Source organism: Bubalus kerabau, chromosome 19 (genome assembly GCF_029407905.1).
Source record: "Bubalus kerabau isolate K-KA32 ecotype Philippines breed swamp buffalo chromosome 19, PCC_UOA_SB_1v2, whole genome shotgun sequence".
NCBI lineage: Eukaryota > Metazoa > Chordata > Mammalia > Artiodactyla > Bovidae > Bubalus > Bubalus kerabau.
In genome coordinates, this window is record NC_073642.1 from 2,750,263 (window position 1) to 2,811,210 (window position 60,948).

At 46.5% G+C, this 60,948-nt stretch overlaps 13 non-coding genes and 1 pseudogene across 13 annotated transcripts; all 14 read left to right on the plus strand.

Annotated features, from left to right (window-relative positions):
* The first annotated feature begins 1,817 nt into the window (after nt 1-1,817).
* Nucleotides 1,818-1,910, plus strand: LOC129634571 (small nucleolar RNA SNORD116). Its single transcript, XR_008705756.1, has one exon. It is a non-coding gene; the product is annotated as a small nucleolar RNA SNORD116 (small nucleolar RNA).
* A 12,042-nt stretch (nt 1,911-13,952) lies between these two features.
* Nucleotides 13,953-14,045, plus strand: LOC129634572 (small nucleolar RNA SNORD116). The gene has a single exon (XR_008705757.1). It is a non-coding gene; the product is annotated as a small nucleolar RNA SNORD116 (small nucleolar RNA).
* A 2,687-nt stretch (nt 14,046-16,732) lies between these two features.
* Nucleotides 16,733-16,825, plus strand: LOC129634573 (small nucleolar RNA SNORD116). The gene has a single exon (XR_008705758.1). It is a non-coding gene; the product is annotated as a small nucleolar RNA SNORD116 (small nucleolar RNA).
* A 4,141-nt stretch (nt 16,826-20,966) lies between these two features.
* LOC129634574 (small nucleolar RNA SNORD116) lies at nt 20,967-21,059 on the plus strand. Its single transcript, XR_008705759.1, has one exon. It is a non-coding gene; the product is annotated as a small nucleolar RNA SNORD116 (small nucleolar RNA).
* Nucleotides 21,060-23,678: 2,619 nt separating this feature from the next.
* LOC129634576 (small nucleolar RNA SNORD116) lies at nt 23,679-23,771 on the plus strand. Its single transcript, XR_008705760.1, has one exon. It is a non-coding gene; the product is annotated as a small nucleolar RNA SNORD116 (small nucleolar RNA).
* A 2,659-nt stretch (nt 23,772-26,430) lies between these two features.
* On the plus strand, nt 26,431-26,524 carry LOC129634585 (small nucleolar RNA SNORD116). The gene has a single exon (XR_008705769.1). It is a non-coding gene; the product is annotated as a small nucleolar RNA SNORD116 (small nucleolar RNA).
* Nucleotides 26,525-29,201: 2,677 nt separating this feature from the next.
* LOC129634581 (small nucleolar RNA SNORD116) lies at nt 29,202-29,292 on the plus strand. The gene has a single exon (XR_008705765.1). It is a non-coding gene; the product is annotated as a small nucleolar RNA SNORD116 (small nucleolar RNA).
* A 2,410-nt stretch (nt 29,293-31,702) lies between these two features.
* On the plus strand, nt 31,703-31,794 carry LOC129634578 (small nucleolar RNA SNORD116). Its single transcript, XR_008705762.1, has one exon. It is a non-coding gene; the product is annotated as a small nucleolar RNA SNORD116 (small nucleolar RNA).
* Nucleotides 31,795-34,147: 2,353 nt separating this feature from the next.
* On the plus strand, nt 34,148-34,239 carry LOC129634579 (small nucleolar RNA SNORD116). The gene has a single exon (XR_008705763.1). It is a non-coding gene; the product is annotated as a small nucleolar RNA SNORD116 (small nucleolar RNA).
* A 2,727-nt stretch (nt 34,240-36,966) lies between these two features.
* Nucleotides 36,967-37,058, plus strand: LOC129634580 (small nucleolar RNA SNORD116). The gene has a single exon (XR_008705764.1). It is a non-coding gene; the product is annotated as a small nucleolar RNA SNORD116 (small nucleolar RNA).
* Nucleotides 37,059-39,481: 2,423 nt separating this feature from the next.
* LOC129634587 (small nucleolar RNA SNORD116) lies at nt 39,482-39,570 on the plus strand. Its single transcript, XR_008705770.1, has one exon. It is a non-coding gene; the product is annotated as a small nucleolar RNA SNORD116 (small nucleolar RNA).
* A 3,147-nt stretch (nt 39,571-42,717) lies between these two features.
* On the plus strand, nt 42,718-42,808 carry LOC129634582 (small nucleolar RNA SNORD116). The gene has a single exon (XR_008705766.1). It is a non-coding gene; the product is annotated as a small nucleolar RNA SNORD116 (small nucleolar RNA).
* Nucleotides 42,809-45,187: 2,379 nt separating this feature from the next.
* LOC129634583 (small nucleolar RNA SNORD116) lies at nt 45,188-45,282 on the plus strand. The gene has a single exon (XR_008705767.1). It is a non-coding gene; the product is annotated as a small nucleolar RNA SNORD116 (small nucleolar RNA).
* A 14,557-nt stretch (nt 45,283-59,839) lies between these two features.
* On the plus strand, nt 59,840-59,920 carry LOC129634586 (uncharacterized; annotated as a pseudogene).
* Nucleotides 59,921-60,948: the final 1,028 nt, after the last annotated feature.

The window sequence follows — 60,948 nt, forward strand, 5'->3', positions numbered from 1 at the left end:
CTTTGAAGAGTTGCAGTAATGAGGCCTAGGAGCCAGCCTTCTGGGTGGTAATAAGGTATGTGCACATGCCCCTTGGCCCCCCTTTAGCCCTTGGGACTGGAATTTGCAAGATGTATGAGTTCCTGAAGAATGGGGCCAACAAGAAGGCCCGGATCCCACACCAGGTGTTCACCACCCTGGCAGTGACATATCACCCTTGGAAGACCATGGTTATGGTAGAGATCTGGCATTGGTTGGCATACCAAGCTGCTTCAGTGTAGTAGCCATTGGCTCCCCACACATGATGGTGGGAAACCTGGCAAATCCAAGGTCTTCTCCTGCCTGTTTTTCTGGAGTCTTCCTGGAAGCAGCCTTAGTGATCTGTGAGCGCTTGGTGGTCTTGCATGGTAGAGACAAGCTGCCAGGCGGAATGGCATGGTGTTGCAATAATCAAAGCCACCTTCTTCCTGTGGATCTTGCTGAGTGCTAATTGTCCCTGTGTGAGTAGAGCCCCTGGAGGCTTCTGATGTGGGTGAGTCACCCTTGGGGGCAGGAGGAGTTCAATTTCGACCAAGTCTTGCATTATGGGAGCTTTCTCTAGGGTGTAGTTGGTGCCCAGGACCTTGCAGGCTGTGGATCTGAGCATAATCTGGCCAGGAAAGGGACCTCATTTCTGTGGGAGTGACCCCTGGATCCTGGTACCTGAGGATGACCACCTCTTGTCTTGCACTTTCCAGCAGAGCCCCAGAGATTAACTGGACTAATTGCACAGGAAGAGGCACATGCCCTGTATTCTTTTGCTCTGAGAGGGTATGGTGGGGTGTATCTGGCCCAAGGCCAAGTTAACTACACTCTAGGCCTTCGGAAAGTATCCTTGTTCAGGGAGGAGGTGGGACTTGCGGCAAGGACACCTGAGCTGTAGTAGTAGCTGGGGTAGTCTCAGGATAAGGGACATTCACACAGATGCTCCGCAACGGGACCTTAGGTGGTCAGGTTCCTGTGCTTTGGTCAGACGCCATGGGTCATGTAGATGAGGAGTCCAGTGTAACCCCTCAGTGGCAACCCCTCAGTGTAATTTTGCACGGTGTTTTGTGGGAGGGTGGGAGTTCAGGTCTCCATGGAGAAGATGTGCATGTTCAGACACCAAGGCCTTTGCACAGGGGCTCTGAGACACGGAAATACACGGAAAGAGTTCCAGAGGGACCCAGAATCCTGAGAGCACATCCTTGTTGGTACACTAGAACACGAGTACTCAGACCCACATCTAGTCTCCCCACATGCTTGCACTCAGTCAGACAGACATCCACGGTCACATGAACCTAACTTTCTGCACTCGTGCCAACACATAGGTATCCAGTCGTACATAAGGGATACTACAGTTGGGAAGCAGAAAAGGTCTTCCCTCAGGGAACCATGGGCATCGATATTGCTTAGTGAGAAGCTGGGTACACATCTGAAGCCTGCCTGTACTTTCTGTCCCCTTGTCAGGTGAAGTTTCCAAGTATGAGTGTCCGTCACTCAGGAAATGGAGCCCCGCTCATGAGATGTTGACTCGAGGTGTTGGGGAGTCCGGTGAGAAGTGTGGCAGGCCCAGGTTGCTGCCACTGCTCCTTGGATAATCGAGCACGGTACGCCTTCCCCTGCCCCAAAATGTATCATGGATTTCGGCTTTCCTGGGACTGCCTGAGTGGCTGTACATATGGAGGGACCGTTCCTCTTGCTGAGAAGCCTGGGGGCTCTGAGTTCCCCTGGCTGCTGGAGGACTCCCAGGTCACTGGTTCCTCCTGGGAGCGGCCCTACCTGCCCTGCAGAGGTGGGCAGCGAGCCAGCACGTGCTTGGATCGATGATGACACCCTCACATGCATTCCTTGGAAAATCTGAACAAAATGAGTGAGAACTCACTACCGTCTCCTCATCGAAACTGAGGTCCAGCACGTTGCCTCCCTTGGGGTTAAGGGTGGGACTGGTTATCAGTGAAGGCATCTCTGTCTGTGTCACACACACGCATGGAAGAGCCAGGTCACCACCATTTGCGAGGCTCCCATCTGAGGGTGGGCCATGTACAGATGTTGGAGAGGCTCTTGGAATGCGAGGTTCGTGGTGAAGGGCACTGGAGCATAGAGGCATCCGGCTTGTCCAGTGGTGGTAGGAGTCGCAGTAGATCCTGGCTGAGCTCTTGAGCTCTTCACTCGAAAAGGTTCGTTTCCTCCCAGTTCATGCTGTGAGTGAGCTCATTGGGTCAGTGGTGATATGAAATCTGAAGCAAGGAAGCTTCTGTGGTTTCTTTTTTTTTTTTTAATTTTATTTTATTTTTAAACTTTAAAATATTGTATTATTTTTGCCAAATATCAAAATGAATCTGCCACAGGTATACATGTGTTCCCCATCCTGAACCCTCCTCCCTCCTCCCTCCCCATACCATCCCTCTGGGTCGTCCCAGTGCACCAGCCCCAAGCATCCAGTATCGTGCATCGAACCTGGACTGGCAACTTGTTTCATACATGATATTATACATGTTTCAATGCCGTTCTCCCAAATCTTCTTATCAAAGCCCCAGGTCAGATCTGAGGTCTTCGCCATTGCGGCCCTTGGGTCGGTGAGATTCCTGGGTGCCCTGTGGGCTGCAGGGGTTGCAAGGACCTAGGGGAATGGTGGCAGGGGCGAAAGGCAATAGGCCTCGTTTCTGCCCTTGGCATTTCCTGTATTGCAACTGCTGTCACAGTCCTTGAGTCTTGGAGGCTGCTGTGGACTGTGCTGTGGTTCTAGGCCTGCATTCCTCCTGCGATTGACCTGAGGCCTAGAGCAGAATGGTTGTGCAGGTGAGGAAAGGTGCAGTGTGATTTCCTGGGAAGCTTTCTCCCCTGAGGCTGCAGGCACTCTGGTTTTTTTCAGTGATACATACTGTGATCCTTTTGGAGCTGGCCTAGGCTGGGTACAGAGAGGAGGGCATTGCTGGTGCCTGGGAGGCTCAGTGATAGGTGACCTTTGTGGCCTTGGTGGCCTGCTGCCAGAAAAAGGACTCTACAAGCTTTTATCTTTGGTGCCTTGAAGAATTGCAGTAACAGAGGCAAAGGAACCAGCCCTGTCAGCAGTAATGAGGTCTGTACACATGCCCCTTGGCCCTCCTGTGGTCCTTGGGTCTGTAATTTGCCAAGTGCATGAGTTCCTAGGATGGAGCCAGCCAGACAGCCCAGATGACACTCAGGTGTTCACCACCTTGGCAGTGAAGTAGCCGCCTTTGATCCCTGTGGTTGTGGTAGATATTGGCATTGGTTGACATACCAAGGCTGCCTCAGTCTAGTAGCCAGTGGCTCCCCTGGCACTATGGTGGTGAAATGCTGTTGGTGAGTTGTGAAAGACGCCAGGATTCTTGGCCTTCCAGAGGAGAGGAATTAAGTCCAGGCCAGGTGATGAAGCTTAATCGCTCAGAGTTTTTCTGTGTTAAAGTTTTATTAAAGTATAAAAGAGCAAAACTTCTGATATAGACATCAAAATTGAGTAGAAAGAGTGCCCCCCTTCTATTCTTTATCAGGAAATTACATATCTAATAGCAGGCTGCTAATTAGAGAAAAGGAAATATCTCAAAACTCAGAGAACACCACCAGGCCCCTCACCCACAACTTGCACCTTGAAGGAACCTTGACACAAGTGAGTCAGCATGGGCCATAAAAGGATTGTCATGAATTTTGAAGAAAGGCAGGTTTCCAAGGAAATACATAGTCTTATTAATGTAGATTACATGCATGTATGCATGCTAAGTCACTTGAGAAGTGTCTGACTCTGTGCGACCCTATGGACAGCAGCCCCCCAGGCTCCTCTGTCCACAGGATTCTCTAGGCAAGAATATTGGAGTGGGTTGCCATTTCCTTCTCCTAATTTAGATTAGGAGAACAATTATATAAGTAAAACATACTAATTTGCTGAGCCATTATAGGTTCTGAATCTTAGGAGGAACTGACTTAAAGACACTTCAGTTCACTTCAGTTCAGTCACTCAGGCATGTCCAACTCTTTATGACCCAATGGACTGCGGCACGCTAGGCCTCCCTGTCCGTGACCAACTCCTGGAGTTTACTCAAACTCATGTCCATTGAGTCAGTGATGCCATCCAACTATTTCATCCTCTGTCATCCCCTTCTTCTCCTACCTTCAATCTTTCCCAGCTTCAGGGTTTTTCAAATGAGTCAGTGCTTCGCTTCAGGTGGCCAAAGTATTGGAGTTTCAGCTTCAGCATCAGTCCTTGCAATGAATATTCAGGCCTGATTTCCTTTAGGATGGACTGGTTTGATCTCCTTACTGTCCAAGGGACTCTCAAGGGTCTTCTCCAACAGCACAGTTTAAAAGCATCAATTCTTTGGGGCTCAGCTTTCTTTATAGTCCAACTCTCACATCCATACATGACTATTGGAAAAAACATAGCTTTGACTAGATGGACCTTTGTTGGCAAAGTAATGTCTCTTGTTTTTTATAAGCTGTCTAGGTTGGTCATAAATTTTCTTCCAAGAAGCAAGTGTCTTTTAATTTGATGGCTGCAATCACCATCTGCAGTTATTTTGGGCCCCTCCCAAGAAAAGTCTGTCATCGTTTCCCCATCTATTTCCCATGAAGTGATGGGACCAGTTGCCATGATGTTAATTTTCTGAATGTTGAGTTTGAAGCCAACTTTTTCACTCTATTCTTTCACTTTCATCAAGAGGCTCTTTAGGTCTTCTTAGCTTTCTGCCATCAGGGTGGTGTTATTTGTATATCTGAGATTATTGATATTTCTCCTGGCAATCTTGATTCCACTTGTGCTTCACCCAGTCCAGCATTTCTCATGATGTACTCTGCATGTAAGTTAAATAAGCAGGGTGACAATATGCAGCCTTGACATACTCCTTTTCTGATTTGGAACTAGTCTGTTGTTCTATGCCAAGTTCTAACAGTTGCTTCTTGACCTACATACAGATTTCTCAAGAAGCAGGTCAGGTGGTCTGGTATTCTCATCTCTTGAAGAATTTTCCAGCGTTTCTTGGGATCCACACAGTAAAAGACTTTGGCATAGTTAATAAAGCAGAAGTAGATTTTTTTTGGAACTCTTTTGCTTTTTTGATGATCCAACGAATGTTGCCGATTTGATCTCTAGTTCCTATCCCTTTTCTAAACGCAGCTTAAGTTCACACTTCTCATACTGTTGAAGCCTGGCTTGGAGAATTTTGAGCATTACTTTGCTAGCATGTGAGATGAGTGCAATTGTGTGGTAGTTTGAGCATTCTTTGGCATTGCCTTTCTTTGGGATTGGAATGAAAACTGACCTTTGCCAGTCCTGTGGCCACTGCTGAGTTGTCCAGATTTGCTAGCATATTGAGTGCAGCACTTTCACAGCATCATCTTTCAGGATTTGAAATAGCTCAACTGGAATTCCATCACCTCCACTAGCTTTGTTTGTAGTGATGCTTCCTAAGGCCCCCTTGACTTTGAATTCCAGGATGTCTGGCTCTAGGTGAGTGATCACACCATTGTAATTATCTGGGTCATGAAGATCTCTTTTATATAGTTCTTCTGTGTATTCTTGTCACCTCTTCTTAATATCTTCTGCTTCTGTTAAGTCTATACCATTTTTGTTCTTCATTGTGTTCATCTTTGCAAGAGATGTTCCCTTGGTATCTTTAATTTTCTTGAATAGGTCTCTAGTCTTTCCCATTCTATTGTTTTCCTCTATTTTCCTCTATTTCTTTGCACTGATCACTGAGGAAGGCTTTCTTACCTCTCCTTGCTATTCTTTGGAAATCTGCATCTAAATGAGTATATCTTTACTTTTCTCCTTTTCCTTTCACTTCTGTTCTTTCCACAGCTATTTGTAAGACCTTCTCAGACAACCATTTTGCCTTTTTGCATTTCTTTTTCTTGGGGATGGTCTTGATCACTGACTCCTGTGCAATGAAATGAACCTCTGTCCATAGTTCTTCAGGCACTCTGTCTGTCAGATTTAATCCCTTGAATCTATTTGTTACTTCCACTGTATAGTTGTAAGGGATTTGATTTAGGTCATACCTGAGTGGTCTAGTTGTTTTCCGTACTTTATTCAGTTTAAGTCTGAATTTGGCAATAAGGAGTTCATGATTTGAGCCACAATCAGCTCCCACTCTTGATTTTGCTGACTGTATAGAGATTCTCCATCTTTGGCTGCAAAAAATATAATCAATCTGATTTCAGTATTGACCATCTGGTGATAGCCATGTGAAGACAGACAGGATGGAGAATAAATACATAGTTCATTAACATAGCTTAAGAAAAATATTTCCATAAGTAATACCCTTTAGTTAGCTCAAAGTTTGAGGAAAGTTAAGTTCATGTGGAACCAGTTATTGTCATGGCAATGTAGACTTTCAAAAGAAACCCTTTAATTTTGTAAAGAGAAGGGAAAAAAATAAGACACCTGTAGTTTGTTTCCTCCTGGTACTTAATAGAGAGATAAAAAGTGTCTGACACTTGCAGCCTATTTCCTCCATTGGGACCCATAGCCTTCCTGTCTTTTCTTGCTTAGGGAAAGGGGCATTGTTTTCATTACATAACTGCTTCCAAGCTGATAAGGAACGTCATCCCTAAATTGGAGAGTCAGCATATTCTGCTAACCCTTATATTGAGGGTTTGTGATCCAGGGGCCCCATGTAGTAGTTGCAGGAAGCCGCTGCAGTTGCAGGAGTTTGAGCAGCTGTTTGTAACTTAAAAGCCTTCATGCAGCTAGAAACAAATCCTGTTACACAGTTACAAATGCAGGGAGCAAACAGCAAAAACAGAACAATCAGCAAAGTTAAAAGTCACATTATGTCCGTAGATGAGGTACAAAGTGTTGCACTAGTCCATCTTATGATTGTTAGATGTAATCAGATTAAGAAGAGGCATCACATATGGTTGTTGTTGTAGAAGGTATTCACAGGTGGAGATGCCTACCATGGGAAGCCTTCCACTATGAAGAGGGGAGCACTCTGCAGACTCAGCAGCTAGACCTTTTGTGGAATGCAGCGTGGGAAGTAAGCCCAGGAAAGGAAGGCATTATCTTGAGGACCAAATGGCAGACTCAGGACTTTTGGAGTCAGCATAAGCGGGCACACATAGATTATCAGGCCCATCCGAAGAGTACTAAGAAAGAGCATAGAAAGTAAAGGCATAAAATGACATCACTTAGTTCTGGTATGGGTGCCACCTCTTAACTCTAGTGTGGTGCATCCACAAATCAATTCTTGGTACTTTGACAGCTGTGAGAGAAGAAAGAATAACCTGGTAAAGGCCTTCCCAGAGGGGCTTGAGGGATCCGTGCCCTACTCCTATCCCCGCCCCGATCCCAAAGTCTTTATCAGGACCTTGGTTCCTGGCTGGAACAATGGTGTGCTTGACTCAGAGGCTGGGTCAGGAGTCACCTCCCAATATTTTTTAAACGTCTGTTGAAAAGCTGAGAGCTGAGTTACATAGTTGGTCAATTCCAAGGCTTTAGGAAAACTCTAGTGTAAACCCTTAAGAATTTTCCATTTAACAATTTTAGGAATTATTACTCGTCCATCCTTGGACTGTAACCATGCTTTATCAGTAATCTTTACTTCTCTTTTTTATATCTTTCTAATTCTTTCTCAGAATATTGTGGTTTTGCCTATTCAACAGAATGTGTCCAGATCAAAAGCATCTGCAGGGGTTTCATAAAGTGCCACCTTTATGGCTCGACAGTCAGCCAGCTGATTACCCTCACAGGAAATCATGTACTAGATCCTGTTCAGTAGACCAGGCCTAGGCCCATTCAGCCCAGTGAGCTCTTGGCTTGAAAAGGTGCGTTTCATCCCAGTTTCATCTGCAAGTGGGCTAGTTGGGGCTGTGCTGATGTGGAAGCTGAAGCGTGGAATATTCTATGGTTTCTGATTGGAGACCCAGGTCAGATATGAGGCCCTCACTGTTGAGGTCCTTTGGTTTAGTAATATTCCTGAGTGCCTGAGGGGCTGCAGCAGTAGTGGGACCTAGTGGAACAGTGGCAGTGGCGAAAAGCAATAGGCCTCCTTTCTGCCCTTGGCAGTTGCTGTATTGCAACTCCTGTCACAGTGCATGAGTCCTGAAGGCCACTGTGGACTGTGCAGTGGCCCTAGCCATGTATTTCTCCTGCAGGATGGCCAGAGGCCTAGAGCAGAATGGTTGTGCATGTGAGGAATGGTGCAGTATGATTGCATGGGACAATATGTCCCCTGAGGCTGCAAGCACTGTCATTGTGGTTCTTACAATAGGTACTGTGGTCCTTTTGTAGCTGCCATCATCTGAGTACAGAGGAGAGGGCATTACTGCTGTTTGGCGGGCTCAGCATAGGTAATGCTTGAGACCTTGGTGGCGCAATGCAAGAAGGACTCTTCAAGCATATCTTTGATATCTTGAAGAGTTGAACCAAATGAGGCCAAGGAGCCAGCCCTGTGGGTGGTAATGCAGTGTGTGCCCATGCCGCTTGGCCCCCATTTGGCTGCTAGAGCTGGAATTTGCAAGATGTATGAGTTCCTAAATGATGGGGCCAGCCAGACAGCACACATGGCATCCAGGTGTTCACCACACTCGTAGTGAAGTATTGACCTTGGAGGCCTGTGGTTATGGTAGAAATTTGGAATCGGTTGGCATAACAAGGCTTCTTCAGTGTAGTAGCCAGTGGCTCCCATCACACTAGGGCAGAGGACCTGGAACATTCAAGGTCATCCCCTGGCTTTTATAAATTCTGCCTGGTGATCTGTGAGCACTCAGTGGTTTTACCATGGCAGAAAAGAGGTGCACAGCTGAATAGAGTGGTGTTGCCATAAATAAAGCCTACCTTCTTCCTGTGGGTCTTCCTGGGTGCTGATTGGCCCTGTGTGAGCAGAGCCGTGGAGGCTTCAGATGTGCGTGAGTCGCCCTTTGGGGCAGGAGTAGTTCAATTTGGACCAAGCCCTGCATTTTGCGAGCTTTTCCCATAGGATGTGGTAGGCAACCACAGCCCTGCAGGTAGTGGATCTGAGGATAATCTGGACCGGAAATGGGTCCCGTTTCTGTGAGAGCAACTACTGGATCCTGGTATCTGAAGAAGACCAGGTCCCATCTTGCACTTTTCGGTGGAGGCCCAGACAATGATTGGACTGACTGTGCATGAAGAGATGCATGCCCTGATTCTGCTCTTCAATGGTGCGATGGGCCGTATCTGCCCCAGGGCCAACTTCGCCATCAGTTCAGTTCAGTCGCTCAGTTCTGTCTGACTCTTTGCGACCCCATGAATTGCAGCACGCCAGGCCTCCCTGTCCATCACAAACTCTTGAAATAACACAAACTCATATCCATCGAGTTGGTGATGCCATACAGCCATCTCATCCTCTGTCGTTCCCTTCTCCTCCTGCGACCAATCCCTCCCAGCATCAGGGTCTTTATAATGAGTCAACTCTTCGCATGAGGTGGCCATAGTACTGGAGTTTCAGCTTCAATATCAGTCCTTCCAATGAACACCCAGGACTGATTTCCTTTAATGGTCTGATTGAATCACCTTGCAGTCCAAGGGACTCTCAAGAGTCTTCTCCAACACCACAGTTCAAAAGCATCAATTCTTCGGCACTCAGCTTTCTTCACAGTCCAACTCTCACATCCATACATGACCACTGGAAAAACCATAGCCTTGACTAGACGGACCCTTGTTGGCAAAGTAATGTCTCTGCTTTTGAATATGCTGTCTAGGTTGGCCATAACTTTCCTTCCAAGGAGTAAGCGTCTTTTAATTTCATGGCTGTAGTCACCATCTGCAGTGATTTTGGAGCCCAAAAAAAAGTCTGACACTGTTTGCACTGTTTCCCCATCTATTTTCCATGAAATGATGGGACCAGATGCCATGATCTTAGTTTTCTGAAGGTTGAGCTTTAAGCCATCTTTTTCACTCTCCTCTTTCACTTTCATCAAGAATCTTTTTAGTTCTTCTTCAGTTTCTGCCATAACAGTGGTGTCATCTGCATATCTGAGGTTATTGATATTTCTCCCAACAGTCTTGATTCCACCTTATGCTTCATCCAGCCAGTGCTTCTCATGATGTACTCTGCATATAAGTTAAATAAGCAGGGTGACAATACACAGCCTTAAGGTATTCCTGTTCCTATTTGGAACCAGTCTGTTGTTCCATGTCCAGTTCTAACTGTTGCTTCCTGACCTGCATACAGGGTTCTCAAGAGGCAGGTCAGGTGGTCTGGTATTCCCATCTCTTTCAGAATTTTCCCACAGTTTATTGTGATCCACACAGTCAAACGCTTTGGCATGGTCAATAAAGCAGAAATAGATGTTTTTCTGGAACTCTCTTGCTTTTTCCATGATCCAGTGAATGTTGGCAATTTGATCTCTGGTTCCTCTGCCTTTTCTAAAACCAGCTTGAACACCTGGAAGTTCACGGTTCACATATTGCTAAAGCCTGGCTTGGAGAATTTTAAGCATTACTTTACTCGCGTGTGAGATGAGTGCAATTGTATGGTAGTTTGAGCATTCTCTGGCATTGCCTTTCTTTGGGATTGGAATGAAAACTGACTATTCCAGTCCTGTGGCCACTGCTGAGTTGTCCAGATTTGCTGGCATATTGAGTGCAGCACTTTCACAGCATCATCTTTCAGGATTTGAAATAGCTCAACTGGACTTCCATCACCTCCACTAGCTTTGTTCATAGTGATGCTTCCTAAGGCCCACTTGACTTCACATTCCATGATGTCTGGCTCTAGGTGAGTGATCACACCATCGTGATTATCTGGGTCATGAAGATCTTTTTTGTACAGTTCTTCTATGTATTCTTGCCACCTCTTCTTAATATATTCTGCTTCTGTTAACTCCATACCATTTCTGTCCTTTATCAAGCCCATCTTTGCATGAAATTGTTCCCTTGGTATCTCTAATTTTTTTGAAGAGATCTCTAGTCTTTCCCATTCTAGTGGTTTCCTCTATTTCTTTGCATTGTTCAGCGAGGAAGGCTTTCTTATCTCTCCTTGCTATTCTTTGGAACTCTGCATTCAATTGGGAATACCTTTCCTTTTCTCCTTTGCTTTTCCCTTCTCTTCTTTTCACAGCTATTTGTAAGGCCTCCTCAGACAGCCATTTTGCTTTTTTGCATTTATTTTCCATGGGGATCGTCCTGATCCCTGTCTCCTGTACAATGTCATGAACCTCCATCCATAGTTCATCAGGTACTCTATCAGATCTAGTCCGTTAAATCTATTTCTCACTTTCACTGTATAATCATAAGGGATTTGACCTAGGTCATACCCAAATGGTCTAGTGGTTTTCCCTACTTTCTCCAGTTGAAGTCTGAATTTGGCAGTAAGGAGTTCATGATCTGAGTCACAGTCAGCTCCCGGTCTTGTTTTTGCTGACTGTATAGAGCTTCTCCATGTTTGGCTGCAAAGAATATGATCATTCTGATTTTGGTGTTGACCATCTGGTGATGTTCATGTAGAGTCTTCTCTTGTGTTGTTGGAAGAGGGTGTTTGCTATGACCAGAGCATTCTCTTGGCAAAACTCTGTTAGCCTTTGCCCTGCTTCATTCCATACTCCAAGGCCAAATTTGCCTGTTACTCCAGGTGTTTCTTGACTTCCTACTTTTGCATTCCAGTCTCCTAAAATGAAAAGGACATCTTTTTGGGTGTTAGTTCTGAAAGGTCTTGTAGGTCTTCATAGAACTGTTCAACTTTAGCTTCTTCAGTGTTACTGGTCAGAGCATAGACTTGGATTACCGTGATATTGAATGGTTTGCCTTGGAAATGAAAAGAGATCGTTCTGTTGTTTTTGAGATTGTATCCAGGTACTGCATTTTGGACTCTTTTGTTCACCATGATGGCTACTCCATTTCTTCTAAGGGATTCCTGCCCTCAGTAGTAGATATAATAGTCATCTGAGTTAAATTCACCCATTCCAGTCCATTTTAGTTTGCTGATTCCTAGAATGTCGACATTCACTCTTAACATCTCCTGTTTGATGACTTCCAATTTGCCTTGATTCATGGACATATCATTCCAGGTTCCAATGCAATATTACTCTTTACAGATTGGACCTTGCTTCTGTCACCAGTCACATCCACAACTGGGTATTGTTTTTGCTTTGGCTCCATCCCTTCATTCTTTCTGGAGTTATTTCTCCACTGATCTCCAGTAGCATATTGGGCACCTACCGATCTGGGGAGTTCCTCTTTCAGTATCCTATCTTTTTGCCTTTTCATACTGTTCACGGGGTTCTCAAGGCAAGAAATACTGAAGTGGTTTGCCATTCCCTTCTCCAGTGGACCACATTCTGTCAGATCTCTCCACCATGACCCGTCCATCTTGGGTGGCCCCACACAGCATGGCTTAGTTTCATTGAGTTAGACAAGGCTGTGGTCCATGTGATCAGATTGGCTAGTTTTCTGTGATTAAGGTTTCAGTGTGTTTGCCCTCTGATGCCTTCTCACAACACCTACCATCTTACTTGGCTTTCTTTTACCTTGGACGTGGGTTATCTCTTCATGGCTGCTCCTTACCTTGGATGAGGTCACCCCTCCTGACCTTGAATGTGGAGTAGCTCCTCTCTGCCCTCCTGCCCATGCAGCCGCTGCTCCTCAGATGTGTGGTAGCTCTTCCCGGCCGCCACCCCTGACCTCGGACGTAGGGTAGCTCCTCTAGGCTGCTCCTGCACCATCACAGCCTGGTGCTCTCAGTCTCTGCCCCTGACCTTGGGCATGGGGTAGGTCCTCTCGGCCGCACTTCTGCGCAGTCCATCACAGCCGCCATGCTTCTGTTGGTTAAAGGAAGCCACCGCGCTTCTGTTCCACTCCCATAATGCAAGAAGTTTAAACAGTCACTTTGGATGTGGGGTATCTCTTCACGGCTGCTCCAGCACAGTGTAGCTGCTGCTCCTAACCTTGGACTAGGGGTATCTCCTCAAGGCCGCCCCCCCCGACCTTGAATGTGGAGTAGCTCCTCTCGGCCCTCAGCCACTGCTGCTTGGTGGTTATCTGGGAAAGTTTCCTTGTTCAGGGAAGATATGAGACTTGTGACAAGGACCTCTGAGCTGTAGTAGTAGCTGGCGTAGTCTCAGGGTACGTGGAATTCACACAGATGCTCAGCAAGGCGAACTTGAGTGGTCAGGTCCCTGTGCTTTGGTCAAAGGGCATGGAGATTAGGAGCCCAGAACTTCTGTCAACAGACCCTCGGTGAAATTCTGCATGGGGCTGGAGGAAGGTGCCAGGCGTCATCCCCCATTTTGTGGGAGGGTGGGAGGTCAGGGCTTCGTGGAGATGACAGGCATGTTCAGACACCAGGGTCTTTGCACTTGGGCTCTGAGACACAGAAATACCTGGAATGAGTTCCCCTGGCACACCTATAATGCCGAGAGCACATCTTTGTTGGTACACCGGGACAAGGCACTCAGCAGCACATCAAATGGCCTGCACCCTTGCACACTCAGGCAGACAGACACCCACAGGCACTTGAACCTAAAAACTGCACTCTTTTGATAGATATATATCCAGTCATCTGTACGATCGATACAGCTGGGTTGCAGATACAGGCCTTCCTTCAGGGAACCATGGGCATTGATACTGCTTAGCGAGAAGCTGGGTACACATCTGAAGCCTGCCTGTGCTCTCTGTCCCCTTGTCAGGTGAAGTTCCCAAGTATGAGTGTCCATCACACAGGAAACGGAGCCCCACTCGTGAGATGGTGACTCGAGGTGCTAAGGAGTCCGGTGAGAAGTGTGGCGGGCCCAGGTTGCTGCCACTGCTCTTTGGATCACTGAGCACGGTACGCCTTCCCCTTCCCCAAGACGTGTCATGAATTTCAGCTTTCCTGGGACTGCCTGAGTGGCTGTACATATGGAGGGACTGTTTCTCTTGCTGAGAAGCCTGGGGGCTCTGAGTTCCCCTGGCTGCTGGAGGACTCCCAGGTCACTGGCTCCTCCTGGGAGCGGCCCTGCCTGCCGTGAGGAGGTGGGCAGCAAGCCAGCACGTGCTCGGATCGATGATGACACCCTCACATGCATTCCTTGGAAAATCTGAACAAAATGAGTGAGAACTCACTACCGTCTCCTCATCGAAACTGAGGTCCAGCACGTTGCCTCCCTTGGGGTTAAGGGCGGGACTGGTTAGCAGTGAAGGCATCTCCGACTGTGTCACACACACGCATGGAGGAGCCAGGTCACCACCATTTGCGAGGCTCCCATCTGAGGGTGGGCCGTGTACAGATGTTGGGGCAGCTCTTGGAATACGAGGTCTGTGGTGAAGGGCACTGAGGAGCATAGAGGCATCCAGCTTGTCCAGTGGTGGCAGGAGTCGCAGTAGATCCTGGTCTCGTACAATTGAGCTTTTGGCTTGAAAATGTTCATTTCTTCCTGGTTACTGCTGCAAGTGCGCTTGTTGGGTCAGTGGTGATGTGGAATCTGAAACAAGGATGCTTCTGTGGCTTCTGATTGGCACCCCAGGTCAGATCTGAGGCACTCGCTGTTGGGGCCCTTTGAGTTGGTGAGATTCCTGTGTGCCCTCTGGCCTGCAGCAGTTGCAGGTTCCTAGGGGAACGGTGGCAGTTGTGCAAGGCAATAGGCCTTGTTTCTGCCCTTGGAAGTTCCTGAATTGCAACTGCTGTCACAGTGCTTGAGTCTTGGAGGCCTCCATGGACTGTGAAGTGATCCCAGGCCTGCATTTCTCCTGCAGGTTGGCCAGAGGCCTAGAGCAGAATGGTTGTGCAGGTGAGGAAAAGTACAGTATGATTTCCTCGGACCATATGTCTGCTGAGGCTGCAGGCACTGTTGTTTTTTCAGTGATACATACTGTGGTCCTTTTGGAGCTGTCCTTGGCTGGTAGAAAGGAGAGGGCGTTGCTGGTGCTTGGGAGGCTCGGTGATAGGTGACCTCTGTGGCCTTGGTGACCAGCTGCCAGTAGAAGGACTCTCCAAATGTATCTTTGGTGCCTTGAAGAGTCGCAGTAACAGAAGCCAAGGAGCCAGCCCTGTGGGTGGTAATGCAGTGTGGGCACATGCCCCTTGGCCGCCATTTGGGCCCTGACCCTGGAATTAACAAAGTGTGTGAGTTCTTAAAGGTTGGGGTCAAGCAGACAGCCCTGATGACACCCAGGTGTTCTCCACCCTGGCAATGAAGCATCAACCTTGGAGGTCCATGGTTGTGGTAGAGATTGGTCATTGGTTGGCATACCAGCGCTGCCTCATTGTAGGAGCAAGCAGCTCCCCTGGCACTATGGCAGAAACCTGGCACATCCAAGGTCTTCCCCTGGCAGGTCTTCTGAAGTCTTCCTGAAAGCCACCTTGGTGATCTGTGAGCCCTCGGTCATGTTGCATAGCTGAGACGTGGCAGAAAGGCGTGATGTCGCCCTAGTCAAAGCCCACCTTCTCCTGTGGGTCTTGCTGGGTGCTCATTGTCCCTGTGTGTGCTGAGGCCCTGGAGGCTTCTGATATGGGTGAGTCATCTTTTGGGTCAGGAGGAGTTCAATTTGGACGAAGCCCTGCATTTTGGAAGCTTTCTGTAGGGTGCAGTCAGTACCCAGGGCCCTGCACGCTGTGGATCTGAGGATAATCTGGCCAGGAAAGGGGTCCCATTTCTGTGGGAGTGACCCTTGAATCCTGGTACCTCAGGAAGACCAGAGCCCATCTTGCACTCTCCAGCAGAGGCTGGACAGTGATTGAACTGACTGTGCAGGAAGAAATGCATGCCCTGAATTATTTTGTTCTTCAAGGGTGTGGTGGGCCATATCTGCCCCAGCAAGTTCACCATACTATGTGGTTTTATGGGAAAGTTTCCTTATTAGGGTAGGAGGTAGGACTTGTGACAAGGACCCCTGAGCTGTAGTAGTAGCTGGGGTAGTCTCAGGGTGCGTGGCATTCACACAGTTGCTCTGCAAGGCAACCTTGGGTGGTCAGGTCCCTGTGCTTTCTCCAGAATGCATGGGGCATGGAGATTCGGAGCCCAGAACCTATGTATATAGCTCCTCAGTGAAATTTTGCATGGGGCTGGAGGAAGGTGCCAACCATCATCCCCCATTTTGTGTGTGGGAGGTCAGGGCTCCATTGAGACGGGATGTGTGTTCAGACACCAAGGCCTTTGCACGCAGGCTCTGAGACCTGGAGACACCCAGAAGGAGTTTCCGAGGCAGCCCTAAAATACCGAGAGTGCATCCTTTTTGGTATGCCAGAACGCAGGCACTCAGGTCCACATCAAATTTCACGCCCCCCTGATCAGTTGAACATACACCCACAGGCACTAGAACCTAATAACTGCACTCTTTTGACAGATAGGTATCCAGTTGTCTATATAGGATCAATACACTTGGCTTGGAGATAGAGGCCTTCCCCCATGAAGCATGAGCATTGATCTCACTCAGTGAGAGACCAGGTACACATCTGAAGCCTGCCTGTCCTTTTTGTCTCCTTGTCAGGTGAAGTTGCCAGGCATGACTGTCCGTCACCCAGGAGACGAAGCCCCGCCAATGAGGCGGTGAATCGAGGTGCAGGGGAGTCTGATGAGAAGTGTGGTGGACCCAGGTTGCTGCCAGTTCTTTTGGAATCACCAAGCACATGGTACGCCTTCCCCTGCCTCAAGACATGTCATGGATTTCAGGTTTCCTGGGACTGCCTGAGTGACTGTACATATGGAGGGACAGTTCCTCTTGCTGAGAAGCCTGGGGGATCTGAGTCCCCTGGCTGCTGGAGGACTCCCATGTCACTGGCTCCTCCTGGGAGCGGCCCTGCCTGCCCTGTGGAGGTAGGCAGCAAGCCAGCACGTGCTCGGATCGATGATGACACCCTCACATGCATTCCTTGGAAAATCTGAACAAAATGAGTGAGAACTCACTACCGTCTCCTCATCGAAACTGAGGTCCAGCACGTTGCCTCCCTTGGGGTTAAGGGTGGGACTGGTTAGCAGTGAGGGTATCTCCGACTGTGTCACACACACGCATGGAGGAGCCAGGTCACCACCATTTGCGAGGCTCCCGTCTGAGGGTGAGCCGTGTACAGATGTTGGAGTGGCTCTTGGAATTCGAGGTCCGTGGTGCAGGGCACTGAGGAGCATAGAGGCATCCAGCTTGTCCAGTGGTGGCAGGAGTCACAGTAAATCCTGGCTGAGCTCTTGAGCTCTTGACTCAGAAATGTGTGTTTCCTCCCAGTTCATGCAGCAAGTGCACTAACTGGGGCTCTGGTGATGTCGATTCTGAAGCAAGGAAGCTTCTGTGGTTTGTGATTGGAGCCCCAGGTCAGATCTGAGGCCCTTGCCATTGCGGCCCTTTGGGTTGCTGAGATTCCTGAGTGCTTTGTGGGCTGCAGCGGCTGCAGAGACGTAGGGAAAAGGTGGCACTTGTGAAAGTTAATACGCCCCATTTCTGCCCTTAGCAGTTCCTGAATTGCAACTCCTGTCACATGCTTGAGTCTTGGAGGTTGCCATGGACTATTCTGTGGTCTTAGGCCTGCATTTCTACTGCAGGTTGGCCAGAGGCCCAGAGAAGAATGTTTGTGCAGGTGAGGAAAAGTGCAGTGTGATTTCCTAGGATATGTCCGCTGAGGCTGCAGGCACTGTTGTTCTGTTTTCAGTGATACAGTGTGGTCCTTTTGGAGCTGATTGTGGCTGGGTACAGAGGACAGGGCATTGCTGGTGCTTGGGAGGGTCGATGATAGTGACCTTTGTGGCCTTGGTGGCCTGATGCCAGAAAAAGGTCTTTCAAACTGCATCTTTGGTACCTTGAAGAGCTGCAATAACTAAGCCTAGGAGCCAGCCCTCTGGGTGGTAATAAGATATGTGCACATGCCCATTGGCACCCCCCTCTTTAGCCCTTGGGACTGGAATTTGCAAGGTGTATGGGTTCCTGAAGAATGGGGCCAGCAAGATGGCCCGGATCCCACCCAGGTGTTCACCACCCTGGCAGTGACATATCACCCTTGGAAGACCATGGTTGTGGTAGAGATCTGGCATTGGTTGGCATACCAAGCTGCTTCAGTGTAGTAGCCATTGGCTCCCCACACATGATGGTGGGAAACCTGGCAAATCCAAGATCTTCCCCTGCCTGTTTTTCTGGAGTCTTCCTGGAAGCAGCCTTAGTGATCTGTAAGCGCTTGGTGGTCTTGGGTAGTGGAGATGAGCTGCCAGGCGGAATGGCATGGTGATACTGTAATCAAAGCCACATTCTTCCTATGGGTCTTGCTGAGTGCTAATTGTCCCTGTGTGAGTAAAGCCCCTGGAGGCTTCTGATGTGGGTGAGTGACCCCTGGGGGCAGGAGGAGTTTAATTTGGACCAAGTCTTGCTTTGTGGAGGTTATGGAATTCCAGTTGAGCTATTTCAAATCCTGAAAGATGATGCTGTGAAAGTGCTGCAGTCAGTATGCCAGCAAATTTGGAAAACTCAGCAGTGACCACAGGACTGGAAAAGGTCAGTTTTCATTCCAGTCCCAAAGAAAGGCAATGCCAAAGAATGCTCAGACTACCTCACAGTTGCACTCATCTCACATGCTAGTAAAGTAATGCTCAAAATTCTCCAAGCCAGGCTTCAGCAGTACGTGAACCATGAACTTCCAGATGTTCAAGCTGGTTTTAGAAAAGGCAGAGGAACCAGAGATCAAATTGCTAACAGTTGGTGGATCATGGAAAAAGCAAGAGAGTTCCAGAAAAACATCTATTTCTGCTTTATTGACCATGCCAAAGCGTTTGACTGTGTGGATCACAATAAACTGTGGGAAAATTCTGAAAGAGATGGAAATACCAGACCACCTGACCTGCCTCTTAGGAAATCTATATGCAGGTCAGGAAGCAGCAGTTAGAACTAGGCATGGAGCAACAGACTGGTTCCAAATAGGAAAGGAGTATATCAAGGCTGTATATTGTCACCCACTTATTTAACTTATAAGCAGAGTACATCATGAGAAACACTGGGCTGGAGGAAACACAAGCTGGAATCAAGATTGCCGGGAGAAATATCAATAACCTCAGATATGCAGATGACACCACCCTTATGGCAGAAAGTGAAAAAGAACTAAAAAGCCTCTTGATGAAAGTGAAAGAGGCGAGTGAAAAAGTTTGCTTAAAGCTCAACATTGAGAAAACTAAGATCATGGCATCCAGTACCATCACTTCATAGCAGGTAGATGGGGAAACAGTGTCAGACTTTATTTTTTGGGGCTCCAAAATCACAGCAGATAGTGATTGCAGCCATGAAATTAAAAGACACTTACTCCTTGGAAGGAAAGTTATGACCAACCTAGACAGCATATTAAAAAGCAGAGACATTACTTTACCAACAAAGGTCCGTCTCATCAAGGCTATGGTTTTTCCAGTGGTCATGTATGTATGTGAGAGTTGGATTATAAAGAAATCTGAGTGCTGAAAATTTATGCTTTTGAACTGTGGTGTTGGAGAAGACTCTTGAGAGTCCCTTGGACTCCAAGGAGATCTAACCAGTCCATCATAAAGGAGATCAGTCCAGGGTGTTCATTGGAAGGGCTGATGTGAAGCTGAAACTCCAATCCTTTTGCCACCTGATGGGAAGAGCTGAGTTATTGGAAATGACCCTGATGCTGGGAAAGATTGAGGGCTGGAGGAGAAGGAGATGACAGAGGATGAGATAGTTGGATGGCATCACTGATTCAATGGACGTAGGTTTGGGTGGACTCTGGGAGTTGGTGATGGAAAACGAGTTGTGGCGTGCTGCGGTTCATGGGGTTGCAAAGAGTCATGACTGAGCGACTGAACTGAAATGAACTTGCTTTATTGGATTTTTCTCTGGGTTGTGGTTGGTACCCAGGGCCCTGCAGGCTGTGGATGAGGATAATCTGACCAGGAAAGGGGCCCTGTTTCTGTGGGAGTGACCCCTCGATCCTAGTACCTAAGGATGACCACCTTTTGTCTTGCACTTTCCAGCAGAGCCCGGACTGATTGGACAGGAAGAGGTGCATGCCCTGTATTCTTTTGCTCTGTGCGGGTATTGTGGGCTGTATCTGGCCCAAGGCCAAGTTAACCACACTGTAGGCCTTCTCTGTAAAGTTTCCTTGTTCAGGGAGGAGGTAGGACTTATGGCAAGGACACCTGAGCTGTAATAGTAGCTGGGGTAGTCTCAGCATAAGGGACATTCACACAGATGCTCCGAAAGGGAACGTTGGGCAGTCAGGTTCTTGTGCTTTGGTCAGACGGCATGGGTCATGTAGATCGAGAGCCCAGAGCCTATGTCAACCCCTTGGTGTAATTTTGCACGGTGTTGGAGGAAGGTCACAGGCGTCATCCCCGATTTTGTGGGAGGGTGGGAGTTCAGGTCTTCATGGAGATGACGTGCGTGTTCAGACACCAAGGCCTTTGCACAGGGGCTCTGAGACACGGAAATACACGGAAAGAGTTCAGAGGCACACCGAGAATCCTGAGAGCACATTCTTATTGGTACACTAGAACACAAGTACTCAGATCGACATCAAATTCCCCTACATACTTCCACACTCAGACAGACAGACATCCACGGTCACATGAACCTAACTTTCTGCACTCGTGCCAACACATAGGTGTCCAGTCGTACATAAGGGATACTACAGGTGGGAAGCAGAAAAGCCCTTCCCTCAGGGAACCATGGGCATTGATACTGCTTAGCGAGAAGGTGGGTACACATCTGAAGCCTGCCTGTGCTTTCTGTCCCCTTGTCAGGTGAAGTTGCCTAATATGACTGTCCATCACCCAGGAGATGAAGCCGTGCCAATGAGCCAGTGACTCGAGGTGCAGGGGAGTCCAGCGAGAAGTGTGGCGGGCACAGGTTGCTGCCACTGCTTTTTGGATCACCGAGCACGGTACGGCTTCTCCTGCCCCAAAACGTGTCATGAATTTCAGGTTTCCTGGGACTGCCTGAGTGGTTGTATGTATAGAGGGACCTTTCCTCTTGCTGAGAAGCCTGGGGGCTCTAAGTTCCCCCAGCTGCTGGAGGACTCCCAGGTCACTGGCTCCTCCTGGGAGCGGCCCTGCCTGCCGTGAGGAGGTGGGCAGCAAGCCAGCACGTGCTTGGATCGATGATGACACCCTCACATGCATTCCTTGGAAAATCTGAACAAAATGAGTGAGAACTCACTACCGTCTCCTCATCGAAACTGAGGTCCAGCACGTTGCCTCCCTTGGGGTTAAGGGCGGGACTGGTTAGCAGTGAGGGCATCTCTGACTGTGTCACACATATGCTGGAGGAGCCAGGTCACCACCATTTGTGAGGCTCCCATCTGAGGGTGGGCCATGTACAGATATTCTAGCGGCCCTCTTGGAATACAAGGTCCATGTAAAGGCACTGAGGAGCATAGAGCCATCTGGCTTGTCCGGTGGTGGTAGGTGTCGAAGTAGATCCTATCCTCAGACAGTTGATGTCTTAGCTTGGAAAGGTGCATTTAGTCCTGATTCCTGCTGCAAATGCGCTAATTGGGGCTCTGGTAATGTCCATTCTAAAGCAATGAACCTTCTGTGGTTTTTGATTGGAGCCCCAGGTCAGATTTGAGGCCCTCGCCATTGCAGCCCTTTGGGTTGCTGAGATTCCTGAGTGCCATGTGGGCTTCAGTGGCTGCAGAGACCTGGGGGAATGGTGGCAGTTGTGAAAGTTAATAGGCCCATTTCTGCCCTTGGCAGTTCCTAAATTGCAGCTCCTGTCACATGCTTGAGTCTTGGAGGTTGCCATGGACTGTGGTGTGGTCCTAGGCCTGCATTCCTCCTGCAGGTTGGCCAGAGACCCAGAGAAGAATGTTTGTGCAGGTGAGGAAAAGTGCAGTGTGATTTACGGGGACGATATGTCCGCTTAGGCTGCAGGCACTGTTGTTCTGTTTTCAGTGATACAGTGTGGTCTTTTTGGAGCTGCCATCAGCTGGGTACAGAGGACAGGGCATTGCTTGTCCTTAGGAGGCTCGGTGAAAGGTGACCTTTGTGGCCTTGTTGGCCCACTGCTAGTAGAAGGACTCTCAAAGGGCATCTTTGGTGCCTTGAAGAGTTGCAATAAGGAGGCCAAGGAACCAGCCCTGTGGGTAGTTATGTGGTGTACACACATGCCCCTTGGCCGCCATTTGTCCCTTCGGCCTGGAATTGTCAAGATTCTCTAAGGTTGGGGCCAGCCAGCCAGCCCTGATAGCGCCCATGTGTTTGCCCCCCTGGCAATGAAGCATCAACCTTAGAGGACCACGGTTGTGATAGAGATTGCTCATTGGTTGGCATACCAAGGCTGCCTCAATGTAGGAGACAGCAGCTCCCATGGCACTATGGCAGAGACCTGGCACATCCACGGTCTTCCCTGGCAGGTCTTCTGAAGTCTTCCTGAAAGCATCCTTGGTGATCTGTGAGCCCTTGGTCGTGTTGCCCACCTTCTTCCTGTGGGTCTTGCTGGATGCTCATTGTCCCTGTGAGCCAAGGCCCTGGAGGCTTCAGATTTAGGTGAGTCGCCCTTTGTTGCATAATGAATTCAATTTGGACCAAGCCCTGTATTATGAGAGCTTTCTCTAGGGTGTGGTCAGTACCCAGGGCCCTGCAGACTGTGGATTTGAGGATAATCTGGCCGGGAAAGGAATCCTGTTTCTGTGGGAGTGACCCCTGGTTCCTGGTACCTGAGGATGACCAGGTTCCATCTTGCAGTTTCCAGTGGAGGCTGGACTTTGATTGGACTGACCGGCAGGAAGATACGCATGCCCTGAATTCCTTTGCTGTTGGAGGGTGCAGTGGGCCATATCTGCTGTAGTGCCAAGTTCACCTTACTGTGCAGTTGTCTGGGAAAATTTTCTTGTTAGGGTAGGAGGTGGGACTTGTGACAAGGACCCCTGAGCTATAGTAGTAGCTCACGTAGTCTCAGGGTATGTGGCATTCACACAGACTCTCTGCAAGGTGACCTTGGGCAGTCAGGTCTCTGTGCTTTGGTCAGAGATCATGGGTCATGGAGATTGGGAGCCTTGAGCCTATGTCAGCAGCCCCTCAGTGAAATTTTCCATGGATCTTGTGGAAGATGCCAAGTTGGGATGATGGGAGGTCAGGACTCCATGGAGATGGCACGCATGTTCAGACTGCAGGGCCTTTGCATGCCATCTCTGAGACTTGGATACCCGGACAGATTTCCAGACACACACCCAAAATGCTGAGAATGCATTTTTATTGGTACACCAGAACGCAGGCACTCAACCTCACATCGAATCCCCTGCCACCCTTGCATGCTTGGTCAGAAAGACACCTACATGCACTTGAGCCTAATTTGCTGCACTCTTTTGAAAGATAGGTAACCAGTCGTCTGTAAAGGATCAATATAGTTGGGTTGCAGATACAGGCCTTCCCCCAGTGAAACATTTGCATCAGTATTAGTGAGAGACCAAGTATACATCTTAAGCATTCCTGTGCTTTCTGTCCACTTGTCAGGTGAAGTTGGCAGGTATGACTGTCCATTACCCAGGAGATGAACCCCCACCCTTGAGGCAGTGTCTGAAGGTGCAAGGGAGTCCGGCAAGAAGTGTGGCCCACCCAAGTTGCTGTCACTGCTTTTTGGATCACCGAGCACGGTACGGCTTCTCCTGCCCCAAAACGTGTCGTGAATTTCAGGTTTCCTGGGATTGCCTGAGTGGTTGTATGTATAGAGGGACCTTTCCTCTTGCTGAGAAGCCTGGGGGCTCTAAGTTCCCCCAGCTGCTGGAGGACTCCCAGGTCACTGGCTCCTCCTGGGAGCGGCCCTGCCTGCCGTGAGGAGGTGGGCAGCAAGCCAGCACGTGCTCGGATCGATGATGACACCCTCACATGCATTCCTTGGAAAATCTGAACAAAATGAGTGAGAACTCACTACCGTCTCCTCATCGAAACTGAGGTCCAGCACGTTGCCTCCCTTGGGGTTAAGGGTGGGACTGGTTAGCAGTGAGGGCATCTCCGACTGTGTTACACACACACATGGAGGAGCCAGGTCACCACCATTTGCGAGGCTCCCATCTGAGGGTGGGCCGTGTACAGATGTTGGGGTGGCTCTTGGAATACGAGGTCTGTGGTGAAGGGCACTGAGGAGCATAGAGGCATCCAGCTTGTCCAGTGGTGGCAGGAGTCACAGTAGATCCGGGCCTCGGAAAATTGAGCTTTTGGCTTGAAAATGTTCATTTCTTCCTGGTTACTGCTGCAAGTGTGCTTGTTGGGTCAGTGGTGATGTGGAATCTGAAACAAGGAAGCTTCTGTGGCTTCTGATTGGAGCCCCAGGTCAGATCTGAGGCCCTTGCCATTGAGGCCCTTTGTGTTGGTGAACTTCCTGAGTGCCCTGTGGGCTGCAGATGTTGCAGGGACCTAGGGGAACTGTGGCAGTTGTGAAAGTTAATAGGCCTCATTTCTGCCCTTGGCAGTTCCTGAATTGCAACTGCTATCACAGTGCTTGAGTCTAGGAGGTTGCCATGAACTGTGAAGTGATCCCAGGCCTGCATTCCTCATGCAGGTTGGCCAGAGGCCTAGAACAAAATGGTTTTGCAGGTAGGGAAATGTGCTGTGTGATTTCCTTGGACAATCTGTCCCCTGAGGCTGAAGGCACTGTTGTTGTGTTTTTAGTGATACATACTGTTTTAGAGTTGCCCTCAGCTGGGTACAGAGGAGGGGGGGGTTGCTTGTGCCTGGGAGGCTTGGTGATAGTGATCTTTGTGGCCTTGGTGGTCTGATGCCAGAAGAAGAACTCTTCATTTGTATCTTTGGTGCCTTGAAAAGCAGCCCGTGGGTGGTAATGTGGTGTGCGTACATTGCCTTGGCCCCCATTTGGCCCCTCAGCCTGAAATTTGCAAGGTGTGTGATTTCTCAAAATTTGGGGCCAGCTAGTCGGCCCTGATCCACCCAGGTGTTCACTGCTGCCCCCCCACCCCAGCAGTGAATTATCAACCTTGAAGGCCCATGTTGTGGTAGAGATTGGTCATTGGTTGGCATACCAAGGCTGCCTCAGTGTAGGCACCAGCAGCTCCTCTGGCACTATGGCGGGAGACCTGGCACATCCAAAGTCTTCTGCTGGCAGGTCTTCTGATGTCTTCCTGGAAGCCACCTTAGTGATCTGTGAGCACTTGGTGGTCTTGCATGGCAGACACAAGATGTAGGGTGGAATGACGTGATGTCACCATAGTCAAAGGCCCACCTTTTTCCTGTTGTTGGGTGCTGGTTGACTGTGTGAACAGAGCCCCTGGAGGCTTCTGATGTGGGTGAGTCGCTATTTGGGGCAGGAGTGTTCAATTTGGACCAAGCCCTGCTTTATGGGAGTTTTTCCCATAGGATGTGGTCAGTACCCAGGAGCCTGTACTCTGTGGATCTTAACCTATTCTGGCCAGGCAAGGGGCCCCGTTTCTCTGGGAGTGACGCCTAGATGTTGGTACCTGAGGACGAGCACCTCTTGTCTTTCACTTACCATTGGGTCCCTGGAGAGTGATTGGACTCACTGGGCAGGAAGAGGCTCATGCCTTGAATTCTTTTGCTCTTCAAGGGTATGGTGGGTCATCAGCCCCAGGGCCAAGTTCACCATACATTTGTCATTCTAATGGAAAATTTCCTTGCTCTAAGTAGAGCTGGGACTAGTGGGCAAGGACACCTGAGCTGAAGTAGTTCCTGGTGTAGTCTCAAGCTCTGTGGCATTCACAGAGTTGCTCTGCAGCACGACCTTGCTTGGTCTGATTCCTATGCTTTGGTCAAAGGGAATGGTCATGGAGATAGGGGACCCAGAGCTGATGTCAACAGCCCCTCTGTGAAATTTTGCATGGGGTTTGTGGAAGGTGCCAAGCATCTACTTCATTTTGTGGGAGGGTAGGAGGTCCACACTCTGTATAGACGGCATGCGAGGCCTTTGCATGGGTCTCTTGAGACATGGAGATAGCTGGAAGGAGTTCGAGGCCCATCCAAAATCCTAAGAGTGCATCCTTGTTGGTACGCTGGAACACATGCACTCAACCCCACATCGCATGCCCTGCCACCCATGCACGCTGTCAGACAGACACCCACTCGCTCTTGAACCTACTTTGCTGCACTCATGCTCACTTATTTATCCAGTCCTAGGTAGGGAATCAATACATTTGGCTAAGCAGATAAAGGCCTTCCCCCAGGGAACGATGGACATCAGCATTGTTCAGTGAGAACTCGGGTACACATCTGAAGCGTTCCTTTGCTTTCTCTCCACTTGTCAGGAGAAGTTCTCGGGTATGACTGTCTGTCATCCAGGGCAAGAAGCCATGCACATGAGACAGTACCTCGAGATGCAAGGGAGTCTGGCGAGAAGTTCACAGGCCCAGGTTCCTGCCACTGCTTTTTGGATCACTGAGGATGGCACCTTCTCTTACCACAAGATGTTTCATGGATGTAGGGTTTCCTGGGACTGCCTGAGTAGTTGTATGTATGAAGTGACCATTCTGCAGAGAAGTCTTAGACCTCTGAATTCCCCTGGTTCCTGAAGGACACCTAGGTCACTGGCTCCTCCTGAGATTGGCTCTGCCTGCCCTGCTGAGGTGGGCAGCAAGCCAGCGTGTGCTCGTATCTATGATGACACTCTCATATGTGTTCCTTGGGAACATCTGAACAAAATGAGTCAGAATTCACTACCATTTCCTCACCAACAGTGAATTCCAGCACATTGCCTCTCCTGGAGCTAAGTGTGTGCTAATTAGCAGTAAGGGCTGCTTTTACTGTGTCGCATACATGCATAGAGCAGGAGGATCACCAGGATCACCACTGTTTGCAAGGCTCCCTTCTGAGTGTGGGCTATGTAAGATGTTCATGCGGTTTTCCTGAAGTGCAAGGTCTGAGGTCAGTACCACTGAAGTTCACAGGAGATGTCTAGCCTGACCAGTGATGCTAGGAGTCAGAATAGATCCTGGCCTAGGCCTGTTGAGCTCTTAGCTTGAAAATGTGCATTTTGTCCCAGTTCCTGCTGCAAGTGCGCTAGTTGGAGCTGTGTTGATGTGGAAGCCAAAGTGAGGAGGATTCTGTAGTTTCTTATGGAGCCTCAGGTCAGATCTGAGGTCCTAGCTGTTGAGGCCCTTTGGGTTGGTGAGATTTCTTGAGTGCCCTGTGGGCTGTAGCGTTTGCAGGAACCTAGTCAAATGGTGGTGGGGTGAAAGGCAATAGGCCTCGTTTCTGCCCTTGGCAGTTCCTGTGTTGCATCTTCTGTCACATGCTTGTGTCTTAGAGGCTGCTGTGGACTGTGCGGTGGTCCCAGCCTTGCATTCCTCCTCCAAGTTGGCCAGAGGCCTAGAGCAGAATGGTTGTGCAGATGAGAAAAAGTGCAGTGTGATTTCCTGGGACTACCTGTCCGCTGAGGCTGCAGGCACTGTCTTTGTGTTTTCAGTGTTCCATACTGTGGTCCTTTTGGAGCTGCCCTTGGCTGGGTACAGAGGAGAGGGCATTTTGGTGCCTGGCAGGCTTGGTGATAGGTGACCTTTTTGGCCTTGGTGGCCCACTGCCAGAAGGACTCGCAAAGCATATCTTTGGTGCCTTGAAGAATTCCACTTACCGAGGCCTCGCAGACAGCTAATGTGGGCAGAAATGAGATCTTTGCACATATCTGTTTTTCCTTTGGGCCTGGTATTTGCTAGGTGTATGAGTTCCTAAAGATGGGAGCAGCTGGACCACCCAGATGGCACCCAGTTGTTTGCCACCCTGGCAGAGAAGTATCAACCTTGGAGTCCTGTGGTTTTTAGAGATTTGTCTTTGGTTGGCATACCAAGGCTTCCTCCATGATGTAGCAAGTGACTCCCCTGGCACTGTTGTGGGAAACTTCACACAACAAAGGTCTTTCCCTGGAAGTTCTTCTCAAGTCTTCCTGGAAGCAGGCTTGGTGTTCTGTGAACACTTGATAGTTTTGTGTAGCAGAGAAGGGATGCTGGGCAGAATGGCATGGTGTCACCATAATCAAAGACCGCCTTCTTCCTGTTGGTCTTCTGAGTACTAAATGTCCCTTTGTGAGCAGAAGATCTGGTGGCTTCTGATATGGGTGAGTCACAGTGGGGGTGGATGGAGGAGTTCAATTTGTAGGAGTTTTTCCTGGGTATGGTTGGTTCCCAGGGCCCTGCAGGCTGTGGATCTGAGTATTATCTGGCCAGCAAAGGGGCCCAGTTTCTGTGGGAGTGACCTCTGGATCCTGGTACCTGAGGAAGACCAGGTCCCATCTTGCACTTTCCAGTGGAGCCTCGGAGAGTGATTAGACTCACTGGGCAGGAAGAGGCTCATGCCCTGAATTATTTTGCCCTTTTAAGGAATGGTGGGCCATATCTGCCCCTGGGTCATGTTCCCAATACTTTTGACCTTCTTTGGGAAAGTTTCCTTGATCCAGGAGGAGGTGGGTCTTGTCACCATGGACACCTGAGCTGTAGTTTTAGCTGACATGTCTCATGGTACATGGCATTCACACAGTTGCTCTGCCAGGCGACCTTGGGCAGTCAGGTTCATGTTCATAGTGAGAGGGCATGGGTCAAAGAGATCATAAGCCCATGCCCTATTTCAACAGCCCCTCAGGATGAAATTTTGCATGGAGCTTGTGGACAGTGGCAGGCATCATCTGCCATTTTGTTGGACAGCAGGAAGTCAGGGTTCTGTGGTGAAGGCATGCATGTTTAGACACCAAGGCCTTTGGAGTGGGACTCTGAGTCCTGGAGACACCTGGAAGGAGTTTCAGAGGCACATCCAGAGTCTTGAGGCACATTCTTCTTGGTACACTGGAACACACACACAGACCCACATCAAATCCCCTGCCACACTCACATACTCAGACAGACAGACACTGATAGGAACTTTAAGATAATTTCCTACCTTTGTGCTATAGCTACGTATCCAGTCGTACGGGATCGAGGTAGTTCAGAAGCAGATGCAGGCTTTACCCCAGGGAACCGTGGACACCGATATTATTCATCGAGAACCTGGGTGCACATTTGAAGCATGCTTGTGCTTTCCTTCTACTTGTCAGGAGAAGTTGCCAGGTATGACTGTAGCTTAGAAGAATCCCTGCCTGTGATTCAGTGAATGGAGGTGCAAGAGAGTCCTGCGAGAAATGTGGCAGGAACAGCTTGCAGTTTCTGCTTTTTGGATCACTAAGGATGGTAGTCCTTCCTCTGCCCCAAGATGTGTCATGAATTTAGGGCTTCCTGGGATTGCCTGAGTATGTATAAGTGCAGATGGACTTTTCCTCTTGCCAAGAAGCCTGGGGGCTCTGAATTCTCCCAGCTCCTGGAGGACTCCCAGGTCATTGGCTCCTTCTTGGAGCAGCCCTGCCTGTCCTGCTGAGGTGTGCAGCAAAGCAGCACATACTCGGATCAATGATGACAACTTTCATATGCATTCCTTGGAAAATCTGAACAAAATGAGTGAGAACTCTCTACCATCTCATCGACACTGAGCTCTAGCACGTTGCCTCCCATGGAGCTAGGGTTGGGGCTAGTTATCAATTAGGGCCAGCTTAGACTTGGTCACACACATGCATACAGTCCCTGGGTCACCTCCATTTGGTTGTCTTCTTTCTTTGGGTGGCCCTTATAAATGAGTTCAGTTTGTCTCTGGCTTCAGTAATCTAGCCTGTGATGTTCTCCTCTGTTATGATGTGTGTGCAGTTACCAGAGGTAATTGAAGCCATGTGAAGCATCTGAGCATATGATCTGCCATTGAGTTTCACTGACCCCCCTGCTGCCCATTGCATGGTGCTGTGGAGAAAAGCCAAGTTTTTTCATTCATGATTCATGCGGCAGTTTTGGCCTCAGCTGGCTTCGATGTCATTTTTTTCTCCAGGAAGGCATGGTGCAGATTTTCTCCTGATATTAAGAGGAGATCAATGGTCAGAGCATCCAGCAGGTGGGCCAAGCCAATGGCCCTTCTTCTGACTATTTCTTTGGTTGTTGTCTGAATGAGCACTGGTGTTGGGAGACTAAGCCTGGCAGATGCCTTAGAACATTTCCGAGGATGGAAATCCTGTGTCGATGGGAGGGAACTGCACGTTGCCCTGAGAGGGGGTGCAGATGCTGGGGCAGAGCAAAGCTTGGGGAGTGTGAAATGCACCTCAAATGGTGGTGGAACCCATGGGTGGATGGGCAAGTAGATGTATCAGTGACTCAGTTAGGTTCCATGAAGTCTGTGTTGCCTTCAGTTAAGGTTGGAGTGAGTGTGGGGAAGCACCATGGTGGCAGGTTCATAAGATTCATGGACCCTCCAACAGTTGGCCTCTCCCGTGATAGTTCCTTTGCAGCAGACCTCTGAAGCTGGGAGTAGTTTCCAGTCTGGTGTCATATCTTGTCCTGTCCAGGGTGTCAAGTATGAGGAAGATGGGGTATTTTCTGTCCATCCTGCATCGTTCTCCCCTTGTGTTTGGCATGAAGTTGTGCCTCAGGATATCCCATTGTCATTTGTACATCCAGCCCACCTATCCTTGTCTGAGTTTAGGGGGTCTTCCCAGAAATCAGGGAGCAGGATCCTGTGGAAAAAGGGGAGTTGGCAGCCCACGTGAGTGGGCAGTTGTAGGGGCAGGAGAGGCTGTCTGGCGTGGGGCTCATTTTGTCATTTGGCCCGCTGGTGCAGGGAGGCTGTGCTCTCCTGTGTTCCTGGCCTCTGGCCAGAGGCGTCATGTGGATTCATTCATCATGCCTCTTTGCTGGATTCTGTGATGGCATGGCTGATGGTGTCCAGATGGTCATGGACAACCTGATTCTCATGTTGTGTCTGAGTTCATGGCAGTGATGTTAGTGCCTTACAAAGAGAAAGTCAACATACAAGTGACCCGGTTGCTTTAAAGGGTGGAGCCCCAGCATCTCTGCCCTTCAGAATGTCTGCAATGGCCTTTAGCTCTTTGTGCTGTTCAAGGAAGGTCTTCTAGCACGGCTGTTGGCTAGGAAGCCTGCACCCTCATGTGTCAACCAGGCTGAGTGCAAGCGTCCATTGGGACCCCTTTGTTGCAGGGCTGAAAGAGCCTTTTTTCAGGGATATACAACCTGTCGGAAAAGGAACTTATTATCATGGAAGCCCTCAGGTAACTTTTATCCTTCCGTGTGCTGGCAAGTCCATTGTGAGCAGAATAGGTGCGAAGAGTGGATATGTTTCCCTGGAAGGGCAGTGGCTATTAGGCCAAGGGGGCTCAGTTCCCTCCAGGGTTCTTGGGGGACATCCTTAAGCTTTCAGTGGGAACGGCAAAAGAAGAGAAGTTGCAGGGCCTGAGACCAAGGAATTGGCAGATTGGTGCTATTTGTCCTGATGGCCCCTTGACTCTGGAGGTATCCATGTGCAAATGCATTCACATTGGCTGTTGACACACCAGGCCGAGGTGCAGCAGTTGAATAGTAGATTCAAGAATGAGGGCAACTCTCCTGAAGGCCTTTGCTTTTTCCCCTGTACACCTGTTGGTCTTCCTCATGCATGCATGTGTTTTCTCACCTCAAGCCAGATTGAGTTGCCCAGGATGGAAGACCATTGTCAACAGGGAACCCGTCACACATTCTGTGAATCCCAGCCTGGTGAGACAAGGAGCATGAGCCCCTGGGGGCCATTGTGCATGCAGCCCTTGGGTTTACAGATGGAATACATGGAGGTAAGTGGTCCTTATTTGAGGAAACCTAGTGGTTTGGCCCCAGTGATCTGGGCATGGGATCTGTGCTCTCACCTTCTGGGGTTTCCCTAGGGTATGCCAAGTCCCAGGGCCCAAGGTTTGGCTGTAGTTCCTGCCCCATGGCTGCAATCTGTGCAGTCTTGAATGCTGACCTGATTGAGCTCGCTGGCCTCCCTGGGATGGAGGTGGCGACTTTGCTCATGCAGCTCCTGGGCACACGTGCTTGGATCGATGATGACTCCCACAAATGCATTCCTTGGAAATCTGAACAAAATGAGTGAGCCACCCCTACCGTCTCCTCATCGGAACTGAGGTCCAGCACGTGATTTCCAGTGGATCGAAGGACCAGGGTCACATTTCATTTTCTCCCTGGGGTGTGAGCAGCCACAGTGTGCAAGCTGAGGGTGATGGCCTTGTGGTATGGAGATGAGCCATGAGGAAGATGCCCTGACCTCCCAACCTCGGGATATGGCTAGGGACCATGAGCCATCTCTGGTTACACGAGGCTAACCAAGGCTTTTGTCTCCTGGTATGTATGATTCTATTGGTAGCATAGAAGTGGAAGCCATTTGAGAGCATCTGGACTGCCACTGAGTTTGTCAGCCACACTGCCTTTGCCTGAAAGTGTTTTCACTCATGTCCTGAAAGGAGTCATGTCTTCGGACAAGTTTCTATGTCATGTTCTTCTGGGGAACGGGATGCCGCATAGTTTTCTCCTGATGGCCAGAGGAGATCATTGGGCAGAGTGTACAGGAGGTGGGCCAAGCTGATGGCCCCTCGTCTGATTGTTTCTTTGGTTGGTATGTGAGTGGGCACTAGTGTTGGGAGGGTGAGCCTTGCAGATGCATTAGAGCATTTCCAAGGATGAAAGTCCTGAGTCAACAGGAGGGACCTGCACATTGCTCTGAGGTGGGCAGTTGTTGGGGGAGAGCAAAGCTTGGGGATCGTGAAATGTACCTCGAGTGGTGGTGGAACCCATGGATGGATGGGCAGGTGAATGGATTGGCAAGTCAGTCAAGTTCCCTGAATTCTGGGTTGCCTTCAAGTTTGGTTGGAGTGAGAGTGGGGAAGGACTGTGGTGGCAGGTTCATAGGTTCATAGACTGTTGAACAGTTGGCCTCTTCTGTGATTGGTTTCCTTTGCTGCAGACCTCCAGAGCCATGAGTGGTTCCCCAGGTGGTATCTTATCTTGTCCTGGCCTGGGGGTCATATGAAGCAGAGGGGATGTTTTCTGTCCACCTTGCCATGTTCTCCCCATGTGCATGGAGTGAATTTGTGCCTCAAGACATCCCAGTGTCATTTCTATTCCCAGCCCACCTTCCTTGCCCAAATTTAGGAACTCTTCCCAGAAACTAGCGGGCAGGGGCCCTGTGGAAATAGGGGAGTCAGGTGAGTGGCTACAGTTTGAAGGGCAGGAGAAGCTCTCTGGTGTGGTGCTTAACAGCAAGGCTGTGCTCTTCTGTGAACCTGTAGCCAGAGGTGTCATGTGGGTTCAATCATTGTGCCTCTTTGTTGGGTTCCGTGGTGTCATGACTGGTGTTTCAGGATGGTCGTGGACGACCTGAGTTTCGTATTGTGTCTGGGCTCATGGCAGTGATGTTACTGGCTCAAAAAGAACGAGGTGGCATGACAAGTGACTCAGTTGCTCTAAAGGGTGGACCCCCAGCATCTTTGTGCTTTGGAATGGCTCCAATGGCCTGTAGCTCTTCGTGTTTTTCAAGGAAGGGCTTTAGCATGGCTTTGACCAGGAGGCAAGCACACTCATGTGTCAACCAGGCTGAGTCCACTGGGGCCCTTGTGTCATGGGGCTGAAAGCCATTTTTCATGGATATGCTCCATATCAGAGAAGGGGCTTAATGACATGGAGGCCCTCAGGTACCTTTTATCCTTTCCCATGCTGGTGAGTCCATTGTGAGCAGAGTAGGTGCCAAGAGTGGGTGTGTTTCCCTGGAAGGTCAGTGGCTATTAGGTGAAGGGGGCCCCATTCACCTGAGGGGGTCTCGGGGTTCTTGGGGGACATCCTTAAATTGTGTTGGCCAGGGCGGTACGTGGAGTGGAATTGCAGGCCTGAGACCAGGCAGTTGGCAGGTTGGCATTCTTTGTCCTGATGGTCCCTTGACCCTGAATGTATCCATGCACCAACACATCCCTGTTTGACTGCCTACACAGCACACCTTCTTGTAGCAATTAAATGATAGATGCCAGAATGATTGGCAATGCTCCTGGAGGCCTGGCCTCTTTCCCCAGTACACCTGGTGCTCTTCCTCACACATGCGTTTTCTTGCCCCAGGCCAGATTGAGTGGCCCAAGATGGAAGACTGTTGGCAACAGGTTACCCATGGCATATTCCATGATAGCCAGCCTCTCGAGATGAATATCGTGAATCCCCAGAGACAACTGGACAAGTGGCCCTTGAGTGTACAGATGGAACAACCATGGCGGTAAGTGGCCTAAGGAGACCTAGTGGTTTGGCCCCAGGGATCTGGGCATGGGATTCACACCCTCACCTTCTGGGGTTTCCCTGGGGTATGCAAGGTCCCAGGGCCTGAAGCTTGGCTGCCCTATGGCTGCAATCTGCACAGTCCTGAATGCTGACCTGATCAAGCTCACTGACCTTCCTGGGATGGAGGTGGTGACTTTGCTCATGCAGCACCTAGAGCACACGTGCTTGGATCGATGATGACTCCCACAAATGCATTCCTTGGAAATCTGAACAAAATGAGTGAGCCACCCCTACCGTCTCCTCATCGGAACTGAGGTCCAGCACGTGGCTGCCAGAGGGATCGAAGGGCCAGGGTCACATTCATTTGCTCCCTGGGATGTGAGCAGCCACAGTGTGCAAGCCGAGGGTGACGGCCTTATGATGTGGAGGTGAGCCATGGAGGAAAGGGGCTGCATCTCCCATGTTTGGGTTATGACTGGGGACCACAAATTGTCTCTCTTTGCACGAGCTATCCAGGTCTTTTGTCTCCTGGTGTGGATGAGAGTGAGGATAGCAGAGGAAGCAGAAGCCATTTGAGAGCATCTGGGCTGCCACTGAGTTTGTCAGGCCTCCGTGTGCCCACTGCCTGGTCCCTGGCGGATAGCACAGAGTTTTCACTCAGGGTCAGAACAGGAGTTGTGGCCTTGGCCAGGCTTCTGTGTCATGTTCTTCTGGGGACGGATTGCTACATAGTTTTCTCCTGATATTGAGAGATCAGTGAGCAGAGTGTCCAGGAGGTGGGCCAAGTTGAGGGCCCCTTGTCTGATTGTTTCTTTGGGTGGTGTGCATGGGCGCTGGTGTTGGGAGGCTGAGCCTGGAAATTACATTAGGATGTTTCTGTGGATAAAATCCTGTTTCAAAGGAGGACTAGCACATTGCCCTGAGGTGGGTGGATGCCGAGGGAGAGCAAATTTCGGAGATCTTGAAATGCCCCTCGAATGGTGGTGGAACCCATAGGTGGATGGATGCATGGATGGATCGGCAAGTCAGTCCGGTTCCCTGAAGTCTGGGTTGCCTTCATATACAGTTGGAGTGAGTGTGGGGAAGGATCACAGTGGCAGATTCATAGGTTCAAGGACCATCTCCCATCATTGACCTCCCATCAGTTGACCTCTTCTATCATTGGTTTCCTTTGTGACAGGCTTCCAGAGCCAGTAGTGGTTCCCAACATAGCATTGTATCTTGTCCTGACCTGGGGGCCAAGTATGAACTATCCATTCCATGGAATTCTCCAGGCCAAAACACTGGAGTGGATAGCCTTTCCCTTCTCCAGGGGATTTTCCCAACCCCGGGATTGAACCCAGGTCTCCCATATTGCCAGCAGATTCTTTACCATCTGAGCCACCTGGGAAGCCCAAGAATACTGTAGTGGATAGCTTATCCCTTCTCCAGTGGATCTTCCCAACCCAGGAATCAAATGACGGTCTCCTAAATTGCAGGCAGATTCTTTACCAACTGAGCTATCAGGGAGGCCAAGTATGAGGTAGAAGGGATATTTTCTCTCCATCCTGCCACATTCTCCCTGTGTGCATGGGGTGATGCTGTGCCTCAGGACATCTCAGTGTCATTTCTATACCCAACCCACCTATCCTTGCACAAGTTTAGTAGCTCTTCCTCAAACTCAGGGTAGGACCCCATGGAAACAGGAGTCAGATGCTCCTGTGAGCGTCTGCAGTTGTAAGGGCAGGGGAATCTTATCTGGTGTGAGGCTCATTTTGTTGTACAGTCTGCTGATTCAGTGAGGCTGTGCTCTCCTGCATGCATGGCCTCTGGCCAGAGATGTCATGTGGGTTCAATCATCTCGCCTCTTTACTGGTTTGTGTCATGACCTGGCTGGTGGTGTCAGAATGGTCGTGGACGACCTGAGTCTTGTGCTGTGTGTGGGTTCACAGCAATTATGTTACTGCCTTAACAGAGAGCAAGGTAGCATGGCAAGTGACCCAGTTGCTGTAAAGGGTGGAGCCCCAGCATCTTTGCACTTCAGGAAGTCTCCGATGGCCTGCATCTTTTCGTGTTGCCTAAGGAAGGCCTTCTAGCAAGGTTTTTGGCCAGGAAGCAAAGCATGCTTGTGTGTCAACTGGACTAAGCGTAGATGTCCCTCAGGGCCCCTTTGTTGCAGGGCTGAAAGAGACATTTTTCGTGAATGTGTTCCCTTTCAGGGAAGGGTCTTATTGTTGTGGAAGCCCTCAGGTACCTTTTATCCTTCCCTGTGCTGGGCAGTCCATTGTGAGCAGAGTATGTGCCAGGACCAGGTGTGTTTCCCTGTAAGGGCAATGGCTGTTAGGCCAAGGGGCCCCAGTTCCCTGAGGGTGTGTCAGGGGTTCACAGAGGACATCCTTAAGCTGTGTTGGCTGGGATGGCATGAAGAGCAGAATTGCAGGGCCCAAGACCAGGGAGTTGGCAGATTGGCAGCCTTTGTCCTTCAGGCCCCTTGACTCTGAAGGTATCTGTACACCAATGCATCCTATTTGACGACTGACACACCAGTCCGAGGTGTACCAATTGAATGGTAGATGCAAGAATGAGGGCAGCACTTCTGGAGGCCTTGCCTCTTTCCCCAGTATGGCTATTGCTCTTCCTCATGCATGTGTGTGTTTTCTCACCCCAAGCCAGTGGCCTTGAGTGGCCCAGGATGGAAGACTGTTCGCAACAGAGAACCTGTCGCATATTCCATAACAACTGTCCTGGCAAGACGAGGCATGTGAGCCCCCAGGGACTTCTGGGCAATTGGCCCTTCGATCTACAGGTGGATCACCCATGGCGGTAAGCAGCCCTTCTTCGAGGAAACCTAGCAGTTTGGCCCCAAGGATTTGGGCATGGGATCCGTGCCCCCACCTTCTGGGGTTTCCCTGGGGCATGCAAAGTCCCAGGGCCCAAGGCTTGGCTGTAGTTCCTGCCCCATGGCTGCAATCTGCACAGTCCTGAATGCTGACCTGATCAAGCTCACTGACCTTCCTGGGATGGAGGTGGTGACTTTGCTCATGCAGCACCTAGAGCACACGTGCTTGGATCGATGATGACTCCCACAAATGCATTCCTTGGAAATCTGAACAAAATGAGTGAGCCACCCCTACCGTCTCCTCATCGGAACTGAGGTCCAGCACGTGGCTGCCAGAGGGATCGAAGGGCCAGGGTCACATTCATTTGCTCCCTGGGATGTGAGCAGCCACAGTGTGCAAGCCGAGGGTGACGGCCTTATGATGTGGAGGTGAGCCATGGAGGAAAGGGGCTGCATCTCCCATGTTTGGGTTATGACTGGGGACCACAAATTGTCTCTCTTTGCACGAGCTATCCAGGTCTTTTGTCTCCTGGTGTGGATGAGAGTGAGGATAGCAGAGGAAGCAGAAGCCATTTGAGAGCATCTGGGCTGCCACTGAGTTTGTCAGGCCTCCGTGTGCCCACTGCCTGGTCCCTGGCAGATAGCACAGAGTTTTCACTCAGGGTCAGAACAGGAGTTGTGGCCTTGGCCAGGCTTCTGTGTCATGTTCTTCTGGGGACGGATTGCTACATAGTTTTCTCCTGATATTGAGAGATCAGTGAGCAGAGTGTCCAGGAGGTGGGCCAAGTTGAGGGCCCCTTGTCTGATTGTTTCTTTGGGTGGTGTGCATGGGCGCTGGTGTTGGGAGGCTGAGCCTGGAAATTACATTAGGATGTTTCTGTGGATAAAATCCTGTTTCAAAGGAGGACTAGCACATTGCCCTGAGGTGGGTGGATGCCGAGGGAGAGCAAATTTCGGAGATCTTGAAATGCCCCTCGAATGGTGGTGGAACCCATAGGTGGATGGATGCATGGATGGATCGGCAAGTCAGTCCGGTTCCCTGAAGTCTGGGTTGCCTTCATATACAGTTGGAGTGAGTGTGGGGAAGGATCACAGTGGCAATTCATACGTTCATGGACCCATTGAACACTTGGCCTCTCCCATGGGTCACTTTCCTTTGCAGAAGATGTGTAGAGCCTTCAGTTCTTGCCATCATTACATTGTGTCTTGTTTTTTCTGGGGGCCAATATGAAGCACAGGGGATATTTCCTGTCCACCTCGCCATGTTCTCACCATGTGCCTGGCATAAAGATGTGCCTCCTGACCTCCCAGCAGTGTTTCTATAGCCATCCCTCCTATTTTTTTCTGAATTAAGGAGCTTTTCCTGGCAATCCATGGGCAGAACCCTGTGAAAACACGGGAGTTGGCTGTCCCCATGAGCAGCTGCAGTATTAACGGGAGGAGAGGCTATCTGGCGTGGGGCTCATTTTGTTTTGTTGCCTGCTGGTACAGCAATGCATTGCTCTCCTCCTTGCTTGATCTCTGGCCAGTGATGTCATGTGCGCCCAGTTGTTGCGCCTGTTTACTGAGTTCTGTCATATTATGGCTGGTGGTGTCAGGATGGTCATGGACAAACTAAGTCTTGTGTCTGGGTTCACAGCAGTGATGTTACTGGCTTACAAAGAGCAAGGCAGCATGGCAAGTGACCTAGTTGCTGTTAGTGGAGCCCTGGCATCTTTGTGTTCTGAAATGGTTCAATGGCCTATAACTTTTCATGTTGTCCAAGGAAGAGCCTGTGGTATTGCTTTGAGCCAGGAAACAAATATGCTCATGTGTCAACTGGGCTGAGTGCAGGTATCCAGTGAGGCCCCTTTGTCATGGGACTTAAATTGCCATTTTTCATCAATAGGCTCCTTGTCGAAGAAGGGCCTTATTTTCTTGGAAACCATCAGAAACTTTTTTCCTTTCCCACGCTGGCATGCTCTTTGTGAACAGACTAGGTGCCTAGAGTGGGTGTGTTTCTCTGGAATAGCAGTGGCTATTAGACCAAGGGGTCTCTGTTCCCCTGAGGGCATCTTGGGGATTCATGGAGGACATCCTTAAGCAGTATTGTTGGGGATGGCATGGGGAGAGGAATTGCAGGGCCCAAGACCAGCGAGTTGGCAGATTGTTGCTGTTTGTCCTGATAGCCCCTTGAATCTGAAGCAATCCACATGCCAACACATTCATGTTTGGCTTCTGACATACCAGATTGAGGTGCAGCAATTGAATGGTAGATGCAAGTATGAGGGCAATGCTCCTGGGGGCCTTGCCTCTTTCCCCCGTATGCCTGTCTCTCTTCCTCATGCTTGCATGTATTTCCTTGCCTCAAGCCAGATTTAGTGGCCCAGGATGGAAGACCATTGGCATCGGAGACCCATCACATATTCCATGACTCCAGCCTGGAAAGTCGAGACCTACGAGCCGCCACGGGCCACTGGACACGCAGCCCTTGGTGCTACAGGTGGAACACCAATGGCTGTAAGTGGCCTTCTTCACATAAACCTGGTGGTTTGGCCATAAGGCTCTGGATGTGGTGTCTGTTTTTTCACCTTTGTACTTTCCCTGGGGCACGCAAGGTCCCATGGACCACAGGCTTAGCTGTAGTTCCTGCCTCTTGGCTGGGATCTGTGCAGTTCCAACTGCTGATGTGATTGAGATTGCTGGCCTTTCAAGGGCCTGGAGGTCCTGACTTTGCTCATTCAGCATCTGAGCACATGCACTTAGATGGATGATGATTCCCACAAAGGCAGTCTTGAAAATTGGACAAAATGAGTTATCAATCCTTATCATGTCTCTTTGGAACTAAGATCCAGCATGTGGCTCCCAGAGGGATGGAATGGCCAGGGTCACATTGCCTTTGCTCCCTAGGGCATCAACGGCAACAGCATGGAAGCTGAGCGTGACAACCTTGTGGTGTGTAGGTGAGCCATGGGGAAAAGGGCCTGCATCTCCCATCCTCAGGGGATGGCTGGAGACCATGTATTGTCTCTGGTTGCATGAGACTATCCAGAGCTGTTGTCTTTTGCTGTGGGTGAAAGTGCCATGGCAGAGAAAGTGAAAGCCATTTGTGGGCCTCTGGGCTGACATTGAGTTCATCAGGCCTCTGTCTGCCTATTGCCTAGTCCCCTGGAGAAAACAAATTGTTTTTGTTCAGATTCAGAACAGGAGTTGTGGCCTCAGCCAGACTTCTCTTTCATGTTCTCCTGGGGAATAGGATGCTACGTAGTTTTCTCCTGATATTTGAAGAAGTAAATGAGCATAGTGTCCAGGAGTTTGGGCAAGCTGATGGACCCTTCTTGTATTGTTTCTTTCGTTTCGTGTGTGAGTGTGCACTGGTGTTAGGAGGCTGAATCTGGAAGGAGCCTTAGTGCCTTTCCAAGGAGATCAGAATCCTATGTTGATGGGAAGGTCCAGCATGTTTTCCTGATGCAGGTGGATGGCAGGAAGTGAGGAAAGCTTGGACAGCAGGAAATATGCCCAGAATGGTGGTTGAACCCATGGGTGAGTAAGCAGGTGGATGGATAAGTTTTTCAGTCAGGTTTCATGGACTTCTTTGGTTTCCTTCAGGTGCATTTGGAGCGAAGGACAACAGTGGCAGATTTATGGACCATCCAACAGTTTTCCTCTCCCATAATCAGTTTCCTCTGTGGCGGAGCTCCAGATCCACAAGTGGTTGGTATCGTGTCCTGTCTTGTCCTGGTGGCCAATTATGAGGCAAAGGGGATGTTTTCTGTCCATCTCTCCATGTTCTCCTTGTGTGCATGGCATAAGGTGTGCCTCAGGATATCCACGTGTTATCTCTATATCCAGCCCACCTATCCTTTCCCAAGTTTAGGAGTTTTTCCTGGAATTCAGTGGGCTGGACCCAGTGAAAACAGAGGAGTCAGTTGCCCACATAAGTGGGTGCTGTCTTAAGGACAGGAGAGGCTTTCTGTCACAGGGGTCTTTTTGTTTTGTGTCCTGCTGGTGCAGCAACACTGTGGTCTCTTGTGTTCCTAGCCTCAAGCCAGAGACATCATCGTGGGTTCAGCAGCTGCAGCTGTTTCTGGATTCTGTCATGGCATGGCTTGTGCTGTCAGGATGGTCATGGATCACCTGGGTCTTGTGTTGTCTCTGAGGCCACTGTAGTGACGTTTTACTGCCTTAAAAAGTGCAATACATCACGATGAGTAACTTAAGTGCTGTAAAAAGGGTGGAGTGCCACATCTTTGCATTTCAGAATAGTTCCAATGGCCTGTAGCTTTTTGTGTTTTTCAAGCTAAACGCTTGTAGCACGGCTGTAGTCCGGGAAACAAGCACACTTGTGTGCCACCCAGATTGTTCACAGCTGTACTGTGGAGCCCCTTTGTTGCACAGCCCAAGAACTAGTTTCATGGATAATCTCCCTGTCAAAGGAGGGTCTTATTCTTATGCAAGCTCTTAGATACCTTTGTTCCTTCCCTGTGGTAGTGAGACCATTTTGAGCAGAGTAGGTACCAAGAGTGTGTTTTCCTGGAGGGACAGTGGTAGTTCAGACAAGGTGGCCTCCTTCCCCTGAGGGTGAGTTGGGGTTTCTTAGAGGTTATCTTTACATTGGGTGAAAAAGTTGGCTTAAAGCTCAACATTCAGAAAACGAAGATCATGGCATCTGGTCCCATCACTTCATGGGAAATAGATGGGGAAACAGTGGAAACAGTGTCAAACTTTATTTTTTGGGGGGGCTCCAAAATCACTGAAGATGGTGACTGCAGCCATGAAATTAAAAAATGCTTACTCCTTGAAAGAAAAGTTATGACCAACCTAGATAGCATATTGAAAAGCAGAGACATTACTTTGCCAACAAGGGTCCGTTTAGTCAAGGCTGTGGTTTTTCCTGTGGTCATGTATGGATGTGAGAGTTGGACTGTGAAGAAAGCTGAGCGCTGAAGAATTGATGCTTTTGAACTGTGGTGTTGGTGAAGACTCTTGAGAGTCCCTTGGACTGCAAGGAGATCCAACCAGTCCATTCTGAAGGAGATGAGCCCTGGGATTTCTTTGGAAGGACTGATGCTAAAGCTGAAATTCCAGTACTTTGGCCACCTCATGTGAAGAGTTGACTCATTGGAAAAGAATCTGATGCTGGGAGAGACTGGGGGCAGGAGGAGAAGGGGACGACAGAGGATGAGATGGCTGGATGGCATCACCGACTCGATGGACATGAGTCTGGGTGAACTCTGGGAGTTGGTGATGGACAGGGAGGCCTGGTGTGCTGCGATTCATGGGGTTGCAAAGAGTCGGACACGACTGAGCAACTGAACTGAACTGATCTTTACATTGTGTTGTCAGTGATAATAAGAGAAGTGGATTAGCACAGTTTGAGACCAGTGAGTTGACAGAACATCGGCACTTCATCCTGCTGGCCCCTTGACACTGAATTTTCCCTGTGGCAATGCACTCATTTTTGGCTTCTGACACACCAAACAGAGTTGCAGCAATTGAGTCATAGATGCAGTATGAATCTCAACTCTCCTGTGAGCATTGCCTCTGTCTGCTATGTGCCTGTTGCTATTCCTCATGCCTGCAGATATTTTCTTGCCTCAAGTTAATTTGAGTCACCAACTTGGAATACCATTGCAACAGGTGACCTTTTGCATATTCTGTGACACTTGGCTTGGGGAGGTGAGGCTAGGTGAAATTAGTGATCCCCCATATCTGAGTGGACATGCAGCCCATGGGTTTACGGGTGGAACACCCATGGTTGTAAGTGGCAGTTCTTTCCCAAAACCTAGTGGTTTGTCTACAGGCCTCTGGGTGCCAGGGTTACACCGTTACCTTCTGTGCTTACTCTCTGGCATTCAAAGTCCCATGGCCTGAGGCTTGACTACAGTTCCTACCCTTGTCTTGGTTCTGGGCGGTTCCAAATGCTGATGTGATTCAGCTCACCTACAGTCCTAAGGTAGAAGCCACATCTTTCCACATGCAGTGTCTGAGCACATGATAGGATTGTGTTGACTCCCACAAATGCATTCCTTGGGAATCTGAACAAAATGAGTGAGCAGTCCTTGTGGTCTTCTCATTGGAATTAAGTTCCAGCCTGTGATTCCCACAGGTAAAATAGAATGCCATCTTGCATTTTGCTTCCTTGTGTTTCAGCAGCTTCACTGTGTAAGTTGAGGGTGACAGCCTTCTCATGGGAAGAGGAGCCACTGGGAAAGGAGCCTGGGACTCCCATCCTCCTTGGATGGCTACAGACAACATGTCTGGTCTTGGTTTATGAGCCCAGTCAGGATTGTGGTCTCCTGCTGCGGGTGAGAGTGAGATAGCAGAGGATGCAGGATTTGTTTGAGAGCCTCTGGGCTGCCACTGTGTTCATGCCTCCACTCAGTTGTTGCCTTGTCTCTTGGAGGAAACCATAATCTTTACACTCAGAGTCAGACCAGGAGTCCTTGCCTAGGGTGGTCTTCTATGTCATGTTCTACTGGAGAGAAAGGACACAGAGTAGGTTTCTCCTGATGATTGGAGGACATCAGTCACTGTCCCCAGCACGTTGTCCAAGCCTATGTCCCCTTTTTGGATTGTGTCCCCCTTGTATGTGAGTGAACATGAGTGTTGGGAGGGTGGGCCTGGAAAATGTTTTGAGGTAATAAATATTCTGTGTTAATGGGAGAGTCTGGCACATTGGCTCTGAGGCAGGTGTATTTTGGGGCAATTGAAAGATGAGAGGGTGGTTAATGTGTGTGGAATGGTTGGTGAACCCATGGATGGATTGGTGAGTGGAGGTATCAGCGAGTCTAGAGTGCTCCCTGAACTCTTTGGGTTGCCTTCAGTGCATTTGTAGTCAGTGTCTAGAAAGCCTGGGGAAACAGATTCAGGGACTATCCCCTATTTGGCCTCTCTTTGATTAACTTCCTTCACTTTGTATCTCCATGGTGGTGAGTGTTTGTTGTTGTAGTATTGTATCATGTCTTGGCCTGGGTGCTGATTATGAGGCATGAGGTGTGTATTTTCTCCCCGTCTGGCTACATTTTCTCTGTGTTGACCTTGTGAAGTTGTTCCTCAGGCCATCCTAAATTTTTTTTATACCCAGCCCTCCTAGCCTTCCCTGAAGGTTAGAGTTCTTCCCAGAGGTCATTGGGCAGGACCTTGTAGGAACAGGGAGTTGGCTGTTAAGGAGAGATTGCAGGTTTAAGGGCAGGAGAGGCTGTCTGGGGGATGGGTCATCTTGACATGCCACCAGCTGGTGCAGCGAGCTCATTATCTCTAGCGTGCCTGGCCTCAGTCCAGAGAATCAGTGAGGATTGTGGTCACAACTGTTTGTTGGGTTTTCTCATGGCATGGCTGTGGGTGTCACATTGTTCCTGTAGGACCTGGGTCTCAGTATATCTCTGAATGTGGCTGTGATATTCCTTGCTAAAGAAATTTCAAAGCCTCATGGTGAGTGTCCCAGTTGATGTAAAGTGTCTAGCTCTGTAACTTTGGGTTTTGGAGTAGCTTTGCATGTTTTCCAGGTTAAGGGCCTCTGTCTTGGCTGTAGGCCAGGAAGTAAGTGCACTCTTGAGTCCCCCAGAGTCAGTGCAGGTGTGCCTCAGGAACTCTTTCTTGTGGGGCCCAAGGAGCCACTTCTCATTGTGGACCTCACTTTCAGACAAGTACCATTTTCTCATGTAAGCTCCCAGTTTCCTTGTTACCCTATTGGCAGGTCCATTGTGAGCAAAGTAGGTGCCAAGATTGAGTGTTTTCCCGGAGTGTCAGTGGCTGTTAGGTTGGCAGGGTAGGCCCAGTTTTCCTGGGTATGTCAAGAGGTTCAAGAATTACACCTTTAAGCTGTGTCAGCAGGCATGGTATTCAGGAGTGGAATTGGAGGGCCCAGAACCAGGGATGTTATAGACCAGTGGCTTTCTTTGGCCTGATAGTTATCCACTCTGAAAGTGTCCTTGCCCCAGTGCATTCACATTTGACTCCTGCCACACAGACTAGGGGCAGGATATAAAACAGAGGCAAAATAGAGCCCAGTATTCCAGGTGGCACTGCCCCTTTTTCCTGTGCACCTATGCATGTTCTTCAAGTGTATATGTAAATTCTTGCTTCAACTCAGGTGGAGTCCCCAGGGATCAAAACCATCGGTGTGGTATCCTTCCCATATTCCATGACATCAGGCCAGGTGAGGTCAGGCAAGGGAGCCCCTGGAGGCATGTTGGCATACAGCCCATTGAGTAATGGTGGAATGCCCATGGTGGTAAGTGACACTTCTTTATGGGAACCTAGTGGTTTGGCCTGGACCTCTGTGAGCTGGGGCTGCACCCTCAGATTCTGGGCTTTTCCCTGGGACATGCGAGCTCTGATGGCCTGAGGCTTGACTGCACTACCTTTCCCATGACTGGGCTCTGATGGGTCCTGAATGCTGATGTGATTGAGTTCCCTGGCCATCTCAGGGTGGAGGCCATAGGTCCAGAATTCTGAGCACATGCTTAAACTGATGATGACTCCAAAAAAGGGCATACCTTGGAAATCTAAATAAAATGAGTGTGAAAAGCCTCTACTGTCTCCTCATCAGAACTGGGGTCCTGAATGTGGCTCCCACAGGGAACGTAGACAGGGTGTCACATTTCATTTTCCCCCTTGGCCATCAGGAGCTACTTTGTGCAAGTTGAGGGTGATGACTTTCTTGTGGGGAGAGAAGCCTTTGGGAAAAGGTCTGGGACTCCATCCCTGGGGGATGACTAGGGACAGTATGTTATCCCTGGATGCATGAGGCTAGCCAGAGCTGTGTTGTTCTTCTACAGGCGGGAGTGCAGGTGGTAAAGGAAGTGGGAGCCTTTTAGGGCCTCTGGCCTGCCATTGAATTCTTCAGGCCTTTGCCAGGTCCCTGGAGGGCACCTAAGTCTTTACACACAGGGTCAGAGCAGGAGCCCTGCTTCTCTGTCATGTTCTATGAGGAGATGGGATGAATGTTAGAAGGTTCTTCCTGATGCTGTTAGGAAATCAACAGACCACCATCCCTGGGATGTGGGCCAAGCTGACAGCCCCACCTCAGATCGCATCCCCCTTGTGTGTGTGTCGCGGGGAGGGGTGGTCGGGGGGAGAGGGGACAGCCACTGGGCTTGAGACACTGGGCCTGGAAAATGTCTAACAGAATTTTTGAGTAAATAAAAATTCTGTGTAGAGGAGAGAGTCTGGCACTTTGCCCTGAGGTGGGCAGATACTAGGGACAGAGAATGGCAAAGAGAGTAAGAAATGCACTAGGAACTGTGCATGAACCCCTGGGTGAAATGCTTTGTGGATGAATTGGCAAGTCTGTAGGGTTCCTTGAACTCTATGGGTTGCCTTCAGGTGCATTTTGAGCCAGTTTCAGGAAGTACTGAGGGTGCAGGTTCATGTACCCATCCCCCAGTTGGCTTCTCCTTTGATTGACTTGCTTTGTGGTAGATCTTTGTGGCAGCAAGTTGTTGGCATCAAGGCATTGTATCATGTCTTGACATGGAGGCCAATTATGAGGCAGGGTGTTTGTTTTGTCCACATCTGGCCAGGTTCTCCCTGTGTTTACAATGTAAAGATATTCTTCAGGACATTACAGGGTCATTTCTATACGCAGCCCACCTAGCCTTCTCTGAGGTTTGTAGCTCTTCCTGGAGGTCATTAGTCTGGATCCTGTGGAAACAGGGGAGTCAGCTTCCAAGGAAAGGCTGTCTGGTATGGGGGTCATTTTGTCATGCCACCGGCTGGTGCATCAAACCTATGGTCCCTGAAATGCCTCAGGCCACAGAAGTCATGGTGGATTCAGAGCTTGCAGCTGTTTGCTGGGTTATGTTGTGGAATGGCTGTGGGTGTCACATTGGTCCTTGAGGACCTGGGTCTCATGGTGTTGCTGGGGTTGGCAGTGATATTCTTGGTTTATGAATTTGCAAGGTTCTGTAGTTTTGGTGGCTGTAGATGTCACCATGGTCCTAGAAGACCTCTTGGTTTGCTTAAGCATGGGCACTGATGGGACAGGCTTTTGAAACTACAAGGCCCCACATCAATTTACTCAGTTGTTTTAGGTGTCTTGCCTTACAACTTTGGGCACTGGATAGGCTCAGTTTCCTTTCTGTCTCTGTGTGGTCCAAGTGAAGGACTTTTATCTTTGCCTTAGGCTCAGAAGCAATCTTGTTCTAAGTACTTACCTAGCTAATGTAGCTGTCCCCAGGTTGTGTATAGACTTTGTATGGTATATCATTGTACATTTTCTTTTCTTTTCTTTTATGTGGCTCATTGGACATTTTTATTTTAGCTCTGTAAATCAGGATTATGAATTTTTTCGTATTTATTCATCTTTTTATTTTCCTACTTGTTTTCTTCACTTTTTGTCATATGTGTTATATTGTGATATAGTTGCCATAGTTTTCAGTCAAGTGCTTTATAATAAGTTTTCAGAGCCCTCCTTTCTCATTTTTAAGTGGTGTGCTGCAAGAATTTAAAAAAAACTCTTTGTATCGATGTATCTTTTATTGACCCTTATTTGTGTTGTATGTGACCTTATAATATCACAGTTCATTTTTTTTTCTCTAGTTATTATAGTTGTTTAATTGACCTTTTAAACCAAGAATTTTTGCCAATTTAAATATTTTTAAAATAATAAATTACACCTAAATGTTTCTTAGATACATCTCTTTCATTTTTTGCCTTCATATTTTTCAAAATGTTATATAATTGAACATTTTTTTTTTACATTCTGTTTCTAGATGCCTTTTTTAGTTTCTGGATTTTTAACTGTAGAGATTTTTAAAATTGTGAATTCACTGTTTCATATGTTTATACTACTAATTTTGTATTTTTAACCTTAATTTTACAATATTATGGACTCTAGAGAGTCTCTTGGACTGCAAGAAGATCAAACCAGTCCATCCTAAAGGAAATCAGTCCTGAATATTCATTGGAAGGACTGATGCTGAAGCTGAAACTCCAATACTTTGGCTACCTGATGTGAAGAACTCATTCATTTGAAAAGACCCTGATGCTGGGAAAGATTGAAGGCAGGAGGAGAAGGGGATGACAGAGGATGAGATGGTTGGATGGCATCACCGACTCAGTGGACATGAGCTTGAGTAAACTCTGGGATTTGGTGATAAACAGGGAGGCCTGGCATGCTGCAGCCCATGGGGTCACAAAGAGTCAGACACGACTGAGCGACTGAACTGAACTGATGTCCATGTGTAAAGTCATCTCTTGTGTTGTTGAAAAGGGGTATTTGCTATGACTAGTGCATTTTATTGGCAGAATTCAGTTAGGCTTTGTCCTGCTTCATTTTGTTCTCCAAAGTCAAACTTACTGTTACTACTCCAGGTGTCTCTTGACTTCCTACTTTTGCATTCTAATCCCTGATGATGAATAGAATATCTTTTTTAAGTATTAGTTCTAGGAGGTCTTCTAGGTCTTCATAGAATTGGTCAGTCAGCTTCTGCATCCGTGCTAAGGGTATAGACTTCGATTACTATAATGTTGACTGGCTAGCCTTGGAAAAAATCAAGATGTTTCTGTCATTTTGGAGGTTGCACCCAAGTACTGTATTTTGGACTCTTTTGTTGATTATGAGGGCTACTCCATTTCTTTTATGGTATTCTTGCCCACAGTGGCAGATATAATGGTCATCTGAATTAAGTTTGCTTATTCCTATCCATTTTAGTTCACTGATTGCTAAGATATTGATATTTATTCTTACCATCTCCTGCTTGACCGCATCAAATTTCCCTCGATCCATGGGCCTAACATTCCAGGTCCCTATGCAATACTGTTCTTTGCAGCATCGAATTTTACTTTCATCACCAGACACACCCACAACTGAGCAGCATATCCACTTTGGCCCAGCCACTTGATTCATTCTGAGGCTATTAACAATTCTTCTCCACTCTTCCCCAGTAGCATATTGGACACCTTCAGACCTGAGGCAGTCATCTTTTGATGTCATATCTTTTTGGCTTTTTATACAGTTCATGAGGCAAGTATACTGGGGTGGTTTACCATTCCCTCCTCTCAGTGGTCATGTACAGTTGTGAGAACTGGACTGTAAAGAAGGCAGAATACCAAAAATTGATGTCTTCAAACTGTTGTGCTGGAAAAGACTCCTGAAAGTCCCTTGGACAGCAAGGAGATCAAATGAGTCAATCTTAAGGGAGATCAACCCTGCATATTCACTGCAAAGACTGATACTCAAGCTGAAGCTCCAGTATTTTGGCCATCTGATGTGAACAGGCAACTCATTAGAAAAGTCCCTGATTTTGAGAAAGATTGAGGGCAGAGGAGAAGAGGGCATCAGAGGATGAGATGGCTGGATGGTGTCGCCAATGCAATGAACATGAACTTGGGCAAACTCCAGGAGATGGTGAGGGACATGAAGGCCTGGTGTGCTACATACAGTCCATGGGGTCACAAAGAGTTACATGACTGGGCAACTGAACAACAGCAGCAACCTTAATTTATTAGTATTCTTTTTAATGAGTTATTTAATATCTAGGTATCTTATTTTTTCACACAGATCCTTTGTGGGATTTGATATCATTTTTTCTGTTTTTAAATTTTTTTAATCTTTTGATCTGCAATTTCACTTAATATCTTCCATGTTTTGTGCTCTCTAATAATGATCCAGTCTGGTAAACTTTTCTTACTATACAGTTCCATTTTCGTTTCATGTATTTAATTTATATTGTTGTTATTTACTGGAGATTTGTCTTCATTTTCACTTTTTAAAGATATTTTATATTCACACTTCACATTTTCATAAGTATTTTATTATTCTGATAACTGTATTGTTTCATCTTTTGTTTCTTTAATTGATTTTCTATTCACATTCTTTTCATGATTACTTTTCTTCTGTAATGGGTCATCTTTTCATTTCTATCTGGAAGCTTTTTATTGTAGTATAGTTGATAAATAATATTGTGCCAGTTTCTTTATATAGCAGAGTGACTCCATTATACACATATATACATTTTTATACTCTTTTCCATTATGATTAATCACAGAATATTGAATATCATTTCCTGTGTTATACATTTAGGACCTTGTCTATCAATTCCAAATATAATAGTTTGCATCTACCAACCCCAAACTCCCAGTTCATCCCTTTGCCTCCTCTCATTCCCTTTGGCAGCCACAAGTTTGTACTCTATATCTGTGCTTGTGTTTCTGTTTTGTAGATAGATTCATTTGTGCCTTATTTCAATTCCACATGTAGGTGATATACTACTTTATCTCTTTCTGACTTAACTTCATTTAGTATGATAGTCTCTAGTTATAGCTCTATTGGACAGTTTTTATATTAAATTAGGGTACCTGATTTCTTTTTTTTTTTTTTTTTGACACATAAAACTGATATTTATTGGATACCTACTATGCACCAAGCACTATTACAGGTCTTAGAATACAGACATGAGTGAGGTACAATCCACACATACACAAGAAGCTTCACTGCCTCATTCAGTGTTCACTCATCAAATACTAACTATGAGCATCTACTAAGATGAACCAGATACACATAGTCGCTGCTCTCACAGGGATCCACAGGTGAGCTGGTGAGACAGGCACTGGATAACTCGTGGCACAATTAAGCAATGACAATTGTGATGAGTGTCCGAAGAAGAAGCTGAAGTTGTTAATGACTGTGGAACAGGAAGGCCTGACCTATTTATTTTGTTGAGGACACAGTTGGCGGGGGGGAGGGATGGATGAGGAAAGACTATCATTAGGAAATGAGGTTTGAGCTGAGATCTTGAGATCTGAAGGATCAGTAGCGTTTATCCAGGCAAAGACAGTGAAAACTTCCTTCTGAGAAGAAGAGAAACTGCCCCGACATCCACAAGCTGACACTTAGATCAGCTTGGCCCCAGTGCTGCTCTGAGCTGATCTGCTGGCAATCCTGGCTAGGGGTTGGTGTTCTCCTTCTTAAACCCTGTTTTGGTTTAATTCAATGTCTTACATCTTTCTAGTTTGTGGTTTTGTTTGCAGTCTAATTGTCAGAGCTGATTTGTTGCTATTTTGGTCCCTTGGTTTCTTTGATTTTGCTCAGTCTTCATGTAGCTCCTACTAGTCATGCATAAGGTGTTAGAAGGTTTTTTTCTACACTGAATGCTCTCTCTGGAGTAAGATAGACTCTATATACAGAAATGAATAGTTTCTTTTAGTTCAGGCAGCTCAATTTCATGGTGTAACCTGATCTATGTCACCTGGCTTTTAGCCTTCTTAGGTACAGAGGGAGATTCTCTAGTCTAGAAGATTATCTAGTCTAGAGATTTTTAAGACTTAAGGAGAATACTGCAGTGTAGGGATTCCTAGGCCAGTTGATCAGTGAAATTGTTACCAAAAAATTTCACTTTTGCTCTATTTTTATAGTTCAACTCAGAATCACACTTGATTTCTTATGAAATTATATTTTATAATTTGTTAATTATATTTGTTTCACCTTGAGAAGTGAAATGATGGAGAATATCTGACTAAATCTGCCATTCAAACCTCACAGTTCATTGGAGACTCTCACACTGGTAAGCATTTTGTCCTGAGAATACTGACATTAGAGTGTTGTAACATTCCAATGATAATAAAACTCTGGCCAAGCCAGTTAACTGATACTAGATAATTGACTATGATGACATAGTCTCCATCATTTAAAACTGCTGATTGTTGTGTCTGAGGATGTTGGAATCCTGAGTGCTCAGTCTCTGCTACATAACTTACTGTCCTACTATAAATGGTCCTGTATTGGTGATGAGTTCAAAGTGGGTCTCAGAGGAATCTGAATAAAATGTCTGACAAAATTACTTCTGTGAGGTGAGGTACAGCACAAGGGACTATACTAGGCTATAGAGGGAGTTCAGTTGGTCAAGTAGTATCAATAGTGGCTATCATATTTAAAGTTAACAAATAACTTTGACAAATTTTACAGTTGCCTATAAACATCTGATGTGGTGGCAGAAAATACTGGACAGTATTTGCTCTGATGGAGGGTAGCGATTAACATAATGTTGGAATAACATAAGAAACATTTTAGGAGACAAATACATTATTTTATTTCAAATGAGGGTACGTTTGTGAAGTCTACCATTTTGTATCTAGTAGACCAGTGTACACATTTACCTCTTATCTTTTCCACATTTTACTTTTTTCTTTCATGTAGCATGGATCTAGTACTGAGTTTCATATGAAAGAGAAGTGACATAAAGGACAGGATTAAGAGTAAGTTAGCCTTTTCATCTTTGAGATTCATTCTCAAGCTGGTAAACATTTTGTCCTGAAAATACTCCATTCTTCTTAGAGGTCGTATAATATTGAGGTCAATATTAGAGGTCAATAATGGTAAGTCTTTGACTATTCTGGTTAGCCTTGGAGCCTGGGAAGTATATGGTCTCCAAGACTGAATATGGTAGGTCAGTGTGTCTATGGGTGATGTACTCCTGAATACCTGGTCTTTTGTTTAACTGAAATACCCCTTTAGTAATGTGCCTGGATTGATGACTGTAATAGTTGGTCTCAGAAAATCTGAACCTAATCAATTCTGTGAAAATGAGAGCCAGAACCCACCTTGTACAAAATATATGGAGGGAGAGTTGAGTTTTTTTTATCTGTGAGGTATCAGTAGAGACTGTTGTATTTGAAAGTTCACCAACGTGCATGTGTTTGATAAACTGAATTAGGCAGAGGTCTGTACTTCTACAGTGTTGGGATAATATTGAAACTCTCTTGAGTGCTCATGTGGCAGCATTAGACTTGAGAAGCAGCACATAAGTGCTAAAAATATGGGGTGCAGTTATGCCTACACATGTTTGTCTGAGCTGCTGGAGTCTTCTGAGTGACAGTCTCTTTAGGGCAATTAGATGGTCAAAATTCAAAGAGATCATAGGTTTTTATTCTTCACTTCTATATTAAATGAAACAATTACATGGAAATTGAAGCATAGATACTGTATTTTGGAATATCTTCATAGTATTTTTAATCTGCTTGCCAACTCTGTCTTCAATGTTTTCAACTGTCATTTAGTTGTATCTCTCTTTTTTCTCCCATTATGTGAGGAAGCAGTTTCACATACATTTGATTGTTGCTTCAATTATATGCTGTATTAAACATTTTTAGATGTGAAATCATAATAAAATTCTTGCATTTTTATGTGTATATATATCATGACTTCTGCCCTCAATGTGTTTCTTATGTGTATAAGAGCAATTCTGATTGTAATGCATGGTTCTGAGGCATGTGTACTGGGAGACTTCGAACTAATGGCTTGTAAAAACTTAATCTGTACACTACCATACTCTGAAGAGTGAGTGTAACTGTTCTGCTGTCCAGTTGTCCAGTGACTATCTATGGTGAATATTGCATAAACTTATATCATTATATTAAGAAGATTTTCTTTCTCAGTCTCCTGAATTTTTCCTTGTGCCTTATAGATTAGAAGTGATGTTTAATGGAAGGTACATTTTGTTGCTTGGAATTCTCACCAACACACCAGGGAAGTGCCGTTTTGTCATTGGTAACAGCTTTTGCATCTGAGAATGGCAAAACAATATATTCCAGAAATACAACCCAATTTTCAATAAGATTTTTGCAGGATTGTTTTTATTATTGTTTTTAAGAAGTCAGGAATTCACATGGCTTTATGAAGACTCTGTTAATTCAAATACTGTGAGGCATTAATAATATGGTGAGTTATTCATGTTTTCTGTCTTTTTTATTTCAATAATTGCTCTTTCTTTGCTTGGAATAAAACTAAAATACCTAAGTAAACCCCAGGAGATGAGCAAACTCTAGGAGATGGTAAAGGACAGGGAAGCCTGGCATGCTGCAGTCCATGGAGTCACAAAGAGTCAGACATGACTGAGCAACTGAATAACAAGTACACAGAGAACCATTCCATCTTTTGTTTGGTTGATAAATGGACGTTATCACTTCCCATCTTTATATATATTTACTCTGTTACTACAATTCAAGATGAACCAAGAGCTTGGTTTCATATGAATGAGTTTATTTCCTTGAGATCTGACATGAAGGAGAGCTTCAGGAACAGTTGTACCTCTCATCCTGAAGGGTTAGTGGGAATTTTTCATGCTGGTAAGCACTTTGTCCTGAAGATACTGACATTCCTCTCAGGGAGTATAATAGGAGTGTCATCCTCCAATGACAGTGGGGCTCTGACTATGCTAGTCAACCTTGGGGGTCACCATTGATGCTGGTCTCCATGGTTGAATAGTGTGGACCAGTGTGTCCCAAGGAAGAGAGTCCTAAGAGCTCAGGGTCTACTACATGTTTCATTCTAAAATTTATTTTTATAAGTGCACCTGGAAAAATGATGACTTTTAAAATGGACGTCATTGGAATCAGAACAAAATGAGTACAAAATCGCTTATGTGAGCTAAGGTGCAGTCCACAGGACATGGTAGGCAAAAACATGGAGCAATATTCAGTTTGCTCAGCAGGTGCTGTACCCCAAACGGGACTATGGTATTGGGAAACTAAGATGCCAACATATGCTAGAGGAGCTGAATTGTACAGTAGTTGATCAACAACCAATTTGGGATGATATGATTAACTCTGGGTACTTGGCTGCCAGCATCTACAAACCTGTAGTAAATAAACTCTGGGTAATCACTACTTGAATAATGAGTTCCATGAGAAATCTTTGTAACTACACTTGAACCATTCACACATTTGTCTGAGCTGCCAAAATATTCTGAGTGATTACTGATGTCTTCAGCATGCTTGGATTGTCAAAATTCAAGATTACGAACTTCTGCTGTTCATTTTCTATTAAGTAGAACAGTTATATGTAAATTGAAGAGTTTGCAACCCCGTGAACTGTAGCCTGCCAGGCTCCTCTATCTATGGGATTCTCCAGGCAAGAATACTGGAATGGGAAGCCATTCCCTTCTCCAGGGGATCTTCTTGACTCAGGGATTGAATTCAGGTCTCCTGCATTGTAGGCAAATTCCTTACCATCTGAGACAGGGAAGCCCAACTGAAAGTAGGTATATGAAATCTCCACAACATCTTTTAATTTGTTGCCAACATAGTCACTAGAATTAGACTGTTGTCTCTTTGTTTTTCGTTTTTCTTACAAACGGAGCAAGCAATTTCGTATAATTTGAATACTAGCTTCAACTACATGCTACATTAAACATTTTTAGATGTGAAAGGATTATACTTCAAATTTTTAGATTTTTTGCATGAATTTCATTGGCCACTTTCATATATTCTCATTGGGTTTCTAATGTGTTTAAAGAGATGTCTTAGTTTTAATAATTTTTCAGCAAATGTACTGGGAAAGTTTGGAGACAAATATCTTGGAAAAAATACGTCTTTTCTACTGTGATAAAAGTTGTGAACATAATTTTCTTGTCATCTTATGATCAAGGAATATCTATTATGAATTCTTATAACTTCTTGTAGCTGAATATGCCATTAAAAACTTTGTTTTGCAGCTTCTCTAATCTCATGTGTACTTTGTATATTGGACATGACATTAGAACTCCATAAATATCATCACCACACCAATAAAGTACGATTTTGTCACTTGTGCTAGCTCTCTTAACTGAGAAGTAACAAAACAATGCACTCCTAGGGTAACAGCCAATTTTAGTAAATTTGTTCTTTATATTATTTTTGAATGATAAAAATTGCACTGAGTTGATGAATAGTTAATACAACTTCATTAGCACCAATTATCCATTGAGATATCTGAAACTTCTGTCTCCTTTATTTTTAAGGTTTTATTCTTTTTCTTCTTTAACCAGAAACATCCTAGAGGAGTAATAAATTCATACATTTTACATAAAGATACACAGCAAATCTTCCTGTCTTATGCAGTTTTGACACGTAGACATGTATCTTTCATCTTTCCACATTTATAGTTTCCCACAGGTTGATGTGGGCCAAAAACTAGGTTTTGTATGGATGAGCTTCTTCTTTCTTGATATATGCCATGAAGGAAAATATCGGGAATAATTCTGCTTTCCATCCTCAAGGGCCAATGAGAATTCTAATATCAGTAAGCATTTTAATTTTTAATTAGACATTTGTATTATGGATCCAAATAGATGGTGTATTAAACATTTTTAATTAAAAATTATTACATTTACAATTATTGACCAAAATGTCAGTATCCTGAAAATACTGACATTGCTCTTAGGGAATCATATAACTCCAATGACAGTGATACTCTTGGCTGTGCTAATAAGCCAAGAGGCTGGGCCACTGACTATGACTATGACTAAATAGTATGGACCAGTGTGTCCCAAGGAGATGGAGTCCTGCGAGCTCAGTGTTTGCCGCATGTCTCAGGATCAATGTGCCTAGATCAGTGATGACCTCATTGGAATCTGAGCCAGAAGAGTGGTGAAAGCACTTATGTGAACTGAGGTCTATAGACGCACAAGAGACCATGCTAGGTAAAAATGTTGGGGTGGGGTTCAATTTGGTCAGCTAGTGGTACTATAGGGTCCATAGTAACTGAATGCTATCCTGATTCCATAAAGGAAGAGAATTGGATTTCACAGATGTCTATAAATATCTGACTTAAGGATGACATGGCAACTCCTTGAATATTTGCTGGCAGTATCCATACAGTCATAGTAACCAGGTCCAGCACAGGAGTAGGGAGGCCAGTGGTAAATGGTTATGCCTAACCATGAGCCATTCACACGTTTTTCTTCAGTGCCCAAATCTTCAGAATGAGGTTGATTAGGTATTCAAGGAAGAATATATGATTTTCACTTACTTATTTCTTAAAGTTAAAAAAAAATGTAGAAATTGTAGTTTCTATTTGTCAAAAAGTTTTCCAGAACATTTTAATTTCCTTGCTGAACAAATCACAAGAATTGGAAGAGAATTTTTTTTTCCCTGTCACCCAAAGAATTTTTTAGACATTTGTGTTATGGATCCAAGTAGATGCTGTATTAAGTAAGCACTTTTAGTTAAAAATTATTACATTTCCAATCATTGATATTCTAGGTAGATTTCATTGCCCGATATTTATATTGTGTTAGTGGGTTTCATAATATTGAAGGGGAGATCCTAGTATTAATACCTGATGCCAAGGGAGGGCTTTGGGGGAATTCTGAGACTGAAAGTCTTATGACTTTCAGTGTTATCCTGATCCAAGTAGTGAGCATTATTTTTCTTCTTACATAGTCAAGTGAAGTCTATGGTTTATTCCTTATAATATGTTATTAGTTTATAAACTTTGAATTATAATGGTTTTGTCAAATTCCCTAATTTCCCAATATATTCTATACATTAGAGGTGAAATTAGAGTGGATGGAATTCCTACCAGTTATCCAAGTAACTGCTGACTTTACACTTGTATACGCTCCCTTCTATGGAAATTATCAGAACAATGCACTCCAGAGAGGTAAAATTGCAATTTTTAATAAATGTATTTTCTAAATTTTTCTAGTATGTGTTTTTAGCAAGCAAGATTATAGATGGTTTTTGGAGTCTGCTAATCTAAACAATGTGAAGTTTTTAACAGTCTGGGTCATCTGAGGTTTCTGCTTCCTCCGTTTTGAATAACATCGGAAGATCCTACTAGAGGAATAGTACTTTTGTTTACTTCAGTTCATTTCAGTCATTCAGTCGTGTCCGACTCTTTGCGACCCCATGGACTGCAGCATGCCTGGCTTCCCTGTCCATCACCAACTCCTGGAGCTTACTCAGACTGATGTCCATTGAGTCAGTAATGAAATCTAACCATCTCATCCTCTGTTGTCCCCTTCTCCTCCTGCCTTCAATCTTTCCCAGCATCATGGTCTTTTCCAATGAGTCAGTTCTTTGCATCACGTGACCAAAGGATTGGAGTTTCAGCTTCAGCATCAGTCCTTCCAATGAATATTCAGGACTGATCTCCTTTAGGATGGACTGGTTGTATCTCCTTGCAGTCCAAGGGACTCTCAAGAACCTTCTCCAACACCACAGTTCAAAAGCATCAATTCTTTGGCAGTCAGCTTTCCTTCTAGTCCAACTCTCATATCTATAAATAAGAAAGAAAGAAAGTGAAGTCACTCAGTTGTATTCAACTCTTTGTGACCCCGCAGACCATAGCCTACCATGCTTCTCGTTGATGGGATTTTCCAGGCAAGAATACCAGAGTGAGTTGCCATTTCCTTCTCCAGGTTATCTTCCCAACATAGGGATCGAACCTGGGTCTCCTGCATTGCAGGCAGATGCTTTACCCTCTGAGCCACCAGGGAAGCTATACATGACTATATCTATAGTCATATCTATCCATGACTATGGGAAAAACCATAGCTTTGACTAGATGAACCTTTGTTGGCAAAGTAATGTCTCTACTTTTTATGCTATCTGGGTTGGTTGCAGCTTTTCTTCCAAGGAGCAAGTGTTTTTTTTTTTTGTTTGTTTGTTTGTTTTAATTTCAGGGCTGCAGTCACCATCTGCAGTGATTTTGGAGCCCCCAAAAATAAATCTGTCACTGTTTCCACTGTTTTCCCATCTATTTGCCATGAAGTGATGGACTAGATGCCTTGATCTTAGTTTTCTGAATGTTGAATTTTAAGCCAGCTTTTTCACTCTCCTCTTTCACTTTCATCAAGAGGCTCTTTAGTTCTTCTTCACTTTCTGCCATTAGAGTGGTATCATCTGAATATCTGAGGTTATTGATATTTCTCCTGGCAATCTTGATTTCAGCGTGTGCTTCATCCAGCTCAACATTTCGCATGATGTATTCTGCATAGAAGTTAAATAAACAGGGTGACAATATACAGACTTGATATACTTCTTTCCCAATTTGGAACCAGTCTGTTGTTCCATGTGTGGTTCTAATGTTGCTTCTTGACCTTCATACAGATTTCTCAAGAAGCATGTCAGGTGGTGTGGTATTCCCATCTCTTTCAGAATTTTCCACAGTTTCTTGTGATCCACACAGTCAAATACTTTGGCTTAGTCAATAAAACAGAAGTAGATGTTTTACTAGAACTCTCTGCCTTTTTTGATAATCCAACAGATGTTGGCAATTTGATTTCTGGTTCCTCTGCCTTTTCTAAATCCAGCTTGAAGTTCACAGTTCACGTACTGTTAAAGCCTGGCTTGGGGAATTTTGAGCATTACTTTGCTAGCATGTGAGATGAGTGCAACTGTGCAATAGTTTGAACATTCTTTGGCATTGCCTTTCCTTGGGATTAGAATGAAAACTGACCTTTTCCAGTCTTGTGGTTGCTGCTGAGTTTTCCAGATTTTGCTGGCATATTGAGTGGAGCACTTTCACAACATCATCTTTTAGGATTTGAAATAGCTCAACTAGAATTCCATCACCTGTACTAGCTTTGTTCATAGTGATGCTTCCTAAGGCCCCCTTGACTTTATATTCCAAGATGTCTGGCTCTAGGGGGTTGATCACATGATCGTGGTTATCTGGGTCACGAAGATCTTTTTTGTATAGTTCTTTTGTGTATTCTTGCCACCTCTTAATATCTTCTTCTGTTAGGTCCATACCATTTCTGTCCTTTATGGTGCTCATCTTTGCATGAAATGTTCCCTTGGTATCTCTTGATTTTCTTGAAGAGATCTCTAGTCTTTCCTATTCTATTTTTTTCCCCCTGTATTTCTTTGCATTGGTCACTGAAGAAGGCTTTCTTATCTCTCCTTGCTATTCTTTGGAACTCTTTGTTTACTTGTACATACTAAATGTCTTACTTTATGCATCGTTAACAGATGGACATGTATACTTCTCATCATTCCATAATTTTACTCTATGGCAGCAAATTGACCTGGACTAAGAACTGAGTTTCATATAAATGCTTTTATTCTTTTCCCTTGAGACATGAAATGAAAGAAAATATTGGGAATCATTCTGCCTCTCATCCTATGGGCCAGTGGGAATTTCCATGCTGGTAAGTACTTTGTCCTGAAACTACTAACATTACTCTCAGGGAGTGTAACCCTCCAATGACAGTGAGACTCTGGCTATGCTAACTAGCCATCACTGGTGACCCATATAATCCAAACATTGTGATGGGTCACCATTGATGCTGGTCTCCATGATTGAATAGGTGAGCCAGTGTGTCGCAAAGAGATAGCTAGCTCTCAGTGTGTCCCTGAGAGCTCAATGTCTGCAACACATCCCAGGATCAAAATCTCTTCCACAAATGTGCCTGCATTGATGATAACTTTAAAAATAGATCTCATTGGAATCTGAACAAAATGAGTGACAAAATCACTATGTGAACTGAGGTCCAGCATAAGAGACCACTCTAGACAGAAGTGTTGTGATGGGACTCAGTTTGGTCAGCTAGTGGTAACCCCCAGAAAAGGACTATGGTATTAGAAAACCAAGATGCTAGTATGTGTTAGAGGAAATGAGTTGTACAGAAAGTATGAATAATCATTGTAAAATGAAAATTCTGAGTGCTTGGCAGGCAACACATAGTAAACAAACAGTGGAGAACCAGCACATAAATGATAGACATTGCAAGAAATGTTTGTGCTTATCCTCGGGCATTCGCACAGTTTCCTTAGGTGTTAAAGTCTTTTGTGAGGCTCAGCATGTTTAGGTCTATTAGATAGCTAATTAGAAACAAATTATTAGTTTTTGCTTGTCATTTATCTCTTAAGTAAAAGAAATATGGGAAATAGAAGAGTTGATTGCATTTGTGAGATTATCTTATGATATATTTTAATTTGCTTATTAACCTATTAATTCAAAGAGTGGGATAAGTTTTTTTTTCATGTCACCCAGGGAGAAATTTTCTAGATATTTGATGATGGATTACATTAGATACTTCATTCAACATTTAAAGCATGAAATGATTAAATATCAAATTGGAATTTTATGTGGACATCATCAGTTAATATTCATATTCCTTCAGTGAGTTTATAAGTAATGCTCAGGGGGAATTATGGGTCAAATTTGAGACCAAGATCTTAGAAAAATTGATTTTCTACACCACCCTTTTCCAAGGGACAAACATAATTTTTTTCATTATATAGATTATCAAGTGAATATCTGTGGTTAATTCTTTAAAATAATACTTTTTATCAATTGACATTTAATTGGGAATATTTTGTTTCACAACTTCCTTTATTTCCTCTGTGCTTTGGAAAATGGAAGTGACTTTGGAATTGCATGGAATCAGTTCAGTTCAGTCCCTTAGTTCAGTTCAGTTCCTTAGTTCAGTTCAGTTGCCTGGAGTACTCACTACCATTAAAAAAAAGGGCGATTTTGTTACTTTTACCTGCTCCCTGTCTTGGGATGGAACAAAATAA